The sequence below is a fragment of the Macrosteles quadrilineatus genome, unplaced genomic scaffold, assembly GCF_028750875.1.
Source record: "Macrosteles quadrilineatus isolate MER2022 unplaced genomic scaffold, UCM_ALF_1.0 Scaffold_5__1_contigs__length_97177068, whole genome shotgun sequence".
NCBI classification, from domain to species: domain Eukaryota; kingdom Metazoa; phylum Arthropoda; class Insecta; order Hemiptera; family Cicadellidae; genus Macrosteles; species Macrosteles quadrilineatus.
In genome coordinates, this window is record NW_026542598.1 from 64,040,876 (window position 1) to 64,097,972 (window position 57,097).

A 57,097-nucleotide genomic window follows, 5' to 3' on the forward strand; every position below is an offset into this window, starting at 1 on the left:
GTGGTAAAATATTCATCACAAACAATACTGACAGAAATTTGTGAACTATGATGTAAAACTCATAAGTTATGTTCCTAAGTAGAAAGAGAACATCTCACTGATTTTCTTCACTACCACAACCATGTTTATTGACTTAGTGAGCCAAAATTATGGGAGGAACAATGAGAATTTTATGTGTGCATGTGATCATTGAAGATTTATTTTTGTGTGCCAACATGAGAGTATGGTAAAAAATACAATTTTTGCAAAACTCATGTTAAGTCATATTGAAACAAAGAGTGGTGTGCTTATTTTTTTTTTTACTTACAACTTACAACACAATAGTAAAAAATTGCGAGAACAATAAAGGAATTTAGAAACAAACGGCAATGTAAAAAAAATATAAACATTTGTCGTTTTGTAGTCACTCAGCCATCAACTGACTTACACAATGTTTGAAGATCATAAATTGTCGCAACAAGGTTAATTCTAAGTGTTTAACGTCACAAATTAAACAAAGATAGAACTGTAGCTTAATTTAATGATACAATACCGAAAACAAAAACTTGTGTACAGTGCAACAACAACATGTTAGATAATAGCGATTGTTTGCTATTTTCTTACAAAAAAGTGAAGACCAGTACTGCTCAATGTTAATTGAATTTCTTAGTATTTACTTCATGGTTTTATTCTTATTAAATACAGAACTTTAAATATTATGAATTTTGATTATCATAATATAAAAAAAAACTGTGGTCTTAAATATTAGTTTTTTTTTTATTTAGCTTAAGTTTAATCTGTGTAGGTATTTTGGTGTATAAATTTACAATAATAAACGAGCCAAACATTTTACATGGTATTACATTAATATTAACCAGAGGTCGTCCAGTGGTCAAAAACAAAAATATATAATGTACAGACTTCTTTATTCTAACACAAAGCCGCAAAGAAAACATGTGATTGAAATGTATTTTTTATTCCATTTGTTTTGATTTTATGTTTATATTTCGTCCCCAGCGTGGCAACCCATAAGGCCCATGTTAATATTTTTTTTAAATTTTGAATTAATTTCTTGTGCTTATTAGCAAATTTTCCTATAGGGAAGTAGCTATTACCGTATGTCTCATGGTAAGTGCATTAGTCTTCATTTGGGTTGGTTAAGTTGTTATCATCAACATATCTAGTATTCTAGTAATAAAACAAAATAGTTTTGATCAGAGCAACTTTTATGTTAACTTTATCAGCTTAACATGGAATTGTATGGTTGCCATTTCAATGAAAAGTATTGTATTTTGTTTATTAATTTATATTTAATATTTTTATGAAGAATATTCATATTGATGTGTAGGTGATAAACATGGTTTGTTTTTGTTGTTGACCTTAGTTAATAATTTTCTTTGACACAATGTATCTGGCAGCAACTTGAGCATTATCTGAAATTGTTTTTATAACACTCTACATTTATCAGTTCATCAAAATATCCTATTTTTCCTGTTTATGACAGTCAATAGTTTGAACCTTTATCTAATATTGCCTTTTCGTCCTCTTTAAGGCTTGTGCTTGTGAATTTAGATATTCTTGGATAAGACTTGAAATCACACAATAAAATCTCGTAATTTCTTTTATGGATTAATAGGATTTGTATAAATGCTTATGGTATACTTCTATAGTGATAATGACAAGCTATAATTTTGTTTATACAATAAGAAACAAAATAAAACATTGGTCAGTTTCTAAACTGAATCAAAATTAGGTAACTTAACTAATAATTTTATTCTAGAAATACTTCAATTTCACTTATCAAGATTTAAATATTATCTATAACTAAAATATCACCAAAACAATTTTACACTTACTTATGGTTCTATATGAGGCGTTTTATAGAAGGCATAATACAATAAAAAGAAAGAAAAGTGTACAAAAAGCATTTATTAAAAATACATTTAAAGTAAACCTCTTAATACATTAACCCTATTTACAATGGTTGTGACAATTTCAAAAATAATATATTCCTCCATATAGGAGTATAAAGTGTAATCAATTTACTAATTCTTATCATAAACATTATTATAAATAATGGCAACAAATTTATTTTTGTAAAATTTTGAAAAAAAACAACAAATATTTATTTTATCATTGACTGTAGTTTATTTCCAATCAACTGTTTTACAGCTTAACATTATTTACAATAGATAACAACTATATTATGTACACATGTGATAATATCTATGACATAAAACTAACATTCGACTGTGTTCAATGCCCCACTAGAAAAACAGGTCATGCTGCAGCACGGGCAGTGCAATGCTACGTCACAGTGGTGGATAGTTGTACTAAACTCTTACCATTAAAATCTTACAAACAACCAGCTTGTTTATTTACCTAAAACATATGGGAATGGCGATGGCAATGAATTTATCAATGAAATCTATACACTAGTGTGACGTCATGGATCCTGCAGCATGGCCTGTTTTCCTAGTGGGGCCTTGCTGTGTTAGTCTATGATAAAATCACATTAGATAAATATAACACAAACTTTATATAATTTTTCGTCATACTGGAACAAAAACAGCTGTTTTTAATACATGCTTGCGGGGTCTAAAGCAGCTCTTTTCTCCATAGGGAGTAAAAAGCGTTTTTAGTTCCTAGGGGGTAAAAGTCAGTTGTTGTTAACTCGGTTGTAAATTTCGATAGTAAACAATCGCATGTATCAATAATTAATTGTTTTAATTGGTTGTAGCTTTATTGTTGCATTCTTGTCAATAGTGTGACATATAGATCGTATAATGTTCACTAACACAATCGTTTTTGACAAAATAACTGAACAAATATCTATACAGCTGCTTTTTTGCATTAGTAAAATTGAAAACAAGTTAGATGTTGTTTTGAGAGGTTATCTTTACATGAAAATTTTTTTGCAACTCAGTTAGAAAATTGGTGCAGTATTACAAAAAATATAGTTCATAAGACCGACAAAAAGTGTCTTTGCCCTTGCTCATTTTCCAACCTCGATCTTAAAACTTGAGCTCAGGTCGAAAAGAGTCACTTTACGCCCTAGTGATAAAATATACTATTACATATGATTTGTATCTCATTTCCCACCTCACCTAACTTCTGAAAAGGTTAAATACAACTAAAAAATATGGGTTAAGTTACTCATAATGCATTTTTTAAGGTATTCATTTCAAATTGTGTTTGTCAGTGAAAAAGTAAAATTATAACTAAAGTTTAATATATAGGTGATAAATACGTAATTTACATTTCAAGGAACATTAATCTTAACAATAGCTTATTAATTTTATTGGTAACAATAACACTTGTACGCTTGAGGATAGAACATTTATAATAAATTAAACATTTAGGTTTTTGTACAGCTTTTATATATTTGTTATTCATTTGCATGATCGGGTAAATGTACAGTTTTCTTTTTTATATGATTGTGTAACCTGAATTTGTTTTGAGTATTTTTATATCTTGTAATTTCAATTTATAATGACACCTTAACATGGTGGTTTATTTGCTAGAAAATAAAATCATCAAATTTGTTGATAATGATAATGGTAGTTCAAACTGGTTGTAAGATGGCCAGTGTAATCAGATCAGAGCAACCACAACAATTTGGTTGGTATAAACTGGTTGGTAAATAAATACCAGCCTTTTAAAATCATCATGGTTAAGCTTTGCTGGAATTCTCATTATGCTCACATAAATAGAATACTATGATAAAATAATGTCACTTTCATTTTAAGAACTAATTACCCTTAGTCAAAACTCGAGATGAATGTAACCAAGAATACTTACTTCCATTAGAATGAAAATATCATTATAAAAAAATATTTTTCACCACAGTTAGTAGTCCTTAAAGCTTAGTGGCCATAACACAGGAAGAGAAAAATCTACACACTAAATTATCAGCTGGTTCCATACGAACCTACAATCTCTAACAAACTGGTGTACGATCCGGTGAGGAATCCGACAAATCCGAAGAGGATTACGAAGATGTTCTTCCAAATGACCCAGTAGCCTTTGCCTAAACCTCCTGGGACGTCCCAGAACACGACCATCTCCACGATGGAGGGGAACATGAGTCCCAGGAAAGAGAGACACAGAGCTCCAACCAGGGAGATGAACGGACCCAGGTTGGGGACCAGGATGGCTACGAATACTGTAACAGAAACAATGGTTACTGAGAGACCTATGTCATATGAATTGATGCATTCACATTTACTGAATTTAGATTCAAATATACTGAAATGTAATTGGAGCTTAAAGTCATCCCTGCTTGTTAAGTAAACAGGAAAAGAAATCAGGTTTGGGAGCTTAAGGTAACGTTACAGATACCGATAACGTTACAGGTAACGTGGCAGATTATTTGTAGTTTTCTTTCTATATTATTGGAAATGGATTGAGTTCAGTTAGCTCACAAGAGAAAAATAAAGTCCAGGGGCTGATAGAATCACGAATAAAGATCACACACTATAATATAGGGCTTTTGCCCACAGGGCTTCTTGACAAGTACCTTCAATACGATGAAATATTTGTTTTTTGGTACCGGTATGTATGTTCGTGTTCACACTACTTTAATTTACACATACTTTTTGACAAATAAATAAAATAAAAAAAATTAAGTACCTTTGACTAGTGATAGACTTTAGTATTCAACATAAAATAATAGTACACTAATTAAGTCAAAAGCAAGAACAACAATGCAAATACTGTTAATACTCTACCAATTTCTGAGTGAACCCCATTAGATACAGTTACATGCTATACTTATTTAAATGTATGTCTTAACTGAATTTTTGCTTGAAATCTTTTTTCAAATAGAGATAGGCATACTTAAGATAATTTATTTTTGTAAAAAAATACAACCGACTTCAAACGCTCTAAAAAGAATGAAATAATTTCAATAAAGTAAACTTTTGTATTAGGCAAGCTCACGTAATTTAAGTCGGCGCGGCTCTATGATGATTTTTGATAAAAAAATTGAAAGAGGGTGTCCATATTGCAGGTGACTATCTATAACTAAAGGTGTTAATCTGCATGTCTTTTTCATAGTTATGCGTTAAGTGTTATTTTATTGCCGTAATCAGAGATCGGCATTATAGTGGTATTAACGAGTATCTTTAAAAAGATTATAATGCATTTAAATGATTCTAACTTGGAAAAGTAACGTTTTAATACTAAACTAGCTCCTTTTCCCTATCATAATATCAAACTAAATTATTTTCCTATTCATATAGAACATTTGTGTGTGTTATTTTCATAATGCATTTATTTTGAAGTAAACATAAAATACAAGAAAATATTTCCTTTAATATATAAACAAAACAGTTCAGTATATTTTTTATATATTTAGGATATCCAGCTACAATTTATTGATTTTCAAAATACACACACAATATTAAATTTCAATCATATTTGCAGTTTGAGCCGCGCCGACTTGAAATACGCAAGCTTGCCTAATACAAAAGTTTACTTTATTGAAATTATTTCATTCTTTTTAGAGCGTTTGAAGTCGGTTGTATTTTTTTACAAAAATAAATTATTTCACGATTTTTAGTGACTGTATAATTTTTTATACATTAATTACTTGAGGATTTTTTATAAGCAAAACTGTTTGAAACAATCAAAAGTTCCACAGAACAATCATTATTTTAAAACTGCTTGAGTCACCTGTTCAGGTTACATAATCAATGGGTATAGAAATAAACATCTTTAAATATTCCTTAAGAAAGAAAGAGTTGTCCATTACATTAGGCCTAATGAAAAACTAATTGTCTTTTCTAGATACATTGAAATGTCAGACATCATCGTTTCCTGCAATCGGTGTACTTCTACATTATAAAAAGAAATACAGTAACGTCTCAAGCCTTTTGGAACAATATGAAAGTTATTCCTCAGCTACCAGCACTAAAAAATCTCTCAAAAGTGGAAAATTGGTCGTTAACACCATACTACCTTTCGTATAGTACCTTTGGAAAATATTATATGAAAGATTGGTTCAGCTAAAAGTGGTGTAAGTCATGTAGGGGGTTTTGTTAGCTCAAGATATAGCCTAGTCGAAATTGCAAATCATCTTCCTCTAGGACTTTCCGAAGCAGGCATAATAGTATTGATATGTTATAGTAACTGGGTAGAGAATATTAATAAACATTCCACATCTGCAAATGAAATATGTATATGAAAGATTGGTTCAGCTAAAAGTGGTGAAAGCCATGTAGGTGGTTTTGTTTGATCAAGATATAGCCTAGTCGAAATTGCAAATCATCTTCCTCTATGACTTTCCGAAGCAGGCATAATAGTATTGATATGATATAGTAACTGGGTAGAGAATATCAATAAACATTCCACATCTGCAAATGCATGTTTAGTAATTAAAATATTTAACACTTTTGAGACAATTGACGATTATGCACTGTCACACTTCTTAGGTCATGTAAGGAATAATTACATTTGATTGAGCGGAGCGAGCGAAGCGAGCGAAGCTCTTTGGGATCAACTTCAATGCAAACAATATAACACCATCACTCAATAACGGCTGAACACATTTCAGCCAAACTTAACAAGACTACTTAGACTAATAATGAGATGGTTTGTAAACAAACAAATTTCAATTAGATAATGCTAATGCAATTTAAAACGAACTTAAAATTTCAAATTTTTAACATTAGGCTTATGGGACTAAAGTAGCTATGACAGTTTTTTTGTTTACAAGAAAAATGTAAACAAGAGAATCATAAGGTATTTCTGAACTTTCTATACTTTTCTTTTAAACGTTTTTTAAACCATTCCTATAATTTTAATAAACAAGAAAATGCCGTTAAAACATTTTTTAAGGCGCGGAATTCACTGAAAATCGAGAAATTATACGGAACTACTTTCTCAATGCGCGGAGCATAAACAAGGAGCGGAGGGATACGGACCGGTGACTACTTTCTTGGGAACCTAGGTTCCTAGGTTATATAGCTATTTGTGTTGCCAGCTGATTAGAAACAGCCAATGTTAGAAATCAGGATTTAATAAGCGATATATCGAACCGCATCGAAATCTGTATTTAATCCGATAATACCTCATAGGTTATATTAAGTTGAATTACTTCAACGGTACAGTAAGTTATTACACTTATTGATAAAACGCAGATTGAACACTGATCTAATTTAGGCAGGTGGGGAGGTAGGTCGGGGTTTATGAGCATTTGTGACTACATTAAGTGTTTTGAAGTAAGGTTAGATTAGGAAGGTAAAGTGTAGGTTATAGGTAGGTGATCGGGTTGTTTATTTGTGTTGCACCATATAGTTTTTATCTTTTGGAATGGAATAGTTGGTTAAGGTTAAACGGGGAAACGATTTCAAAAATGCTTGCATATGGTCTTAACTTAACAAACCATCTACAGTATTCTAGCTTTGACTTTATATAAAGTCAATGATTCTAGCAAATTATTACATACTGACCAATAGAAAAGAGAACATTTGGTTTTGGATCTTTGACCATAGCAAAACTAACATATAATTTATGGAATGTGAAAAGTTGTATATCATTATATACTATTCTGTAATATTAATAATTGTTCGGCAAATCCTCATTTTAATGGCTCGGCTGAAAATGGAATCTGCATTTTGTGAAACAGTTATTTGGTAACAATTCAGTCATTTCAAATGTTGATAAAATTTCCTTTCTCTTTTTTATACTTTAATGCCCTTTTTGGATGTTAATATCAGATTCCAACTACTGTAATATTTTCCTGGTCAAAACTACCTTACACTTCTCGAAGAGGTAAATTTGAATTATTATAATTTTAATCTTTAAAACCAGCATTAGTAAATAAATCTATTGACCTTTTTGCATTTCGTTACTTATACAAATATCAAATCACGTTTGTTCCGCTCAACTGGCTTTCACCTCTCTGAAAGCAACCCTAGTTTATATTTAGACCTGTTTTACGAATGCTTTGGTTTTCACAATACACCTTAATTACTTGTCAATATTATACAGCTATTCACTGAAACATATATGTTTTTGTAAGTCAGAATATTCAATACTAAAAACAGAATTACTGTATACACAAATCAGGTCAAACGTTAAAATAAATTTTTTATAGTAACCAAAACAAAATGCATTTTTCTCAATGTAATTCAGGTTCCATGGCAAGAAATAGTTTATTGATCAATATGAAGCAACTGTTTCATGAAGAATTGTCTGTAGCTTCATTTAAATGGTTTCAACTAACAGCTGTAGGAATGTTATTATTATTTATTGCCTTCTCTGCACAAATGTAAACAATCTGCACAAATGTAAACAAAATAAATGATGAATATTTAAGGTTTTCAGAATTTTTCACCGAAACAAATATTATACTCAAACATAATATATAAGGTACCAAATAGAAACTCTCCTGGTTATTTTGGTGTTGGAACCACACTGATCGGTAAAAGAATCACAGAGAAATTGGTGAACATACATAGAAAAAAAAAAACATCGCCACAAACAAATTGAGAACCTCCTCCTTTTGTTGGTAGTGGGGAAGTCGGTTAAAAAATATACTAAATAGAGATTTGATTGATTTTATTTTATTTGAATTTTTAATTTTAGAAAGGAAATAAAAATGTAACACACATAATTTTTTTAGGCTTAACCTGATTTGTTCACACAATAATTAAATCAACAAATTAAGTTAAATTACTCAATCAAGCTTGTTTCCTTTTAAACCTTTACCAACGATGGCAAACATACTGTTCAACACATACTGCATGATAATTACATAAATTCAAATATATGATTTCTTAACTTATTGCCCGCAATGTGATACAAATTGTTATATAATTCTATGAACAACACAATGTCAAGATTTTTCGTCTTAAGAAATACAAAATTGTACGCAACATGGAACCTGAAATTTGTGTTTGTAAATTACTAAAAATGTTTGAGGTATTTAACTAGTAGCAGTAACTAGAAACTGTTAACTTGTTAGTTACAGAAGTGTTTATTTACCTGAGCCACACACCAACACTATCCTGATGGTGTATTCTGCCAGTGCAGGATGGCTGCTGAACCTATGTTTGCTGGCTTTCCAAATGATTTCCAAAGGAACGTAAAACTGCAACGCGTAAGTGAAGAATATGGCGATTGCAATCATGACTTTAACTGACTGCGCTAATCTGTAAACAATAAATAAATTAGTTGCTACATTCCCATAGGCCTTCTGAGTTCGCAGACTATTCTAGTTTTAGATGAAAGATTGAGATTTTTCAAAGGATTTTTTATACTGAGTATTAATTGGGTTAACTTATAATCTTAGATGGCATTGGATGGGGGATTTACAAGATTTATAACCATTTGTGGGGCAGCTCAAATCTTTTCGAAGAAGGAAAATAAAGAAATACTACAGTTTTGGAAGATGAGAAATCCTCAATCATTAACAAATACTAATTACTAGCTGAGACTTTGAATGCATACACACCAGATAAATACAGAACTATTTTAAAACTTGAGAAAGGAACAAGGCGTTATAAAGTGTAGTAAAGTGGTTTTATAAGTTTTGGAGTCCACACAGATCTGTTGTCCATAGATCTTGGTCAAAAACAAAGCTTTAATATGTTCTCAATTATATTAATTCTATACCCACCCTCATATTTCAGTACAAAATATGCATTTGCATACAACACAAGGTTTTGTTGCTGTTTTAAATAATTGATTGAGTGATATAATTGACACAGCTATTTAGTTATTATACAAGTCAGTTTTATCTGAACCAGCTAAACAACACATTAGGTATGTCCGCACTAGTGTACTTTGTGTGTGCCAAGCTATCAAGGTACTCAAGGTGAATCAAGGTATTCATGAATACCTTGATGCAAATAACGCATGTCCGAATTGATTCGGAAGAAGCTCCATTCCATAGCGTACAGGGTAGCGCAAGACGATCTAACAGCCTCGGATTTCTATGTTTTAACTTCAAGTTCGCATTGTAGTAGTTTGAAGCAACATGAATAACGAAGAAACAATTCATAGAAGATGAATTAATTGATTTATCACTCTCTTGGGTGTTTGTGGGACATAGGTACTGAGTAAATTTTACACCAAACATTAGTAAATGAAGCATGTTTAGATTTAGCATTAAAATACAGCATGACTGAGAAGGAAAAGGCATGAAAAAAAGTGAGGCGTGAGTGTGGACAGCTGATAGGCATACAGTAGAACCCCTCATATCCAAACCTCAGAATAACCTACTCCTCAGGATATCCAACCTAGTGTCCGACCGGGACCGTGTTTCCAAAAGGTAGATCACGGCAGACGATTACCAAAGTAGCAGAGACTGCAAGTTACGCTCACGGGTGTTGCCGCAGTTGCGAGAGACGATTACCGAAGTTGTGGAGACTGCAAGTTACACTCACGGGTGTTGCCGCGTTTGCATGAGACAATTACCAAAGTCGTGGAGACTGCAAGTTACGCTCACGGATGTTGCCGCGGTCGCAAGAGACGATTACCGATGTTGCGGAGACTGCAGGATATGCACATCCTGATATCCGTCCTTTTAGCTGTTCCAACCATGGCCCGTTCCCGTCATGGTTGGATATGAGGGGTTCTACTGTACCTCAAAGTGCATGCAATCACGCACGCGTTGTTACATGTCGAATTGAAAGTTGAAAGGCATGATGAAATTGAAAGCCCACAAGCGTGGAACAGAGTGAGCTATGTAAAATAACTGATTTCTTTCAAATACACCAATTTTTTGACTAACCTCGTAAACCATAGCATCTTCTATGGCATAGTAATAATTAAGGGAGGAAATAAAAAGCTTAAACCTAAGCACACTCTGTGAAGTAGCTCATCTAGTTGTTATCATAGTTATATTCTTTTTTTAATTTGTTACAACTGGTCCATTGATGAGTTGTATACTTCAGTATCCAAAATTCAATGATAATATACAACCAAGTGAAAGTGTAAATGTTGAGTTAAGATACTCACAATTCGTCAGGCAAGTTGAGTGTGATGCTGCCCTTAGTTGCTGCTCCGAAGCGAAGGTAGCCCAGGAAGCCCAGTATGGAATACAGCATCACAGTGACGAACATCCCAATGTTCAAAACTCCCGGACATCCAAGGAAGTTCTCTGGTGTCTTCATGTTGTTTTCCAAAGGCATCACCTACAGATAAAAACAATTAATTTTATTATTGTATTTTGTGGTATTACACTCGTCTTTGGGATGTACGGGCTTCAAGACATAGTTTATAGGTCCATCTATAAAATAAAACAAAATAGTAGGCCAAGGACAACCGGCACTGGTGTAATGAGAATTCTCTCCAAATTAAATAAGTATTTCTCATTCATTAATGGGTTAGAGCTACCGGTATTTAAATTTCTAATCATATAAATTGTGAACTATTTTGGGACTTCAAATATTTCAAAAAAACAACTAAAGTATCTTATTAATCCTTTGTGACTACCTACTGAGACAAAAAAATGTGATGAAAGTTGGTACTATAAGAGTTTTGTAGAGTTAACATTGAACATAGAAATACGTTGGGTGGAACCTATAAAATTCAATGAATTTAAATTCATTACTCCAGCTGTTTATCCATCGACAAAATCCTATGAGCATGAATCAGCACAACAACTGTGAGTAATCAAGCTTGTTTTATTTACCACTCCAATTCCTTCAAGGGCGAAAATCGCTGTTCCAAAAAAGAGAGGCCATTTGGTCACTGGTGCGAAAGCAGGGCGGCTGTCAAAGGGAGGCAGATCCTGGAAGAGGTAGTAGATGGTGATGGCGATGCCCATGGCTATACACACGTTGGCTACCATAGAGAGGGGTGCGAGATACTTGAGGTTCCTGATCATGTTAATAGCGATCAGAGGCGGAAGACAGCATAACATGTAAATCCTCACATCTATGCCACTGTCGATGTACAAGTCGAACACCTGAAGTGAAGAAATGTGTATCATTAATCAACATTAATAGAGTTTGTGCATGCGGATGCGCATATTTTAACCTGAATAAATGGATTATGATTATAGAATCATTGACTTTGTTGGATACTGAAGTAGAAATTCCATTTATATGGTCCATCTTTTTATTTCAATAAAACATACTTGCATAGTACTGACAGTTCTGGTCTGACATAGAGATGCTTTAGTTTGGAAAACCACCAGTTTTCTTTACAGTTTGGCTTGGTCAAAGGTTGGTGAGCACAACATAATCAATTGACACAAGCTCACTCTGTGGGTGGCTAAATTATTTTCAATCTAAACCTGAAATCCTGTACATTTTTAACATGGACATGGGTTGACTATTTCTCTCCATAGTCAACGGTAGAATGGAGGGTGAAGTCATGTGTAGATGTTACTTTCTAAAAACAGCTAGATCCTAATGTTATGACTATTGGGTTCAGTTTCAAATCATAAGACTATTGGGTTCAGTTTCAAATCATAAAAAAAGCAACTGGTTTTCACCGGTAAGTTAAGAGTCGGTAGGACCTAAGCTCCAGCTATCTTGGATTTTCTGTCCATAACAGCAATAATGGTTGAAGCATATTATGGCATTGTTTATTAAGATAAAAAGTTGCAAAATATGTCATTTTAAAGCTATTGAAACCGTGGATGTGATTTGCCATCTACTTTCTAATTTCAATTATTATTTTCTCAAACTACATAAATATATTGACTTAAACTGTTTTAAAAATCCGAAAAGTAATTCACACGAAAAATATATTTAAGAATCACATAAAACTTTTCCTCTCGTTAATTAAGCTTACAGTGCATGATTAATATGCTTCAAAGTTAATGCATGTTTTTGCTGATTGGCGCTAAGGTAACCACTGTCCACTGTTAAGCCTGGCATCTGACATCATCAACAATGAAAAATTATTAACTCATGCTGACTTAATGACTTTCTACTGAATTATAGACAAGCACTATAAACTCTAAGTTACCCGGAAAGGTCATCTCACAAAATATTAAGTATTCATGTACTTGGACCCAACACTTGAAACTTCTTATTGTTTGTATTGCTTTTTTTATAGTTACCTGTTTTAGATTAGACGTAACAAACACAATATACACACAGCAGCAGCCTAGCAGATCCAACACCAAAAAAGTATTCACCATAAACCTGAAAGAAATTAAGGCAAGAATAATTTATTTTATAGTGGATGCGTTTTAAATTCACTTTATGGCTTCTGGGAATCCAGAAACTAAAAAGTATGGTGGTTCTAAACCTGAGTCATAACATAAAGATGGTAATACTGGAACTATCTTACAGAAACTACTGTATAAGTAAATTTTCGACAAGGAACTCGTATAAGGACTCTGTCTTTGACCAAAAAAATAATTACAGAAACCCTGAAAATATTTTAAATATTTAGAGCGTATTCAAACATTTCTGGTTCAAAAAAAAAAAAAAAAAAATTGTGTCAAAAAGTATTTTGCTCAATATTACAATACAGTGAATAACATCACCAAACCAAAATAACACTGGTATAGAGGCGTCACACTTTCCGAATTGACGGCCCAAATGATTTGCCCCTCTAACCAGCAAATACCATTTTAGGAAATAAAAAAAAACGCCCCGTTTCTTTTAGATTATACAACCTACACCGCCATCCTTTCAAATATGCTGCCCTGAAATATTTGCGTTGTGACCATCTCCCATTACTCCAAATGGCTATCATCAACTGATGATCTACTGCTGAACAAAAAAATACATAGCAGATGCAGATTATTTGTAGCTACTGGATAGAAGTGTGTCATTGCCTGAGTTCAAACGGAAAAGTAGCGAATTTCTCTCCTCTAGGTAGCACCAAACATTCTGTGTTAGATCCTCTACGACCACATACTTCACGGTAGCATCTGCATCATCTTGGTCATCCCCCGGACCCCCGCAATCACAGTGATGTCGTAGTGTTATCTCCCTCGATTGCGGCGACATTACGGTTATCTCCCGCAACTATGGCAACATCGTGATCATTTCTCACAATAACGGAAACATTACGGCCATCTTCCTCGTACGCGATTTACATAAGATGACTACATGAGAAAGAACAAATTTGTGGTGGATTTTATTGATCATCATTAAAAAGATAAAACTTTCCGGATACAAAATGAATTTACGCCACACTACATTATTTTGACGAACTTCCCACGCAAGGATTTAGTCCAGAAAACAGCTGTTTGCCGCCAGCTTATTCAAATGGGGTTTCATTGCGTACTACTGTACTGCAATGAGTTTTACTGGACACCAATCAGCTGATTATACTGTGTTTAGGTGGCATTGAGTGGTTATAAACAAAAACATAACATGACCAGTGATTTTTAGTCCTTTAGTTGGTGGAAATATAAAAGGATTTGTACGGATTTAGTAGTATGGCGTAAACTATCGTACGTAACTCGTCCAGAATGTGTTTACCGGACTCGTATGGTAATCCTGTACTCGACTTCGTCTCGCACGGGAACGACCACACTTGTCCGGTAAACACTTATTTTCAGGACTAGTAACGTAATATACTATTACAATTCACATACTTTTTCCCTGTCGTAAAAATAGAAGTTCAATTCGTTCTCCCAGTCGGCTGAATACCTGAGAGTTTTCGCTGGAATTTTGGCTTTAAAGTTTTGTTTAAAAAAAAATTATTTTAGTTTTTCGAGTTATTACTTTGTCTCAAAGCTTGCATGTACAGTAGCATATTAAATATGTAGATAGAAAGATTGATTGAAGGATACTAAAAATACTATTTAATTTAATTTTTATAATTTTTGTTGAATGTTGTATTTTGACTGTATCTAATTAAATTTATGTATTTGAGTAAGGAGTGGGTAAAGTATTGAGGGGGCACAAAAAATTACTCTCCCATGTTTGGGGGAAACCCCTTGTACTTGCTCTGTCTCTTTATTAAAGTTATCATTATTGTAATTAATTGTCAATTTGAGATGGAGACGACATCTAGCACCAACAATATGTAATATTTTTACCCAAATATGAGTGAAGGATGAGTGTAGAATGGAGTGAGGGGATCTGTGTAGCTTTCTACTGACCAAGACCAGCTGTTTAATTTAACCAGTATCAATTATTTACTGTCCAATGATCAGGGACACCTGGGTTCAGTTTCAAACCACCGTGAAGCTACTGACTTCTCTCAGGATTGATATGGCAACCTTTTTATTGTCAGGCAACCACTATAACCACCCAGCTACCCAGCCAGCTCAACACTGATTCCACCTACCTTGCTGTTGATGCAAATTTTTGAACTTTCTGAGGACCTTCGAGAAATGCTACTTCAGCTACATCTGCGAACCCCAAAGATGGAAGTTTTCTCCTTTGACACAACTGGTGGGCACACTGAACCTGTAAAGGTACGGTATTTATTTAAAACTTGGTGCTTTATCCGTGCTTTGTAATAGTGTGTGAGCATAGTCACAGATATGTTAGCTCATGATAAAAAAAATTAAAAAAAACTCTACTAAAAACCTGTTCTTGTATATTATTCAGAGTAAATAAACTTACCACATAGTTTTACATCACAATGAATATCATTTTTGTCATTCACCTGTGTAACATTTTAAAGAAAATGTATTTAAATAAATTGAATGTAACTATTTAAATAGGCTAAACCCCCTTGGACCAAAACGTAACGGAGGGTTTCAAAACGGTACTACACAGTACACGTTCATAATGGCTTTAGAAATTTACCAACGGCTTTAAAAATATAAAATCTTTTTACCCGGGACCCCCCTCCTTTCTTGAAAACTGGAATCAGTTCCATAGCAATCAACTGGCTCTTGCATCAAAAGCTCATGTCAAAAAAGTCTAGCTGAGTTTTCCAAGGGGCAGAAGAGGAGAGTAAAGTCCGTTCTTCTCTTAGGTAGCCTATTTTAATTGTGCTGTTTTTCTAGAAGTGAAGAGGACCACCACTTAACAAGTGGAAACCCGCTTTTCCCCAATCCAATCTTCACTTTTACGCCTAGGAAAACCCAGCTTAACTAAATAATAAATACATTTTTGTTATCAATGTATATACACAATGTTACTTAAAACCTTAAAACTACTAAAACATTTTTTGGCTGAACATCAAAATTTTAAATTGTTTATTTTGTTGGATCCACTAAAAGATTTTAAATCTGACCGGTCGGGTAATAAAGTTATGTAAACAAACAAATTTGACAAATTTGAACTTCGTGAAAACTGTTTGAAATCTATAGTAATGCTTTTTATCTACTCGGAGGTCAAAAGTGATTGATGGGAATGTTATCAAGCACACACCATCTTCGCAGTTGCTGAACAGCTCTTGATAGATAACCTGATACAGGTGCACCATTGACAATCATATAACAAAACGTGCAGATTAGTGTGACAGAGATTGATCATTAGCTAAGTCAGAGAGATTATAGGATTTGTGACTGAATAGGTATTTTCCAGCTTTGTTTAATTATATAAATCAAAGAAGTGAAGATAAACTCATAGTTAACGAAAGTATGAGGTTTAACTAGATGGTTGTAACTAAATACATATCGAGAGAAGGTGGTTGTATGACAGTGTGTGGCTTTGAAACGAAAGTTAACAATGTTAAGCCGCAATTAAACTAAGAGTGAAATTTCAAATTTTGGTTTAAACTCTGGTGTAAATGTGGCTAATTTCATTATAAACTTACTAACTCTAAACTTTGTTGTACGGTAATCAAGCTTTAGACAAGTGCTGTAAACAAATATTTACAACACTCTCGGATAGTTACCGACTTATTGTGGAAGACATATTTTCTTTTCATTTTCGTTCTAAATTTGTAAAAAAAACCAGGGTGCTTTGGATTGTGGTACACTTTTGTTTGTATCACGTGTATTGAAACCACCCCTCTCACACAAAATTCTGAGATGTTAATCACTAGACTAGCAACACACCCCCAAGCCTTTCAACCTGACAAGGAAACTATCGAATGATTACCAAAATTGTAAAGGTTCTGTCGCATAAATCAAATGACTAATAAACTTACCAGAATGTTTACACAGTATGTAGATATGAGGCCAACGGAAAACGTAGCGATCAGTCCGAACAGGAGACCAGCGTTGGCAAAGGCCTGAGGCATTGCTAGGATCCCTGTCCCTAAACTGCCTTTCAGCAGATGGATCAGGGTTTCAGCATCTCTGAAACAAAAAAATCTTTTTTAATCACTTCCAAGGGCCCAGAGCTAAAACCCTCCAGGAAACGGTTCTCCTTTCCCATAAGTCATTATGATAATCATCCCTTTCATTTCCTCTTCTCAGTTCTCACATAAACAAATCTACTAGCTTGGAAAAAATAAAAATAAAATTTGTTTATTATTTGTAGGTGGTTTACTAGTTTGAAAATTCAAAAAAAATTTACTTCAAACTATACATTACATAGATAGGATGAGGAATGCTGATCAACTAAATTAATTTAATGTTTATTAATTTATTGTTTTAATTCAATAAACAATTCCCAGTAAAGTTCAAATCATTAATTTTCTATTGTGGAACAATTCCCTTGAGTTGGTTAGTCTATGATGATTCTACCTCAAATTAAGATTTATTATATTTAACGAAGTCCATTGTTTTATTGTTGCTCTGATTTTGAGTTATTACATGAATATCACTCCAGTATACATCACCTTTAACCTATTTATATGCTTATAATAACCTATTATTATGATGGTTTATATTTTACCATCACTGTCATTAAGTTTAAAACAAATATATCTTTATATTTATCCACAATTACCTACTAAATAATTAGTAAAAGATTGGAATGCACTATATCATGACATTTTTGGAGTAATTTTAATTGATTCGGCCTACTAACATTGATTCATAATAAAATTTTACCTAACTAATGAGATTTTTGAATTCGTAATCCCATTTTACAGGAAAAAAATATGCCTATGTAAAACGCATTTTAATATAAAACCCAATTAATATAGTTACTGGTATGTGCTAAATAATATGTGCATTAGCATAGTTAACACTTAACAGTGGCACATTCTTAACTGTAGTAGGTCACATGCCTATAACAATTTTTAACTATTGCATCGATGTTGCTACCTGGCTGTCAGGAATGAAGTCCATTTAACGGGATCCGGATTATTGAGTGTTTACTGTATTATAGTTTATCCTAATGGTAGTAGGACCATATTGATATTCCGTGTAAAAATATCAATACAACATTTGTATTTACCACTTATGGAAGTTTTAGTAAACTCACGTGGTGGGATGCGCTACATTCCTGTTGTTGTAGGGGTTGTATTTGTTGCGTGTTGTTCCGTTGGTCTGTTGAACAACAACCACCGTGACTAGGTTGGTAGAACTGTTGTTTGTCGACATGGCTATGGCTACTCTCACAAAACAGGCTGCCACTCGTACAACTCATATATCTGCAACTATGTAACAAATCATCATGTAAAACTTTACCCACTAAACGTTTTTAAAGTTGATAAGATTATTTAAATAATTTCAGCTTTTAAATAACTTTTACCAAATTAAAACATGAAAAAATAATCCGTCTAAACTTTTTTTGATAAAAAAAAACGGAAGAATAACCAATAACGTAATGAAAACCTACTCTCCACCCAACTGATGAGGTATTATGCAAGGCATTTGATAATTTTCCTCTAGTCTAGACATTGTCTAGATCTGTGACAACTTTGTTTGGTTATAAAGATAGTTGCGTTTCGATGATATAACGAAGAATCTGTTTACTAATTTTTGTATGTTATCAATTAGGCTACAGGTCATGTTAAATAATGTTTTGTAAAAACTCGTGACACAACCGATTGCTTATCGTGAATAACAAAAATAAATAAATACTTAAATTCCATTTAAGACACGTCTGTCTCCGTCAGTAGGCCTACATGTTTAATGTACTATTCGTTAATTTATTTTGCGTGCCACAAATGAATGTATATATTTTTAAATTTAAATTTTACATCTTGACGAGTCCAATTTGGATATAATGTTTCTGTTAACCACTAGAAAATGACATATCTGGCGAAACATGTAGTGAGTAGTGAAATTCAAACACTATAGTGCAAGACGAGGTACGTCATATTTTAAGAAATAACATTTGACTATACGTATCAGATTAGCTATTATTACTTATTACGTATTAAATAAAAGCTTGTGATTCAGTAAATAAATATCACATTTTACTGTCTATCATTATCAATACAATTGTATAAAAAAAAAATTGGTAATTTTGTAAACACTATTTCTAAGATTGAATGGGCTGTGATGCAGTTGGAAACACAAGTTATTTACGGGGTTAAGTACACCCTACTGTACCAAGACGTTGTTTCTTCATCCCATTGTCTTTCAAGTTTTCCATGTCATTCTTATTACATTATTACATTATTACAAGAAGCTCTCGAAGTCATTGTTTGCAATAAGAAGAATAAGAAGCATAACGGATGAAGAAACAGCCCTTATGGCATATCATGCACTGTTTGCCAGTCACATTAGATACGGCATTGTGGCTTGGGGATCTTCAGCACAGAACAAATTAGACCAACTACTCTTGATCCAGAAGAAAGTCATTAGAACAATATTCCGGAAAAATTACCAAGAACACTGCAAGCCACTCTTCAAGAACCACAAGATCCTGACCATCACATCCACATACATCCTGGAGACCATAATCCTCATAGTAAATTCAAATCCAATCCTTCGATCCAGTCAACACAACCACAATACCCGCAACAAAAACAACATTCACCTTCCACGCCACAGACTAAACAAAACCAGTAAATCACCATCTCACTCAGGATCATCCCTCTACAATCTCCTGCCACAACACATAAAAAAAATTAACAAGCCAAACATCTTCATAAAGTCACTAAAAGAGTACTTAACAGTCAGACCCTACTACTCACTATCAGAATACACTAAAGAACATACATACCAACACCTCAAATAGGGCCCATCAAAGCTACTTCAATCAAATATTGACGATTCCCCTATCACCAGATTGTGGAGAAGACATCGAAGGTAAAGGTAAAGGATTATAGTCTGGAAACATGAAAGAAATCTTGATGCTATATAACATTATTTAACTATCTGCTATTCTCACGTTGTATAACGCTGTTTGAATCTTTAAATGAGTCCTTTAAATTTGTTGAGAATATCTGGTACATTATTGCAATTTACTACAAGCTAAACTGCATTATAATTTTAAATGTTTTGTACCATCAATTTTATAACCTTAAAGTTATTAAACGCACACATAAGTTTTACAGCTTATTCTATTTGATCTGTTACAACCAGTTGTATGGTAGTGTAAAACTAAAAGCATTAGTAAAATACAAAGGAAACAAATAGATAATTGTAATTTTATTACTTTTCTGATGGAAACAAATCAATAAAACAATCTTCTGATCCTCAAATAAATAATGTTTTAAATAACCGGTTTCCATACAATTTTTTATTTTTGTGAAGTAATCATCTCATCTATATTTTTCTGTATAACACCACCAGAAGGTTGTCCTCCAGATATTAGCCTACTTCGCTGATGCATCGATAGCGATGAATTGACTTCATGGTATCGACTATCCAAACTCAGCTAACTCACTATCAAGGATGGTAAAAATGTATTTTTAATAACTAGCTAGAACTAAAATAAACTACCGGTATTACTTAAATAAGTGTATGTGAAAATCCACTCACCGCAAGAGTATACCATTCAGAAGACTGTGTGACTAGCAAAACGCAAATATTAAACAACCGCATGTAGAGGAAGTTCGAAATCAGTATCATATCACAAAATGATAGTTACTACTTACTAAAGCTGGAGGAAACTGAATAGCAGTGACCAAAACACTAAACAGTAATCAGGCACACCTCTATTTAGTAAGCAATGTACCAACTGTCAATTAAAGGTTATACTGCATGATAAAATTCATTTATTTAGTTAAAAACTGATTGATCACTTGATCAGTTTTAACAAATACAAGTTTTCGTTTTCGGTGTTACTGTTAGGACAATCCGTTGCAATGTAAAACTTGAGACGTTTCGTGCTGAGGATAATAAAAATGGGGTGTTTTAAGGTCGTAATGTTTAATTATTTTAAAATCCCATGACTGGCTGGGTGGCCGAGTGGTTATAGTGTTCGCCTAACAACCAAAATGTTGCCGGTTCGATCCTGAGAAAAGACCATAGACTTAAATGGCTCGAAACTGAACCCAGTTGTTCCTGATCATGAGCTTTAAATAAATTATCCTGGATAATTGAACAGCTAAGTCAGTAACAACAGTTACAGATCATATCACGCCATCCTTCACTTAAATGTTGGAATACGCACCTGGGGGCTCGTCACGCGTAGATTTTTATCTCAATTATCGCAATGATTGATAATTGATGAATAATTATTGATAACTGGTATTCATGCGTTTATTTTATATCCTATCCTATAATATAAAACAAGCACATGTACGGGTGATTTTTTTTCTGGCCGAGGAGTTTTGATTTTCTTTTTAAGGGGTATTTGGCCACGAGGAATTGATTGGAGTTGGTCACAAGGCTGGACAAAATCCAGTTTCCGTCACACAGCCTTTTACCTTTATCATTTTGATTCACGTGTAAACAAAAGTAACTATTGGCTTTGAGTATTTTTCTAGTAGGTAATCGTGGCTTTGACTATTAATACAAAATGTTATTGGTTAGTTTGGGCCAAAAGTTTTAAAGAATAGTTATACTCAGTTTGGTTTACATACATACTGTTAAATGTTTTCAAGGTTAATTTACAAGATTAATAATGAAACGCGGAAGACCTCCGAATCGAATATAAGTAATCCGAAAGGGACAGAAGCTACAGTCGATTCTCAGGAAAGAAATTTCACGTCCTCGTCTACAACCGAGCCAGTTCCAACCAGCTCATACATCTCACCAAATGTCTCAAAACCTCGGCGAAGTCGCGCTTCGAAGAATAAAAGGAGAGAAATAATGTAAGATCTTATGGCCGTGCAGAATAAATGAACCACAGGCCGATCATCTTGAGCAGGAGTGTCGACGAATCGCTGCAAGACGTTTGGAAGAACGTCAGCGAACTGCAATTCCTCAAACCTATTAAGTCACCATGTCAGCGGATTTTGGATATTCACAATTGGAACAGTTTGACGTGTCATGAAAGCACACGACATGTGTCCGAACTGATCCGCGATCAGAAGGTAGTTCTTCAAAATCCAAACGGATCCAGAAATCTGCCAGGTAGAAAATGGAGTCACTTGAAACATCCAGTTTCATCCGCTAGGAGTTGCGGATAGCCTCTACTCCCCGTAGCCTACAGGTAGCTTTAAACACACTATTCCGTAACATTTCAATTAATTCAAAATGTAAAAAAAAAACTTTAATTAGCTTTAAGTTTATATAACCGTACGTACAGTTATGTCAGTGGTAAATATTAAAACGAAATGTTATTACTCAAGTTACGGTACTGCAAATAATCTAAATGCTATGATCTATGAAACGGGTGTAATTATACACACAAAACACAGTTGATATAATTTCAGCGATTATGTTTTTGGTTTGTAATAAACCTATTTTTGTAAATGATAAAAAAGTGTCTGATCATGATATTATTTAAACTGTTAAACCCAATTAACCAAACCCAGCAAGGCTCGGTCCCCCGGTACTGTATGATTCAAAACTCGTGTGGAACAACTTCTTCTCATGAAAAAGATTCATCCTAAAAGGGGGTTTCAAAAAGAAACATCCTAAACTTGAATGTTCCATTCGCCGCAGCACGGATAGTACCGGCAGTAGTTACTTTATTTCACTAAAACGGATAGTTCCGAAAGCAACACTGATAATTAATTCTGACAATCCGGAAGACAAGTGATGATGAAATTGAATACATAAAATTATTGCCTTTTCATCATTATAATTTTGAAATACTTAATTTTTATAAACAACCCGTTCGTCAGATTATTTGTTATCGCTTCTGTAGGCTTTGTAGGTTCTCTGTAACAATCAACAAGTACCAGCCACAAATTATTGTCAACTTGACACGACGTTATCTCTCTAATCACCTTGCCCGTCACATGTGTTACGTCTTGCACATGGCCAGGAAAACCATCAACTGTTTGCCTTCTATGTACTGTACTGGATACTAAAATCAACAGGAAACCTAGTATACGGACGTTTTATTTAGATTAGTTGATTTTAACATGGAGAACGAGTTTTAACATAGTTTGAGTCTCAGAGGATACTGGTTTCGGTTGGTCAACCCACGGATTCAGATTTGAAGTATCGTTTTCAAGTAGGACACCCAGGCAGTAAATAATCATCTTGATCACTGGAATCATGATTAGTTGTCAGCGACAACTTGTAATTACACAAACACGCAAGAAGACATGAACACGAATAAATGCAACGAGAATTTGGTCATACTGACTGACACATGGATGTATATCGTATTGTTAAATCGACCGACGACGAGTAAAATAAAATCGGATTTATTTCCGCAACAGATTAAGTAAGCTATAAAGTTTCATTTAGCTGCTCATTTGTTCGCTTAAGGCGCTGTTGACAAGGAGTCAGCGTCAGTTGATGCTAAGATGACAACCGCTCAACAGAAAGCTTTTTGTGTTTAAGGCAGAAGTGGATGACAGTTGTTCAGTGTGCATTTCGAACGAAGTATGGTGTTCATAGGTGGTGTATTAAACGTTGGTATAAACAGTTTACAGAGAATGGGTGGGTTTTTGTACAAGAGAAAAGTTCTGGACGAAAAGTGAGGAACGAGTTTGAGTATCGGGTTGATTGCTCGAGTGTCTGGAGATAGGTAGTCATATTGAACATCTCTGAAGTACAGTAGTTATTGAATAAAAAAACTGTTTAAATACCCTTTACAATGATGTATAACAGAAGGTTCTATTATGTTCCTACCATTAAATACACATTTTTAAAGTTGTATTTTTTATCAACCTGTACATTATGTTATATAAAGTTTCATTGCTTTGGGCTGAGGTACAACGAATCTACAATTATTTTACAACTTAATTTACCAATAATCCACAGGTAGATAAGGGAAAAGACTAAATCTTCTTGAAATTTTATCCCCTTAAGAGTTCGAATCCCTGATGACTGAGCGCGTTAAAAAAGATGAATTCCCCAGAAGTTATTTAGTTTATTAGACAAAGTCACCCACACAATCACCCTAGAATTGTTTTTATTTCCAACTGATGCCTACCCAATCATTACAGAATTTTTAATTTAAAACTACTTCCAACGATATATTGTAACAAAAAAATTGAAGACAATATATTAACTTATTAACTCACTTTGTATTTGTGCAAATACGTAGTGAAGGCGTAACTACGAACCACAATCTACGCTGTACGCGCGGCTGCTTCCACAACAATAATGAAGGCTTTACAAGGGTAAATTTATGCATCAATTTACGCCCCATTACTGATCTGTCAGTCATATTATTTCTGTCGCGGAATATTACATGATGAAACTGCGTCATCTATTCAATTGGTATCTGGCTAAACGAATTTTATATTAAAACTTTTGTTATTTATTTACTTACGGTTCGTTCATCTATAAAAGTTTATTTATTTATTTTACTTATCTTGTATACACACTTGGGTGCTGAATCCTTGACCGTTGACACGACGGATTGCGTCATATCTATAACTAATCTAACATTTGAAAAATAGTTTGAGCACAGGAAAATATAAAATACATAAGTTGGATGAGGCAGTCAAACAAGATCAAAAGTTAGGTTAGGAATCTTCAGCATAGTTTAGCCTAACACGCTATAAAATTATTGGAAATAGAATAAATAAATAAAACTTAGTAGTGGTGACTTAGTAGTACAGTAGTTTGGTTAAATAAGTTTACTTCTTCACCTGAAGACGGGGTCAGATTTCAGATCTTGAAACGTGGTGAAAACTGTTTTACTAATCGTAATAGAAACTGTTCGGAATAACACGAAAATTAATAAATACAACAACAACATGAACATATTAAATAATTATATAGTATGTACTAAAATAATTTCTGATCAATCAGTCAATCAAGAAATTATTTAAGATGGGAGTGCCACTATGTGCGTATTTTAACACAAATATGAGTGAAGGATGAGTGGCGCGATCTTGTAGTCTTGTTAATGACTAATCAATAAAGTCAATTACGTATTCCAGTTATTGACTTTAAAGGACAACACAAAAAGTAAAACAATAATCAAAATTTACTTTAGCATCGTCTTAATGTCCCTTTTGAACGTGTTGGCCAATACAGTAATGTTGACGAAATCTTAGATTTTGACTATACAAATTATACGTTGCGCTAGGGACATAAAAAATGACGAAAATAATTTGAAAATTTGTCACGTTTAAAAGCAAATTTTTAATAGTTTTGAGGAGTATATATACTACCGCAGTTTATTACAAAACCTTTGGTTTCACACCTTAAAATCCATTGTAATGGTTTTCATGCTTTTCTTTTGGTGCACGTGCTACAAAATCTATAAACAGCCAAATGAAATGTCGAATCAGAATATAATCTATTTCTTACAAATACAAATTACAACACAAACAATCCTAGCTGACAGTGAAACAAATGTGTGAAAGTTTTAATAACGATAATAACTCTTTACTTAAGGTATAATCATAAGGATGGATTAAAAAAATATAGAAGTTAAAATAAAAGCAAAGCCGGGCACTAATACTTGTTTTATATAAAAATCTGGTAAAATGTCTGTAATTTGCATTGTTATATTTTCATTTAACTTAAGCTCTTATAGGCAATAGTTAAACGCTTAAAAGGCCTTCACACTTCTCACCCCTTTATGGGTTGGAATCGAACAGATAGACAGACATAGTGTTCGCTACAGCTACATACATACGCTACATTACTGTACAATACTGTATACACAATGAATTATTTACACATGGTAAAGAGTGGTATATGTTAAAGTATGCGCTAGCGTATTTAAATTGCTCATATTTTAGAAAGAACACATTCTTTGAGGGCCGAATTCTTCTGAAAGCTTCCGTGTATTATTAACAACACACGTACAGAGTCAATCGACATTTCAATTTGAAATAAACATTAAGAGAGCATTCTGTTAAATTATATTTAGAGTTTGGGTTTTGGCATTACATTTCAGAAAAGGGATTCGTTCAAATAATTGGTTTACAAAAACAAAAACATAACTTAATTATAAAATTGCAAAATTAATTAATGCCAGCACGGATTGAGCACAAGTGTTAAGAATTATTCTAATGATTAGGCCTATGTCGGGTTTGGATGGATGTGTAAAATGTGGATGTCACGTATTGTTATTAATTTGTTGGTTACCATGTATTAATTTAAACGATTTTAATGTGATGGCTCGATCGGAGACTATTTTTTTTTATTTCGGTAGCCTTTCTATGAACAATGAACTGTTATAGAACAGCCTTTGTTACTAACTTTATGATATTTCTACATAAAAATTTAAAAACAATTAACATATTGATTTACATAGTAATTATCACAATTTTAACACATTTGATTGTACCTGTGAACCAACTGCATTACCTGTTAACCGTTTCTAGAGCACAATGAAGACTGTTGTCTGCAGACTAGAGGACAGCGGTGGAGTGACACCACGTTGTTACGTCCTGTCAATATCTTATCAGTGATACAGGTGGCAGTGATAAGATAACAGGTGGGAGGCGGCGTGGACACCCCGTGGTCCGCGTCAACTGACTCACCCCTGCCTCAGAACTACTTCACTTCAACAGAAAGTTTCATCTGGATCTCTATATCTGGTGAAACAGCACAGTTTGTAAACAGTAAAGTGGAATTGACTACTCGACTGGAGAAGGCATACCATTCCCCCGTTGAAGTTGAATTGAAAACTGACTACGGACGTTGAATTGGGCCACTAAAGGCTATGTTTTCGAAAATTAGTAATTTCTGTCACTCTGTAAGATGAGCAATTTTTTTACCCAAATTAGGATGACAACATTTTGTAAACTTTTTCATCTTTCATTCACATTACCCTATCGCATTAAAAACAACTTAAGGAGGAAATTAATATACCATTATACTGTATGAAACGGTAATAGTGCTGTATGATGCGATTTAGAACAAATATCGTAGGGTTAATAATCCGAGCAGACCCGTTTCTAGATTCAGATTCTATTTGTCCTTGGACTGTGCAATAATTTTTCTACCTAACACAAGACTGACGTTGGGCAGTAACAAGACCAGGATTTTTACAGTTTCTCACAAAAAAGAACATTAATTTCCAATAATGTTGAAAAACACAGTCATGGATTTGTGTGGATGTAACTATCCAAAAAGTATCGAGTGTATATTTTATCGTCATAGTCCTCTATTGCAGTTCTTGTATTTTCTTGCTGGTTTTATACTCAGCGAGATCGATTCTGGATCCATATGCCGATCCATCAATGATGTTATCTAATCGACATTAGCTGCCGGTCTTCATAAGATGATAAATTTAAACAAACAGCAAAGAATTTAGTTTCATAAAAAAAAACTAAATTAACGTTCTATAATAGTTCTGACATGTTGAAGCTGATGTACTTTGTTGTAAATCAATGTAAAACAACTATTTACACGATTAATAACGATATTTTTTCAAATGAATATAATAACCTTTTTTCTCAAACTTATAGTTGTAATAATGATTGTAATAATGATTGGATGATCCAAAAAACCCATAAATTGAATTCGCATCCTCCAGCTGTTTATACAAATGTTTTAAACGTAATTTGTGCGCCAGCTGTTTCAAAATAGGGGTTCAGCAAAATTTTATGATTTTCGTTTATATTATTAAATCAGGCTTATGTGACTACACAGTTTGGAATTTAATTTCAAAATAAAAATAAATACAGGGTGATTGATATAAAAGTGCCAGCTATTTTAATCGAAAGTTATAAGAGATATAAAACAATGTTAAATTGTAACTGCATTTGATTTTTTATTTAAAAAATTGTGGTCGAGTTGAAAAAAATAATTTTAGCCGCCATTTGTACAATATGTCCGCTAACTTTGATTGTTCGTATGGAAGACCTTATTTGATGATTTTTTGGAAATTAAATGCAATTGAAAAACGTTTTATTCTGGACATTTTTTCTTTACAGCCACTCATTTAGGAGATGCAGCGTGTTACAACTAAAAAAAAATTAATAGCAACGTAACATTCTCCATCATGTAGCTCCTAAACGAGTAAGTTCACGGCGAACATGTTAAGAGTAAATAAGTCTTAAAATTACATCTATTAGTTAAAATAAATAAAATGCACTAATTAATTAATTAAAATGTACTAAATAGTTAATAGTTAAAATAAAATATACTAATATTAGTACATCATCATATTAGTTAAAATAAATTCTAAAATTAAAATGAATTCTAAAAAACCAATAATTAAAACATTCACCAAAAGAATGTTTCGGAACCGATGTAATTATTTTTAAGCAATTGAAAGTTGGAATGTATATTGATGGTTGTATATTAAAATGTTTACTATTTATTTACGCCAGATTGGTTAAACTAAATTAACTGAACAAAAAAAAAACGTGACTATTCATGTTTCTCTCAAGTTTTCAAAGTAGTAACAACCAAACTCAACAGCAGTATTTTCTAACTCCACGGCAAAAAAATGATAAAAGTTAAATTTTTTAGATAGTTAATTTTTCTTATATACTTTGATTTTAAACTGCCATTTTATATCTTATTAGATCAACCAAAATGTTTAATTAAAATAAATCTTAGGGGTTTTGTACGTGATCTGATTACACTTTTGATTATCGAAACTATGTAATATCCTAACATGGGGGAGCGAGCTGGCGTAGTGGTTAGAGCGCGGGACTTCGGTCCCTGAGGTCCCGGGTTCGATCCCCACCAAGTCACCAATGGATTTTATCTAAGTGATAATGCCGCAACCCCTAGGTCTAGCCTGAAGTAATGTGAAAAACAATCCCAGGCTCGTGCCTAGCGTCCTTAGGACAAAAAAAAAAAAAAAAAAAAAAAAAAAAAAATATCCTAACATGGACGATGACTTCTCCCTACAGCTTCAAGGAACCGAAGAGCTGGTAGACCCAGTGATGAATACATTTATTTAATTACTTCGGTTGTTATAACTCACCCTGTATAGTTGTAATTTACCACAAGTAGTAGAAAACAGCTTACACAGTCAGTCAAGACGTTTATTGTTTTGACCGGACCCTTTGGAAAAATCAAGCATGTATGTACACTCGAATGTTAGAAGTATATTATTTACTTTTGCATGTACAATTGAATGATGAAAACAAACACTGTTCATGTAAATCATTTTATGCAAAACAAACCATTATTGTAACACTCAGCACCTTGGATTGCACTTCAAGTTCCTTGTAAACAATCTGTCATTGAGACTGAGTGTGTAAGCTCTGAATTTAATTAATCCTCGTATCGTAATCCTCAGAAAAAGTTGAGAGGTTAATCCGTGTCTCACAGAAACATGAGTAAAATTAATTCACACAGCTTATTGGAGAATCTTATATAGTATATGTATTAAACAAAACACCCATGCAAACATACAACACTGTTTAGTAACAGTACCTACTGATAGTAACTTGCCTATAAGAAGCTATGCAATCAACAAATCTATGAATATTAAAATTACTTTTGATGAATGTCTATGCAAACCTTTGGGAGGAAGGGATAAGTGATTTCAATGTTAAATTATTAAAATTGGCATGTAGAAAATTACATTCTAATAAATATAGGAAATACAGAATTTCATGTGCATTAAGATGTATCATATTCATAATAAAAATATTTATATGACTAGAGGACCCATGCTGCCCCGCAGCGTTAAAATAAATATATATATCCGAGAAATAATCAAATTTATGATTTTTTTATTGAGTAATACAGTATGTAGAACTTAGCTGGTTCAAACCATCAATGGCTCAAATTAAAGTCTTTAATACTTTATACTTTTCAATGAAATGGCGACCATACAAAGTAGGTATTTTAAGCCAAGTATGAATGGAGATGAGTGTAGGGTGAGTCTATAATTTACTGACTATTTTGAGTCTAAAACATAAAAAAATACTGGAGCTATTGATTTTTTTATCATAAAAAAACCTTATATAAAGTGTTATGTTGGTTGTTTACCTTGCGTTTGCTTGAAAGTCGTCCGTTTTGAATAACTAATAGCTTAAATAAGAAATTCATCTATTAATTTTTGTTTGTTTGTGTTGGTTTTTGTATTAATTTGTTCATTTTTTATAACAGTGAAGCCAGCATTCCACTGAAGGTTCTTAGACCAAAATAAATAGGATTATAATACTAACTGGTGAAATAAATTGAAGTAAGAACTCGAAAATAAATCAAATTTTTTTTTTTTTGCCCGAGTTATACTAAATGCCGATGCTTTATGTGAAATCTGTGCGTGCATACTTTCAATTTGTGACCTCAATCATGAAAATCAGTCAGGTAGAAGAGCCAAACGAACGCGGAAAAGAAAAACAAAATTTGTTTAAATATATAAGATAAATTAAATTTGTTCGTATTTTTAATTTGTTACAAGCAAAACTTATAACAATAACTTACATTAGAACCTATAGTATATGTACCGACGCCATAATATCACGAAACATCTAAATGGTGTTAACTCATAATAATATAAGAGTACTAGCTGACCCGGCGAACTTCGTATCGCCTAAGTTATAGGTTTCCCCTAAGACAGACCGATGGAAAGAAAGTACCGTTACGTTTAATTTTCAAGATGATCTCGTTCGCATCGCTCAATCACGTCCTGGTTGAAGTTCGTTCGCTACGCTCATTCACCTTTGGGTTGGAGCTCGTTCGCTACGCTCACTCACCTTTAGGTTGGAGCTCGTTCGCTGCGCTCACTTGCCTTCAGGTTAGCTCGTTCGCTACGCTAACTCGCCTCCAGGTTGAAGTTCGTTCGCTACGCTCACTCACCTTTTGGTTGCAAATTAGCTGTTGTCATAAATGTAAAAGAAATAATAGTGCTGCACCCTGTACGTTTAATTTTCAAGATGATCTCGTTCGCATCGCTCAATCACGTCCTGGTTGAAGTTCGTTCGCTACGCTCACTCACCTTTGGGTTGAAGTTCGTTCGCTACGCTCACTCACCTTTTGGTTGCAAATTAGCTGTTGTCATAAATGTAAAAGAAATAATAGTGCTGCACCCTGTTGGTAATCCTTGTAACTTTAATGCTATTGAACATCATAGAACAGAACCAACTTGTTTAATTGAAACAGCTGTTAAGATTCATTAATTCCATTTCTCATAAGGTTAACATGGGAAACTCCAGAGCCACTGGGGCGGAGCCCTTTTAAGAATTTCGAAACGGGAAATAGTTTACTTCCTATTCGCATACCTACAGAATTTACACACCAAATTTCATAACGATCGGTGAAGTCGTTCCGGAGGAGTTTGCAGACAAACACTGTGACACGAGAATTTTATATATTAGATAAAGTGCATATACATATTGCGGATAACAATTAGAAAATCAAACTGTGTCTGTTAAAATAAATTTAGATTTGTGTACTAGCCGGTAAAAAATACTACAGTATATTGACAGTGGTTTCATTGATATAGAATGCACTTCCCTTAATCAAATGGTTATTAAGAGAGGTTATTGTTAACATTTTACATCACGATTAGTAAACAATTCATGACGTGCAATTTAACGCATTAACAAATTATAAGTTATTAGATTGATTAAGGCATTAAGCAGAAATCCTCTTTTAGCTATATCAGAAACCCCTCCAAGATCATTCTCGAGCGCTCCTTACCGGTATACCGACTACATTGCATTGAGATCCTTGAAGGCGCTTGACGACGAAGAATGAAACTACTTTCTCAAAACCTGGTTTTAGCTTTCTCCAATAACGACCTCGAAGTGTTTACGACAGTAAACATAATTGCTACTGATAAGTGGCCGCTTGGTCTAGGGGTATGATTCCTGCTTTGGGTGCAGGAGGTCCCGGGTTCAAATCCCGGAGCGGCCCGTTACTTTTTAGAACTATATTTAACATTTTAATTCTACTAAATAATTTGATATGCGTTGATTTTAATATTCTACTTTTAATATGCCATAAAAATATAACTTTATTTATTACAATTGGAAATAATATATTTATTTATAATATGTAATTATTATGATTTTGTAAACATTACTCCAAACTTGGAAAATAAAATAATTACCGATAATAGGTAACCCATAAATTGTGAACCGTTGGCAAAAGTAAGTAAAAGTTGTCGATTTCCTTCAAACTCGTGTCTCCAAACTTTTGGTGATTAACACAGAGTTATAATATGAATATAAATACTCTGTTTAACAACCTGCTTAATTAAATCCAACCAACAACTGTTGGAGTCTCAAATATCTTATGAATAGAATAAGCAACATATTGTTTTGTAAGAGTAAAATAAAAAAGTTTTAAAATAAACAGGTTCTTGTCAGTACGACTAACTCTTGAATGATAACACAATAATTATTGCATTATACGGTGGTGGTGTGCTCTGCGCTGGTACACACACTACCACACGCCAAGTCTCAAAGTAATGCAAAAGCAAACATCTAAAATAATCTTGTAGTACAGTATTATGCAATCGAATTCCGCATTCGAACCCAAAACTTGTTTAGTTTAGTGAGTTTAATCATTGTGCTGCTGTACATTTTTTTGTTCAGAGTTCGGACTATAATGTTCTTTTATCAGAAAAATGAGTTTGTAAAATTTATGTAGTTAATATCTCGAAGTAATATATAATTTATTCTTTGTTTGTGTTTAAAACACTTGTATATGATGTCAGGATTGTGATAAAACACAATTATTGAAACTAAACTAGAAAATTAATTCGAATTTATGATACTGAATATAATTATTTGTTTTGTAATAATTTTCTTTGGGGGTACAATTGAATTTGTATTTATAACAGTGCTCGTATAAAATAAACCATAATGATATCAATACAAAACAATAGGGCAGTTAAAACGATCTTTGTAATCCAATATTTTTAAATAATGAACCAATGACTTTATGCACTGCAAGTAGACTTTTCACGGTTGGTTCAACAATGAGTCAATGTTTTCTTAGGAACTTTTTACGTTTGTGTTTTGCATTAAAGTACTATAAAAGAGGGAGAGTCTGTGTGACTTTATCAAATCATTCCAATAAAATTTTCCCGGGGTCTTATACCAAAAGTGGGAGCATGCCATATGTGGACACTTCCCATTATTATTCATAATAATGATTATGAATGATTGAGTTTATTTTGGAGTTGCTTTAAAAATCATTCAATCTATATCTTTTAAACTACAATTTATTACTAAACATTTTGTTGTTAGGAGTTTTATACTTTGTTGTTATTATTATCTGGATGTCTTGTTATTATTTTTGTTGATATGCTGGTGGTAATCTATGCTTAATTATTGATCGATGTTGTTATAATTATGTGCAATTAAATATTGCTTATTTGTACTCTGCTCTTGTGTCTACCTCTACCAGTAACTATGTAATATTTGTATAGTGATGTATCCGTTGATATGAATAAATAAATAAATTACATGCATTGTGTATGTCACTTTACATAGCCAAAGGCTTTTATTTATTTATTGAATTTCAACGGTAAACACAATTTTTACAATAGAATACGAATACAAGTTAGTCTTACAAGCAAACAGTGGTAGGCTTAAATACCCCAGCTGCAGCAAACCTGCCGACTAATCGAATTTCCTTTGCCTAAATTAATTTTCACTTAAATCTATTTAAATAACATTAGGTTTAACGAGTACCTATGTTTGCTGCTACAAGGAAACTAATGTCTGCACTCAGTGAGTACTACGACTATCCGCAGTACTATCCTGATAATTAGACCGATTTGTTAATACCAAGGCAAAATTGTGGTTCGGGTTCCACTTTAAACTGTAGGTCCCTTAGTTGCCATTAGCTGTATGAGCTATTAATTAACAGCAATGTCTAAGGAATAAGTCAACCTAGGACCTTAGACACTAACAGGACTACAAGATCGTGGCATTCATCCTACACTCATATTTTCATAAAATACGCACATAGTGGCGTCCCCGTCAAATAGTTGATTGATTAATTGATAATAAAGTGTGGTTTTTAGTCAATCTTAACAGCTTATTAAAAAAATAAATAAATTTACCAAGTTTGATCAAAAAAAATATCCATAAACAGGCAAACTACAACATTTTACAATACTCTCCATAAGAATAACATGGGAAATTTAAATTTGCAATTTTTTGAACTTTTCCCGTTACTTATAACCACAAAAACACTATGACTATACAAAACTATTTTTAAAGCTTTAAAAAGGTCTAGAGAGAAATTGGAAAAATTTGTGTTTTGAGGGTAAAAAATGAGAAGAACCATTTTTTACCCCATAAAACCCCGTTCGCATGGTCCGATCATACTGGTTCGTGAACTCATTCAAGTTTATCCCGCTTTACACCTTTATACAAAATTTCATCAAAATCGGACGAAAATTACAAACAATTACAATATCGCGTCCACGTACACATAACATATATATACCACAGGTAGTACGGTTTACCTATTCCCAGGGCCGATTTACTTTTTCATTTTGATGTCCCTAGAGGCCGAAAACACCATTCGTTCAATTATATATATGTACATATATATATGTTCGGCCTCTAGGGACATCAAAATAAAAAAGTAAATCGGCCCTGGGCCTAGGTAAACCATACTACCTATGGTAAAAGCATAAATAAACATGTTGTATCTATGGTAATAGTGGTAATAGAATTCGCTAAAAAGAAAAGAATCAACTTTAAAAAAAGGCTTCTGAAGCTGCATGCTACAAACAATGCATTGCTAGACAGATTTGGCTCTCTCCTCTCTGTGACGTTTTAGCTTCTGCACTTCCAACCCAACGCCAACAGCAATCCTAACCTCAATTCTAAATTTCTAAAACTAACCTCCAACTCATGCTGTTCCGACCATTAATTTCATTACTCATATTGTGGTTGTATCTTCTTGAGTTTTAGAGTTAACAAAGCAAACAAAATGAGTTCCAGAAAAGAAGATGTTCTGCCGCAAATGAAAAACCCCAATCATATAAGAAATAAAATACGCAGAAGAGAACTAGTAGAAAAACAGAGACAGTTATTGAAAAAGGTAAGTTAAGGGTTAGGCCTAGGCCTAGTTAATGATCACAGATTTTAACTTTGTTAATCTTAAATCTTTTAATTCTTTTGAGCTTGGCGAGACCCTCCTAAAATAAATGTCGAACATCTTGGCAGAACTAGCCTAGCTTTGGACAAGTAAGTTTAAGATTGCACATGAAGGACCCTGCACCTCAGGAGAGGGGGTCGCGCTAGGGGGAAACTTAATCTAGGCTAGGGGCCTAATTGTAAAAGATACAAACTTTACGCCAAATTTGTAGGCCATGGAACCGAGAAATTTTAGGTTTAGAATAATCGCAAACATAACTACCGTTAATCCGCCACTAACTTACCGCAGCTTGTAGGCTACTCTTTTTGTCATCGTGTCAAGTAAAAAAGAGGACCTTATATAACTTGAAGTATAAATAACCTGTAGGTTAATAGTTAGCCTAATGCTACTTAGTAGCGATCGCTGGGTGAATACTTTGAGAGTTGCACCTTAAATCAGGCATTTTGTTTACCCTACTGTGTGTATAAACTTAGTCACAGAAAACATACTACTATAACCCAGAATGCCAACCGCATGGTAAAAAGCGTTAAGTACTTTGAGAGAGCTTTGCCTGTCAATTCGTAGGCAGCGCCACCAGCGTTGCTTTGTACTCTGCTAGTAGTGCTATGCACTCTGCCTACAAATTGACAGGCAAAGCTCTCTCAAAGTACTAACGCTTTTTACCATGTGGTTGGCATTCTGGGTTATAGTAGTATGATTTCTGTGGTATAGTTAATTAGGTACGGTACAGCATAGGCTATTATTAAATCACTGATCAGTCAAAGTGCCATGCTGGGTTTCCGGTTACAAATCCACCACTAGTCAACAACCATTATTTTAACTACTGGTTAAGGTAGTGTGTTAATTTTAATTTTGGATTTTTTGATAGCACTCTAAATACATTGGAATTAAAAACAAAAGTTTTAGGCTCTCTTCCAACAGATTCAGATTGTCAGACGACCTTTTTCTGTTGGTAAACTTGCTTCAGTCTCATTAAGTTAATTAATTTGATCGTACTAAAGTTGTTGTTAATGTTGCAGCAAAAAAAGGCAGAAAGAAAGAGAAGAAAGGCAGAGGGTGAGGCTCCAGGTATCCCGAGGACAATCGAAAACACAAGAGAACCAGATACTACAGTTTTGGATCCACAAGTACAGGAGAATGAGGAGAGGATTGAAGAAATGAATTTGGATTTACAAACTGATGAATTCCAAAGCTATTTTCAAAACCAGTATGAACCCAAAGTTCTCATAACATATTCGGACAATCCTTTAAGGGTAGGTTTAAATGCTAAATAACTTCTTGATCAGGATTGTACGTGTTATTAAATTTAGGCCTAAGGAAAGTTAATAAAAGAAACGTCTTATAAAACTTAAAACATATAGTTACGCTTATACTGTTACCACTTAAAAGATGGTAAATATACAAAAAAAATTGTAAGTGGTGACTGATTTCCATTGGACACTCCAATCGAAATCGATCACCACTTAGGCCTACCATCTTTTTTGTATAGGGACCATCTTGTAAGTAACAGTACCGGTACCTATAAGCTTAAATACATGTTTTAAGCGTTATAAGACGTTTCTTTTATTTACTTTCCGTTTAAGTTTAAATGCTGTATGATTTAACTTTTTAATTTTGAACCTTTTAACTTTATAATGTTGTTAATGTGTGATGAAAAAAATTACTGAACACACTTTTAACGGGTATTTTTTATAAACTCGTCCTAATGTTCTGGATTGACTTAAAAACCTCTCCTGGAAGCACTAGCCTAATTTAAAATCAAAAGTGAATGAATTGGTTTTAGTTATTCGATATCTTCTTAACCTGGCTAAGTTTTGCTGCAGTTCAGTTTTGTATAAGTATTGTACAATTGACAATAGTTCACTGACTAACCTAAGAATAGACTGATTGAATCAACGAAAATATGAAACACAATGGAACAAGCTTTCAGACAGCTAACTTAGAAAAAAAAACTTGTTGTGTCCACCATCCTTAAAAGCTTAGGCCTTAAAGTCCAAGTCCTTTGCCATAAGTTACATTTTCAGTTTTTGCAGTTAAATAATGCCTTTTTTACGATTATAGGTAGATGGCTGAATAGTCTAGCCTATTTAGGCCTACATTTTTAGCAAATTTCCCATATAGGGAATAAACTATTTAGAAGTTTCAACCATTCTAATTTTAAATAGCTATACACACAGACTTTGATAGTTCTACATAGAACTAAGGTTATGCCAGTCTTGATTCCAATATCTCAGACTAAACCAATAAAATGGTGTCATGAGTATCGATTACTCGTCACGTTATTATGCGGTGCAGTAGTTGTGCTGCCTACTCACTAATGCCTAAGTATAGTAGGCCTATGTCAAATCTCATCTGCAGGCGCTAGTTGTAGTGTTGTTCAGTCTTATTGTCCCTGCCTGCAGAGAAAAGGCTGCTGAGTTGACCAATGTGTTGCACTGACGAGTGTAGGTAATGTCTACCTGAGTGAGTTTGATTCCCATATACTTGTGAAATCCATGTTAAGCTTACTAATGTGTGTCTTAGCTGTCGGACAGTCCACCTTAAAAAATTATATCTGGCTTGGGTGGGAGTTTACGATTATAGTGAGTTAAATATGGATTGCTCAAACACCTGTTTCTCTTCTTTTTACTCTAGTATAGAGGAGAAAGTCAAATTTTTTCCCTTTATTGTGGTTTAATATGGACTTGTCCAAAAAGCCTACATTGATAAAGATAATCATTCAAAAATCCTGTGTCAGGGAAACTCCAGAGCCACTGGGGCGGAGCCCTTTTGACGGATCTGCACCAAACTTCACACAAACCATCCTTGAATAATGCTTAATAATGCCTGAAAGTTTCATTACAATCTGTCGAGCGGTTTCAGAGTCCTTAAAGGACAAACAAACATACATACATTGGATTTTATATATATAGATAACTTAGTTAGAAATCAAACTAATATGATAAATGTGAAAGTTTGTGTTTTTTTGTTTGTTTGAAGTTCAATTACACATTATCTACTGGTAGGATTGGGCTGACATTTTGCATTATGATACTTATCATTCCCGATTCAGGAATTTCCCATGTTAACCTTATGAGTATTCATATTTAAAATAATTAAAGAATTTTGTCAGCCTGGTTCAACTAGAAAAGTTGGTTCTATGATATTCAATGGCATTAAAAAGTTATAGCCTAAGGTTTAACAACTGGGTGCAACACTATATTTTTTGTAATTATTACAACAGCCAATTTTAACTACAGATAGTTATTGTAGGCCTAATGATTGTAACACTATGTTTATTTCTTATAATGTATAATATTTATGGTTATACCATTGCAGGCAAAGACGCAGGTACAAGCTAGTTAACAATATATATGAAATGTTGCAGAAAACCAGAGTATTTGGTGTGGAGTTAGGCAGAGTGATCCCCAACTCTCTGACTAGGTACAGACAGAGGTGCAGTGTTAAGAAGATAGTCAAGGATGCTACGGCCAAGAAGTTCACCGATGTCCTTATAATCAATGAGAACCAGGGCGAACCTAGTATCCTTTGACTTTGAAACTATACCACAGTACGATATTGTTTGCTTAGTATACAATGCTTAGTATATTAATACACTATGAAATAATATGCTTATAGTTTCAGCATGATGATATGCTATCACTCCAGTCTTATAATTTTAAATATTAAATATTTTGTAAAACATCTCTTAAGAATATGGTTTATGTTACCTTGCCTGAATGATCCTATGTAGTTGTCAAACACGACAGCTGTTTCGTGCTACAATGAGCACATCTTCAAAGTGAAGAAACACAAAATCAAATCATTTCGCCCGCGGTTGAGCACGTCAAAAAACACATAAAGTACACGAAGTTCACACAAAAATACATAATACAAACACTTGGCCAAGTACCGCGAACACGCGACGCGGCGCCGGTAATGTGTAGGTCATGACTGGCGCGTGGTCACGGTGGTAGCGGAGACATCCACTTCCCTCCCTATCACCTGTTGTTATCAGGACCCTTGCGCTGATTGGTCGAGTTCATGATGCGGATGGCGGTGTTATAAATAATATTCGATTTGAATGACAGCTGCTCATTCAAGATATGGTCAGGATGTGTTCTAGCTGCTCTGTAGATTTCAAATTCTTCTATTGTATCCATGCGCCTCTTGTTGTTGCAAAAATGCATGACTTCTAAATTTGTTTCCATGTCAGTGTAGTTATGGTTATGGTTAATGAGATGGTCGGCGAAAGCGGATTTGTTGTTTCTTTTTGGTAAATGTTCTTTAAATCTGGTATTGAATGAACGAGCAGTTTGTCCGATATAAAAACGTGGGCAGTTGTCACACTTGATTTTATAAACTCCTGTACCATTCACTTTACTACGGGGATTGTTCTTGGTCTGTTGTAGGATGTTGGAAAGTTTATTGGAAGTTGTGTAGGCTATCGTAATATTATTTCGGGCCATCTGTTTAGTTAGGGTATTATTTAGGACTGTGCCAAATTCAGCGCTGACATACTGTTTGTTATTTGTTGTGTTGCTTTGTCTGGTCTTGTTGTTGTGTTTCCTTATCAGTTTGTCAATTAACGAGCTGTTGTAGCCATTGGCCACTGCTATGTGTTTTAAGGTGTCGACTTCATTTTTATAGTTTTCATTACTCAACGGTATGGATAATAGTCTGTGAACGTAACTGTTGAAAGCTGCTGTTTTGTGGTTATGAGGGTGGTGTGAGGATGAATGGATTGTTTGATCCGTCGTTGTTGGCTTCCTGTAGATATTAAAATCAATTCCTTTATCTGTTCTGGTTATTGATACATCTAAGAAATTTATGGATTTATTGTTCTCAGTTTCTAGTGTGAAGGTCCTGTTACGGTGGACGGCGTTCAAATAGTTGGCTAGTAAGTTGATCTGCCTCTGGTTTCCATTGAACAACACTAATGTATCGTCAACATAACGGCTGTAATGTATGATTTTTCCTCTATGTCGGTTCAAATCTGACCATAAAAATTCGTTCTCTATGTGGTTCATAAACAATTCTGATAAAATACTCGACAGAGGGCAGCCCATGGTTAGTCCTTCGTTCTGTTTGTAAAATTGACCATTGAATGTGAAGTAATTTTGATTTAAAATGCATTCTGTTAATTTGATTAGTTCCCTTTTAGCAACTGTCGACAAAGAAGAATTTTTATTTAAGTTAGTTTCTAGGATGTGGATTGTTTCTCTAACAGGCATGTTGGTGTATAAATTAACCACATCGAATGATGCAAGCATGTATGACCCTTTTAATTCAATGTTTGTTAATTTGTTAACTACGTCTACAGTGTTTTTTATGCTATAGTCATTTTCAAGAACTATTTCTCTCCTGATTATTTTATCTAGTTTTTGCGAGATCTTGTATGCAGGGGATGACCTAAAATTGACAAGGGGCCTTATTGGTACATTAGGTTTATGAATCTTTGGTAATCCTCTTAAGACGGGAGCCTGAGGGTTTGTAACCTTAACATGTTTTATTTCGTCTGATGATAAAAGATTGGTACTGGAGGAGATCAATTTATTTATGTCTTTGGAGAATGAGGTCGTCGGGTCCTGAGTGAGAATGTCAATATTATTGTTTTCAAGGAAGTCGTGTACCTTGTTCATGTAGTCCTGTTGACTGAGGATGACGGTGCAGTTGCCCTTATCGGCCTTGGTGATAACGGCGTCGTTCTGTTGTAACTTGTTACTGATACTAGCCGCAACCTGTTTTAATGATCTGTATTTCGACAAATACTTGGTTCTGGGGATGGGATTGTTTAAAGTCTGGTTCAATTTATTAGAAATGATTACTCTGGTTGAATCTCGTGCGTCATGTGATTTCAATTGTTTTACAGCAGTTTCAGCATTGAACAGCTCAGCAATGAGGCTATTTTTCTTGTCGTTGGGGAAATTAAAATTGAGGCCTTTATTTAGTAAACTAATTTCCTCATCAGAAAATACTATGTCTGTTTTGTTAATTAATCTTGGATGGAACACATGTTTGCAATTAATAGTTTCTGTTATAACTTGCTGCTCAAATAACCTGTCGATCTTATCAGTTTGGGATTTCTTTTTCATCATGATTTTTTTGTTGATCTGGGAATCTAATTCAGTAAGCACGCCATTTTGCTGAGAAGGATGTAAATTATTTAGCAGATTTAAGTGTTTGTTTAAAAGTAGTTTATTTAACAAGGACTTTTTTGCATACATTGATTTAATTTCACTTTTTATCCAAGCTCTCTCTGCAATCTTTTTAGCTTTTATGGCGGCTTTTGATTGGGAAGTGATTTTTATAAACACGTACTTGGGGACAATTCCCAACTCGAGGCATTTCTTGTTGAACTTCAAGTTCTCAATGGTTTTGAATAGTTTCAATTTTGTGTTCTTGTAGTCAAAGGCTATTTTAACTTGGCTGAGTTCCAATTTCATGATGGATAGCCTCTGGATCATTAAAATTAGCAGAATATGGTTTATGTTACCTTGCCTGAATGATCCTATGTAGTTGTCAAACACGACAGCTGTTTCGTGCTACAATGAGCACATCTTCAAAGTGAAGAAACACAAAATCAAATCATTTCGCCCGCGGTTGAGCACGTCAAAAAACACATAAAGTACACGAAGTTCACACAAAAATACATAATACAAACACTTGGCCAAGTACCGCGAACACGCGACGCGGCGCCGGTAATGTGTAGGTCATGACTGGCGCGTGGTCACGGTGGTAGCGGAGACATCCACTTCCCTCCCTATCACCTGTTGTTATCAGGACCCTTGCGCTGATTGGTCGAGTTCATGATGCGGATGGCGGTGTTATAAATAATATTCGATTTGAATGACAGCTGCTCATTCAAGATATGGTCAGGATGTGTTCTAGCTGCTCTGTAGATTTCAAATTCTTCTATTGTATCCATGCGCCTCTTGTTGTTGCAAAAATGCATGACTTCTAAATTTGTTTCCATGTCAGTGTAGTTATGGTTATGGTTAATGAGATGGTCGGCGAAAGCGGATTTGTTGTTTCTTTTTGGTAAATGTTCTTTAAATCTGGTATTGAATGAACGAGCAGTTTGTCCGATATAAAAACGTGGGCAGTTGTCACACTTGATTTTATAAACTCCTGTACCATTCACTTTACTACGGGGATTGTTCTTGGTCTGTTGTAGGATGTTGGAAAGTTTATTGGAAGTTGTGTAGGCTATCGTAATATTATTTCGGGCCATCTGTTTAGTTAGGGTATTATTTAGGACTGTGCCAAATTCAGCGCTGACATACTGTTTGTTATTTGTTGTGTTGCTTTGTCTGGTCTTGTTGTTGTGTTTCCTTATCAGTTTGTCAATTAACGAGCTGTTGTAGCCATTGGCCACTGCTATGTGTTTTAAGGTGTCGACTTCATTTTTATAGTTTTCATTACTCAACGGTATGGATAATAGTCTGTGAACGTAACTGTTGAAAGCTGCTGTTTTGTGGTTATTGGTTATGGTTATGGTTTTGTGGGTAATTCGACCATCTCATTAACCATAACCATAACTACACTGACATGGAAACAAATTTAGAAGTCATGCATTTTTGCAACAACAAGAGGCGCATGGATACAATAGAAGAATTTGAAATCTACAGAGCAGCTAGAACACATCCTGACCATATCTTGAATGAGCAGGTGTCATTCAAATCGAATATTATTTATAACACCGCCATCCGCATCATGAACTCGACCAATCAGCGCAAGGGTCCTGATAAACAACAGGTGATAGGGAGGGAAGTGGATGTCTCCGCTACCACCGTGACCACGCGCCAGTCATGACCTACACATTACCGGCGCCGCGTCGCGTGTTCGCGGTACTTGGCCAAGTGTTTGTATTATGTATTTTTGTGTGAACTTCGTGTACTTTATGTGTTTTTTGACGTGCTCAACCGCGGGCGAAATGATTTGATTTTGTGTTTCTTCACTTTGAAGATGTGCTCATTGTAGCACGAAACAGCTGTCGTGTTTGACAACTACATAGGATCATTCAGGCAAGGTAACATAAACCATATTCTGCTAATTTTAATGATCCAGAGGCTATCCATCATGAAATCTCTTAAGAGATGTAACCACTGTACCAGTATGATATAGTTCAATACCTGATGTAAAATTTAATGTTTTTACAATCACTTGTCATTTATGTTTTCCACGCCAATGGCATTTTTCAGGTTGGAACGGGCCAAACCCTAGTCTTGTTACTATCAATTATCAAACTTTTTTTAGATAGACTCATGGATTGATCGCCCAATGACAAATGGCTTCTGGGTCTTAAAATAAAAATAATTTAGGAAGGAAACAAATAATAAATTAACACACACTCCCAATAGAATAGTCGAGTGGTTTTAGTGCTCCCCTAACAATCAAAAGGTTGCAATCCTGAGAAAAGGCAGCAGCATTTTGATAGCTTCTAAACTGGACCGAGGTGTTAATGATGGTTGTTCTTCAAATATGATCCTGTCTAATAAAACAGCTGATCTTAGTCAGTAACAAAGCTACACAGGTTATTATCTACATTCATCCTTCACTTATATTTGCATTAAAATACATTGCAGTGACATGAAGAGAATAATGTTTTGTGTCTAGGCTGTAAGCTGCCTTGAGCTATTCAAATTGTTGGCTTTGTTCCTTTTCTTTACTAAATTTGAATCTGAAGCCAAGTTCTTTGCCATAAAATCAAGTGTAATCTAACTTTTTTGTCCTTTATGTGTTACTAAACCATCCAATCGCGTACAACTTTAGAAAATGATTGATGGTATTGTCGGGTTTTCACCGCAACTAACTGTACAGGTTTAAATAATGCTTTGACTATGAGTTCATCTCCATTGCAAAGCCCAGGTAAAACAACTAGAATTTTACAATAATATAATTGTAAAGGTTGAGATTTTCCTTAACACTTTCAAGATGGTCTCGTGGTAATTCATCTTCCTGATGGTCCAACTGCTCATTTTAGGCTTAGTAACGTGAAAATCACTCCAGAGCTTAGGGTGAGTATTCAATATGTCGCTTACTACTACAGTATATATCCACAATTACTTGTTTTTGCAAGTTAAGAGCTTCTGTTTAAAGACAGTATCATTGACTTTTAATTGTATACTGAAGACATTCCATCTATATGGACCAGCTGTTGCCAATTTTTATTGAAAAAGAAAGTAGTTTCGAGCCAGAAACAAAGTGCACTAGTATTTAAAATTATATTTTCTACCTTATTTTTTTCATTGATGTAGTTGGCGTGACTCAAGAGATGCTATAGGTTACAATAAGTCGCCCCATTACTTTTACTCGATAAAAAAACTGCGTATTTGATGGAAATCAGTAATTTACATCAGCACAATGTGTCGGTGGCTGATATCACAACAACAATTGTTTGCCTCCTGATTTTATTGTAGTTGTAGTCAACAGAATGTTTTTCATTTAATAATTTTTTTTAAACTGGTGAGAACCAGAACTTTAACATGGGGATGGAATGTCTAGCTCTAGCAATAGTCAGACCGCAAACAGTACCTAATGCTGGCCACCAGACCATTCAAGGAAACCTGATTTATTGTTATGATATTTTGGACTACTCTTTAATTTATTTACATTTTATAAATGTGCCAACTTAGAAGTTCCATGGAGATATGATTTTATGAAGCTGATTGAGGTACATAATAATAGAGATTGTGTTCAAAGAATTTAAACATTCTAGAGCTAGACTAGTTATACAGTCAAACCTTCTTAGTATGAACCTTGGTAAAACAAATTCCTCGATAAGACAAATCTTTTGAAATCCCCTTGAAACTTTCATAAGGTCAATGCTAAAAGCACCTCTGTACATTAGGTTAAAACCATTAGATGAGTTTGTTTGTGACATGGACTAGGACTGATTAACCTCTATAAATGAATATTCTTAGCACCAAATCTCTACAAGACAAATGCAACCTCTATAAGACAAATTGCCCATGATCTTAACCTCCATAGTAGGTTGTTTTGGACAAACAGAGGCTTGTCCAACATGAAACCCCCACCCATCCCTCTTTCTTCCTCAGTCATTGTTTGGCAGTGCCTCAGATCGAGGAAAAACCTCTTTAAGACAAATAACGGCAGTATTAAAAAACCGCGATAAAACAAATCTCTTTATTACATACATAGATTTTTGTGCATACATAGACAATGCAAAATTTCCTTACCCCTTGAAATTTGTCTCATAGAGTTTCGACTGTATAGAATATGATGTCTGACCTCACAACATTGTTTTTGCAATCTTAAACCTAACATAATATTTTATACTTTTAGAAAGACTGGAAGGAAATTTCGTCCCATCGACCTGAAGTGATTCTGAACAATTTTACCACTCGTTTGGGTCAAACAGTCGCTAGATTGCTTGCTTCTATTTTCAATATCAACCCAGAATTCAAGGGACGGAGAGCAGTCACCTTCCACAACCAGAGAGATTACATCTTTTTTCGACATCACAGGTACTAAACTAACATCTCTTTAGAACTAGACACTTCTTTGTCATAGGAATGATATTGGGAATTCCAACTCGTGAAAGTTCACGTTAAGAATTATTTTCACTACTCTGTATATGAATAAAGCTCATTTCCGTACAGCTGAGCTTTACAAAAATTGTCAATTTCCCATCCATCAAAACATATGATTTTGCCTCTCACAAAAATTATTTTTCCTGTCCCAAATAATAGTGTACCTATCCAAGGCCCCACTAGAAAAACAGGCCATGCTACAGGATCCATGACGTCACACTAGTGGATAGATTTCATTGATAAATTCATTGCCATCACCATTCAAATAAACAAGCTGGTTGTTTGTAAGATTTTAATGGTAAGAGTTTAGTACAACTATCCACCACTGTGTTGTAGTGTTGCGCTGCTCGTGCTGCAGCATGGCCTGTTTTTTCTAGTGGGGCCTTGGCCTATCCCAAACAAACTAAGTTTCCATTATGCTCAACAGGATCACTAATACTCAGGATCAGGATACTAATAGTAATATCCTGGAGTTAAGACGATTGGATTGGATCGACTCACTGCACTGATCACCTGGATTCTCAGTCTCCTGATTATCTTACATTAATTTATTTATCTGTGCAGTATAGTTTTTTATACTTATTGACGTTTAATTTTTATTTATTACTATCACACCAACGCAACTTACGAGCCTTTGTACAGTAAGTAAGACTTCTAATGGGACAATAACAAGTGAACTAACCTACAAACTATCGGCTGCACATTTATTTCAAACCTGCAAAAGGGAGGGATTCCTGTCGATCTCAATACTACTGCCGGAACCAGTGTTACCACTACAGCAAACACTGTCTACCCTACTTGAGAGTTTTTACCTGCACTCTTCTGAAGGAGAAGGACACCATCGCCAGTCACCACTCCCCTTCTCACTGCACCGACCTGTATCACGTCGAAGCCCACCACGCCACTCACAAATAATTAGGGATGGACGAGATTGAATTTTTAGTTCGAGACGAGACGAGACGAGATTTTTTATTTCTCATAAAATTTCGAGACGAGATCGAGACGGGATTTCCCTTCTCATACACAACGAGAAATGCACGTTCAAAATTTTTACCTGATTTTGTAACATTGTTAGATGACTGTTTAAATACAAAAATAATGATAATAGGCAAGAATATTTACAATCTTTTATTAAAAAACATCAGCATAACATTTTTTTATTAATAACGCCTAACTTATAAAAAATGCCTACGATTAGGAAACATAGTGATATCAGTTAGGATAGAGTTCAACTTATCCTAAAATAAAATAAATCATAAAATAAATATTAATTTTTATAAAATAGTTACTTGTTTTGACTTTTTATAGTAATAAAACATTCCTCACACTGCTTACACTTAACAAAACTTCTCAAATGTTATTAAAGTAATATTATAAAAATAATTAGAGTAATATTTACATTTATAGAATTAATTAAATAAGAACGCCTTCGCAAAGGAAACGCAACTACAACACGCTCCTGTATTGCGGGTATTGCATTGACTTTCTGCAGGCGTTTTTAATTTTTTTTTTTTTTTTTTTTTTTTTTTTTTTAATTCTCGTCTCGATAAAAATCTCGGCCAAAAAGAAATCTCGTCTCGTGTAACGAGATTTAAAATTTCCCGAAAATTTCCCGAAATTTCGAGACTTGACCATCCCTACAAATAATTAATAGCCTTGGACTTGGACTAACATTAAGTACTAACTGCATATGGATGTCTATGGTTTTAATTGTACCTAATGTTATTTTACTGTGCAATTGTATTTATAATTGTATTTATAAATATTTTCATTCAATATGGTAACTTTGAGTGAAGATGTTTTCTTCAACACCATAAACCTCGATGATGATTCCGAAAAACAATCTTCTGTACTACTTCTAGAAATTAAGAAACTTGAGTCAAATTACCCTGAAAGTGACTTTGGTAGTATAAGTAGAAGTATTGTATCCTTGATTCAGACACTTGATAACACGTTGGTTATTAATAAAGACTTAACTAACCGTAATGATAGTCTTAAGTCTGAATTGTCATATTTAGAAAATCGCCTCAATAATGAAATATCTGAAAAAAAATGTGTCTTAAATGACTCTTTTAGCTTCCAAGATTCAGCTCTGCTAGAAAAATCTCAGCTGAAGAGTGATATCACAACCCAAAAAAATCTCTGCTCCGCCTTAAAAAGTAATAACAAAGTATTGTTGGCAGAAAAAACACAACTAGAGCATGAGCTGACTAAAAAAGAGGGTGACATCATTAAGCTATGTAACGATCTAAAGCAGTCTGAGACATCACTCTCTCATCTGAGACAGCAGTTGGCTAAATCCAAATTTGACCACGAAACATTCACCAGCTGGGACAAAAATAAATGGCTGGATGACAACACAATCCAGTCTTTTTTTGACGGTCTCAATCAAAATACTAATGATATGCTATCTAAATGTTTGTTTGTTGGACCATCAATAACTCAAATCTTACGCCATGGTAGCCTTGTAGACATTGAGCAAATAAAACTTGACCTTTCTTTTAACAAATATGATTATATATTTTGTTGTATCAGTAACTGTGTTACTCCTGGAAAAGATGACAGTGCTTCTCACTGGAGTCTCTTGGTTTTTGATAGTCAAACTAAAAAAACTTATCACTTTGATTCTCTAAATAAAACCAATGAAGATGCAGCAATGAAAGTAGCCAACACTTTTCATGTTCAAAACAATTCTTTTGTAGAAGTTCCCTGTCCACAACAGCGCAACACATTCGAGTGTGGGTTGAATGTTTTAACCAACGCTAAGATTGTGTTCAATGGTTACTGTCTAAGCGAGTCACGGGTTCATTTTTCGCTTAGCGAATGGTACATCTCCTTGATGAAAGGGTCTCCTTTTGCTGTGTCAACAGTTAAACCACTCGTATCTGCCTGTCATGTTAATTCTAGTAACCCCATCAGTGACAACTTACCTGTTAAGTGTTCTCCTCTAAATTTAAAAATGGGCAAACAAGGTTCATGGAAGGTTGTAAAACAAAAGAGAAAGACTAAAGCAAAAGGTTCTTGTATTCAAACTAATTTAAAAACTCAATCTCACCCTACTGTTAGTTCCAATAGGTTTGCGATATTGTCACCTGTTAGTGTACATGATCTCACAGCTCAGAATGATGAAATAGTCAAATCATCAGATAAGGCTGCCCTGTGTAACACTAATGACACCCCTTGTCCAAAGGTTGTCAACATTGCTCCAGGTACTCCTAAACGTAAAGTGGCTAACAAAAAGACAATATCTCAGATACCATCCACATGTGTTGACAAATCTGGTAATCATACTGTGTTACCTGGTAATCTGAGTGAACGCACAGTTGAGATTTTTGCCGACAGTCATGGTAGATTTCTTCGGAACTTTGTGCAAAATACTAGATCATTGAACAGTAATTTTAAGATCCGTTCTTGTGTCAAACCGGGTGCTAGATTAAGTCAAGTTCTTTCGTCAGTAACCCCGCAACTGTCTCACATGTCAGATAAAGATGTCCTAATAGTAATTGGTGGTACTAATGATGTTGTAAGCGAACACTGTGGTGACATTGTCCAAGAGTTTGAGAAGTTACTGAGGGCGGCGTCTCACACTTCGGTAATTATAGTGGGGCTGCCTAAGCGTCACGACCAGCCAACGCTAAATCCGACAATTGATGAAACCAACTTTCAAATACAGAAGCTGGTCAAACATTTCAAAAATGCAAAATTCCAATCCATTGAAACATTTGAGAGGGGTTGCTACACTAAACACGGGCTGCATTTGAATGAGAGGGGTAAGCTTTGTCTTGCAAATTTGTTGTGTAAATCAATTTGTAGCGATGGCACCTGTAAATCTGACCATACCATTGTAAATCCCCCTCATTCAAGGTCACGTGTATTTTCAAACTCTAGGTTTTTGAAAGATTTTACTTCACCTGCAGAAACTCACATTAGTTTAAAAAAGACAAGAAATAGGAAAAGTCAGGTTTTTTATAATAAATCTTTTTTAGGCACAGGACACAAGCAACACCAAATACCGTGGACGGCTCCAGAGTCTGCCAAATGCGGGCTCCCCCGAGTCATCTAAAACTGTTACATCAAAATATACGTGGTCTGGCTTCAAAAATCGAGGTTTTTGAAATATTATTGGCACGCGAAATACCTGATATTGTTTGTGTGACCGAACATAATCTCAGGGATCATGAGTTTGAAAACTGCAAGCTAAAAGGTTATGCTAATGTAAGTGCGTATTGTCGCCAATCTATGAATAATGGTGGTGTATGCATACTAGCAAGGGATGGCATTGAATTCCAAAGCATTGAAACAAGGGAATTTTGCGAACAGGGAAAGTGCGAGATTACAGCTGCAAAAGTAACTGCAGATAACGAAAACATTCTTATAATAGCTGTTTATCGACCCCCTAACAATAGCTATGACCTCTTCCTAGAACTTATGTCCAACTGTCTAGAAAAGAATATAAAGCCTAAAGATAGAGTAATTGTGGCGGGTGACTTTAATGTTGACGTATCAATAGAATCAACAACTTCTAACCAACTTAAATACATAATGAGCTCATTTGGTCTTAGAAATGTTGTAAAATCATATACACGTGAATTTAAGAACTCCAAAACTTTAATTGATCAGATTTATACCAATTGTACTGACGATTCTATCGATTGCGGTGTTGTAGTGTCAGCCCTCTCAGACCATCATGCCCAGATTGCGACAATCCATGGTCCTAGAATAATAAAATCCTTTGCGAAGTACAAATTTTGTAGAAGATTTGACCAATCAAGCAGAGTCTTATTTAGATATTTACTGGCTTCTGCAGATTGGGAGCAATTATACAACACCAAAGATTTAAACACCAAATTTACAATATTCAATGACCAACTATGCCATTTCCTTGACGTTGCTTTCCCAAATAAATTACAAAAAATTAATAAAATTCAGTCTAAGGGTAAAATCAAACTGGACAAGGAGACAATAAATATGAAAAACCAAATGCTTGATCTTTATGTAGAAACCAAGGACTTAGACTCAAACCACCACCTTCGTCAAAAATACTTGCAGATTAAACGCACTTACAGAAATAAAATAAGGCAACAAAAATCAGATATGATTCATGATAGAATAAACCAATCAGATAATAGAAATAAAGCCATCTGGGATACTATTAAAGAAAATCTTCCAAACAAAAGTAGTAATGCAAAAGAAATCAATCTTCATAATGAAAAGGGGGAAATAATTAAAGACCCACAACAAGTTGCTAATGTCTTTAATAATTTTTTTACATCAGTTAGTATGCCATCAGATAAGAAAGGCAAGCCAAATCATATAAAGCCTATTCCTGATTCCCTTTTTCTTAAGCCAACAAACAAGACCGAAGTAGAAAATGTCATAAAAGAAATGAAAAATAAACGGTCGGCTGGAACAGATGAATTGTCACCAAACCTGTTAAGAGAAGTTGCACACCTCGTATCTATCCCTCTAGCTAGCTTGATCAATGCCTCCTTTGAATGTGGCCAGTTCCCAGATGCCCTGAAAACGTCCATTATTAAGCCACTCCATAAAAAAGGAGATCGCCACCTCTGCGACAACTACAGACCTATAGCCATAACATCATCTATATCTAAGGTACTGACTTTATCTCAAATTTAGTAAATTCATTGGATGCAGGGGAACATACAATGGGCTTTTTTTTCGATCTGAGCAAAGCCTTTGATATGGTGGATCACGCATTGCTTCTTGATAAGCTTTCTTGTCTTGGAGTGCGAGGGCTGGCACTGCAATGGTTTAAGTCATTCATTACAGGACGGAAGCAGTTTGTGATGATTCAGGCGGTGGATGACTTGGGATATCTGAATACCTACCGCTCACCCCATTGCGAGTCTGCTCGTGGCGTGCCTCAGGGGTCAGTCCTCGGTCCGGTGTTGTTCCTTGTCTTTGTGAATGATCTTCCATCAATTGTAAATTCTGGAAACATTTGTCTATTTGCTGATGACACGTCGCTCTCGGTTTCTGATCAAAATTTCGATGAACTCGAAATAAAGGCCTTTTTGCAAGCGAGCTCCATGATGCAGTGGTTCGAGGACAACTCATTGAGTCTAAATGCCAGAAAAACTGAATTTGTAAATTTTTCTATAAGTTCAGCTGGGAAAAATAAAAACAATTTCCTTTTGGATGATGTTGTGCTCGAGGCAGCTGATCAGGTTAAGTTCTTGGGATTGGTGCTCGATAGAAACCTGCGCTTTCATTCCCATATTGACACTGTGTGTAGAAGGATTTCTTCGGGAATCTTTCTTCTCCGCCAACTTTCTAAGTTTGCAAAATGTGATGTTCTAATTACAGCATATTATGGAGTGATTTTCCCGCACCTGATATACGCAGTGCCGGTGTGGGGGTGTGAGTGTGGGAAAACGTCTTTCCTATTCCGACTCCAGAAGAGGGCAGTTAGGGCAGTCTTTGGTTTGAAAAGAAGAACATCTTGCAGGCAATACTTTATTTCATCACAAATTTTAACATTTCCCTCAATATACATTTTGGAAACTTTGGTTCTCATTAAAAAAAACTTACACCAATACCAATCTTCACTTACACATTCCTATTCACTACGTAACAACTCCCATCTTAAATTACCATCTCATTCAACTACATTTTTCAAGAGACACTTTCATTACAATGGCATTAAACTTTTTAATCTCCTCCCTCCCTCCCTTCAGCTGGAGTCGGACTTGAACAGCTTTAAAAAGCAAATCAAAAAAATACTCTTGGCCAAGGGTTACTACAGTGTTCGAGATTGTGTCGCTGATGGGTTTAGCTAGTTAGTTTTTTTGTTGTTGTAAGAAGTAATTGATATTGTTTTATTGAAGCAACATTGTCTATTGTTTATTTTAATTTTAGTTCTATTATTTGACATGACCAATGCAAATTTTGTATCTGTTATTTTGGTTCAATAAATGAGTTATGAGTTATGAATAGCGTAATATTTGTCTATTGAAATGTAAAACTTTTAGTATGAGAACCATGACGAGAATAACTATGGAATAATTTTTTTATTATTTAAGTCCAAGAAATTTCATGTGGTTTTTTCATTTTGCATTGGGATTAAAAGTATTGTTAACAATGATGCTTGTTACAAAAAGTGCACCAGGCTTCGCCTTGCTCATGTCTTTCTCATAAACTACTATCTTGCACCAAAATAACGATAACTTTTGGACTAGTAGTAAAATGTCTTAAATTCTTGATTTAAATTGTTGATCTGTTAAATCCATATGATGTATTACAAAGTTTGTACATTTTAACATTCCAACACAATTTTTTTCATTGTTACTTCAATGTAAAATAAATAGCTTTCAAAATTCACAATCTTGAACGTGAGACAAAGGAATTCCAATACACAATATGTAAACTAATAAATAAACATAAAACAAATCAGGCCTTTTAACAAAGACAAATGATAGCGGCTTTGATTGGAAAAGACAACCTTAGCGTGTTTTATTTCAATGGAGCCCTAAGAGACAAAGCAAAATCAGTTAGTCACTTATTTTCAAATTTAGTCTATCCACCTAAAGGGTTGTTTCCTAGGGAATTCCTGATGCTGTTCTAATTTAGACTAGCCTTATGATAAAGTATGTCTTTGTTTGTGTCCAGGTATGAGTTCAGCGCCAAGGCCAAGCCTCGCCTGAAGGAGCTTGGTCCAAGGTTCACTCTACGGCTACAGTCCCTTCAACTCGGAACATTTGACAGCAAGACTGGCGAATATGAATGGATACAGTCCGGCAGACGACACGAACTGGAGACATCTAGACGTCGCTTCTACTTGTGAATTTGTATTTAGAGAAGTAAAAACTGTTTTTACAAAATCCTAGTTTTTCATGCAAAGCCCTTAAGCTCATTTCTGTAGCTAAGCTATGTTTAAAGACCTGGCTAACTTATGGTATTGATTTATCCGAATATATTGATTATCAGCACAAATAGTATTATGGCTTTGGACATTGGGGTTTTGGCAGAGTTTCTGGATAGTTAGACTGAGGTCGAGCGTACTTGGAAAAATGGCCTGGTACCTACTAGTAATAGCCTTTAAGCATTCTTTAACAGTAGTATTTCCTTAATTTAGAGAATTTTTCTGGTATTGTCACTATTATCAGTTATTTTGGATGGCCCTCACTAATGTAGCAAAGTTTTAAACTTTTGAATAAGGACTATTTAGCAAACATATTTTTAATTAAATTTTGATTCTTAAAAAATTTCTAGAAAACATCTTTTCAGCTTTGTATATAAGCTAGTACAGCATTTAGCAAATAAATGCTTGGACTAGAATGGAAATTCTACTTTATTTTATAGCAAGGTTGAGGATACAACGTAGAGCCCTTTAATCTTAGGTTTTTTTTTAATTTTTGTAAGTCAGCAAGCTTGAATTGAAAAAAATAATTTTGTCACAAGAAACACAAACATCTTTAGGCCTACACTAACTTTCACAATATTTAAAACTTGACTGTCATTGACAGAATTTTCAATTGAGGATGTCAGTGACAGTGAATTATGATTATCATTTGTTTGTAGAGTGTGAAGTCTTTCTTGTGTTTTAGTAGACTTTTACCAATTAGCCTGTTATCCGAAAGGCCTTTTCACACCCGGCGTACTGGACGTACTGTACGTTTGGTACCGCCAGTACGCCCAGTACGCGGTCCTTTCACACCGCACAGAAACTTCCAAAACGTACACTTGTTCGTTTGCAGTCAGACAAGTAACACTGGCTGAGCACGTGGTTTTGAAGTGTTCACTGCGCATGCGCGAGCCCACGTACGCCACGTACGTTTTAGAAAAATTGCTCTCCGAGCGATTCACGCAAAACCATCGCGTACGTACTGGACGTTCTGTACGATCTGTAAGCGCGGTGTGAAAGAGCTCATATGATAACATGGGCAGCGATCTGTTGAAAAAAAAACGTACCAAACGTACAGTAGGTCCAGTACGCCGGTGTGAAAAGGCCTTAATGATCATATTAGACCCACAAAGATCTATAAAACACCCACTTCCTTGCTGTTATACTTAACAACCATGACTATTGAGTATACTCGAGCTATGTGAAGGATATTCTTCCTCCAGGGTTCGATTCGAAAGTATCACAGTTTACTCAAATCTTCTTCACAATATTGAATATTTTTTGAGTGCAGACAATCATTGTGGTTTATGCACTTTTGTAAAGTGTGTATTGTAAATTATTATGTTTGTAAATTGTTTGATTGGTTGATGATAAATAACTTGGTGGAGGAAATCTTTGAATATTTCACACTTTTGGCCATAGAAGAACTTAATTAAAAATATCTCAAGTAAATTATATTTGTTTTTCTGCAAATTGACTAGAAACTTATAATTTTTTAAATAAAACGAGGTGTTAGCCCGTCCTACGTACGGGAGTAGTCAGTTAAAACTGTGTAGGCCTATAATTCAGAACAGCTATTTTACACGTATAAAGACAAATTTTATTGCAGCCTACAGTAGAAAGAGTAATTATCAATTGAGAAGTGTATATGCCTAGTCAACGATACCACCTTCCATAGCATACCTGCCTCTTCCACAATTATTATCAGCAAAATGCAACTACTATACACAATTTCCAGTAGGTCTGAATAGAAATGACCTAAAATAAAACGATAATATCCAATAAAATTCGCAGTACACATAATTTAACTTTGGTGTCCGAACATCAAAACTAATCGTCACACCTATCCTTTATATCAATTTCACTGTATTAATTGCTAAATAAATAAGTGTAAACAAAGAAAAGTAAAAACAACAACAGTTTGTTTTGAAACAGCTGTTTGGTTCAAATAACATTCATTTGAAAAAAAGAACTGGTCACATGTAGCAGGAATATAAAAAGTAAACACGCTAGTAAAGCTAATGACGTACAGACAGTGTCATTAGTCTGTGCGCGCGGATCTGACACTACTAGCCATTCTATAAAACTTGGGCTCACTCACTCCATTATAATTGTCAATGTTTATTATCCATACCGTTATCAGTTCTATCCTTGATAATTACCCACCCTCATTGAATGAATGTACATCGTAATTTCCCATATTAGTTCCAATATATTCATAGTTGAAATAAAAGTGATATTTTCACGTTTGGGGCGCTGATATAGGCACCCCCAAAACGAAACGTAACCACAACTGAACACGATTTCATAAAAGGATGGTTTGTCTAATTGCAGTATCCTAGGTCAATGTTGACGTTGTGTTCAATCTGTCATCCATCTGTTTATCTTTGTATAAAACCCGGCTGAGGTTGTGGTGGTAATTTAAAATCGTGATTCCAGATTATTCTTGATCTTCTTTTTATGACATAAATATTTCCGGGCCTAATCCAAACAAAGTTAAAGCAGACAAACATTAATTGTAAACAAAAAGCTACCATGAAGAATTAAAACATGTAAATATTGTTATTTTTCTAATCTTTCCTTGAAAAGTGGAGCAGTAAAATAATTTGCATTTATTCTTTTTTATTAAGACTCGTGTACAGAGCCTCGATTTGTACTGTGGTTTAATTAATTTTGGTCTAAACTATTTTAAACTGTGGTCTAATTATCTCTACTTTTCTTACTTATTTCCTATAATCAATGACAAAATAAGAGTAAATAGAATAACCTCATAGTTCCATAGTTTATATTTAACCAGCTGTAGTTAAAACAAATTATATTGCTCTAAAACAAATCAAAGATTACAATGATTGCTTTAAAAAATAATTTAAACATCCTTGTATTTTACTATGTATATTTAATTATATTGTAATCCTCTTACCGAAGAATTGAACGTATCAATCAATGATTAGCATTACATATAGTATAAATAAGTCAACCCTAAGTATGTCTTTACATTTTTATCCAAATGCTGAATTTTGTGACACAAAAGCTGAATGTTTACAGCTGTTATGTTCAAATTATTTTATGCCAAAAGCTAGTTTAGAATCTTAGCGTCGGCTGCTAGACTTTTTAAAAATTAAAATTTAACTTCTAAAAAACTGGGACCCTAAACTAAAATTATGGCTTCGACATTCCCTAGTTCTCAAAATTATCTTTCTTTCAACACAAAAATCATATAAATCCGTCAAGTGGTTGATTCAGAATTGTGAAATAAAAAAACACTGTTTCGTTTTAATATTATAGATATAAAAAAGATAATGAAAACTACAGATTTTACTCTGGAAGAAAGAATAAGGAGAACATACAATAAACAACAAATATTATTAGGTACAAAAGTTTCTTTAATATAGTCCAGTACAATGCACCATACTAAAATGGAATGATAACAATAAGGTGTTATATCTTATAGTTAGATTGAGCCAAGTCTTGTGATCTAAAACTAAACTGCCCTTGAACAGATTTGAAACAAATGCTAAAATAAACACA

General features: G+C 34.3%; 2 protein-coding genes and 1 non-coding gene across 3 annotated transcripts; 2 read left to right on the forward strand and 1 right to left on the reverse strand.

The window, feature by feature from the left end:
- Positions 1-1,780: 1,780 nt before the first annotated feature.
- On the reverse strand, positions 1,781-26,581 carry LOC128994888 (proton-coupled amino acid transporter-like protein pathetic). Its single transcript, XM_054419715.1, has 9 exons — positions 26,495-26,581; positions 18,183-18,357; positions 16,957-17,107; positions 15,196-15,317; positions 13,004-13,088; positions 11,624-11,899; positions 10,948-11,123; positions 8,971-9,137; positions 1,781-4,144 (listed from the first exon to the last, which is right to left on the reverse strand). Exons 2-9 carry the CDS (start codon positions 18,299-18,301, stop codon positions 3,891-3,893), a joined length of 1,350 nt encoding a protein of 449 aa, XP_054275690.1. The 5' UTR covers positions 18,302-18,357; positions 26,495-26,581; the 3' UTR covers positions 1,781-3,890.
- Positions 26,582-31,888: 5,307 nt separating this feature from the next.
- On the forward strand, positions 31,889-31,960 carry Trnap-ugg (transfer RNA proline (anticodon UGG)). Its single transcript has one exon. It is a non-coding gene; the product is annotated as a tRNA-Pro (tRNA).
- A 2,952-nt stretch (positions 31,961-34,912) lies between these two features.
- On the forward strand, positions 34,913-53,540 carry LOC128994828 (probable ribosome production factor 1). Its single transcript, XM_054419630.1, has 6 exons — positions 34,913-35,113; positions 36,190-36,423; positions 38,538-38,691; positions 44,087-44,169; positions 45,458-45,639; positions 53,335-53,540. Exons 1-6 carry the CDS (start codon positions 35,003-35,005, stop codon positions 53,507-53,509), a joined length of 939 nt encoding a protein of 312 aa, XP_054275605.1. The 5' UTR covers positions 34,913-35,002; the 3' UTR covers positions 53,510-53,540.
- Positions 53,541-57,097: the final 3,557 nt, after the last annotated feature.

Bases quoted from the DNA above. Each gene is read 5' to 3' on its own strand.
- LOC128994828 (XM_054419630.1), top strand. From the start codon at position 35,003: ATGAGTTCCAGAAAAGAAGATGTTCTGCCGCAAATGAAAAACCCCAAT. The intron at 36,424-38,537 runs GTAGGTTTAAAT...GAAATGTTGCAG, and splicing joins ATTCGGACAATCCTTTAAGG to AAAACCAGAGTATTTGGTGT. The intron at 45,640-53,334 runs GTACTAAACTAA...GTTTGTGTCCAG, and splicing joins ATCTTTTTTCGACATCACAG to GTATGAGTTCAGCGCCAAGG.
- LOC128994888 (XM_054419715.1), bottom strand. From the start codon at position 18,301: ATGTCGACAAACAACAGTTCTACCAACCTAGTCACGGTGGTTGTTGTT. The intron at 11,900-13,003 runs GTAACTATAAAA...TCTTCACTTCAG, and splicing joins TTACGTCTAATCTAAAACAG to GTGTTCGACTTGTACATCGA. The intron at 11,124-11,623 runs GTAAATAAAACA...TTTTATCTGTAG, and splicing joins CCCTTGAAGGAATTGGAGTG to GTGATGCCTTTGGAAAACAA.